Source organism: Ipomoea triloba, chromosome 5 (genome assembly GCF_003576645.1).
Source record: "Ipomoea triloba cultivar NCNSP0323 chromosome 5, ASM357664v1".
NCBI lineage: Eukaryota > Viridiplantae > Streptophyta > Magnoliopsida > Solanales > Convolvulaceae > Ipomoea > Ipomoea triloba.
Window position 1 is genome coordinate 20386842 of NC_044920.1, and position 61919 is coordinate 20448760.

At 32.0% G+C, this 61919-nt stretch overlaps 2 protein-coding genes and 1 pseudogene across 2 annotated transcripts; 1 reads left to right on the forward strand and 2 right to left on the reverse strand.

Moving 5' to 3' along the window:
* The first annotated feature begins 27004 nt into the window (after positions 1-27004).
* Positions 27005-27965, forward strand: LOC116020371 (annotated as a pseudogene).
* A 240-nt stretch (positions 27966-28205) lies between these two features.
* LOC116018868 (probable beta-D-xylosidase 7) lies at positions 28206-32086 on the reverse strand. The gene is made up of 6 exons (XM_031258886.1): positions 31669-32086; positions 30747-31049; positions 30368-30537; positions 30161-30258; positions 28924-29688; positions 28206-28829 (listed from the first exon to the last, which is right to left on the reverse strand). Exons 1-6 carry the CDS (start codon positions 32077-32079, stop codon positions 28258-28260), a joined length of 2319 nt encoding a protein of 772 aa, XP_031114746.1. The 5' UTR covers positions 32080-32086; the 3' UTR covers positions 28206-28257.
* A 14849-nt stretch (positions 32087-46935) lies between these two features.
* On the reverse strand, positions 46936-49352 carry LOC116020372 (putative late blight resistance protein homolog R1B-12). Its single transcript, XM_031260849.1, has 2 exons — positions 47174-49352; positions 46936-47036 (listed from the first exon to the last, which is right to left on the reverse strand). The coding sequence occupies exons 1-2, from the start codon at positions 49350-49352 to the stop codon at positions 46936-46938; spliced, it is 2280 nt and encodes a 759-aa protein (XP_031116709.1).
* Between the last annotated feature and the right edge of the window lie 12567 nt (positions 49353-61919).

Below are 61919 nucleotides of genomic sequence, written 5' to 3' on the forward strand. Positions count from 1 at the left end.
CTTGATATCTGATATTTTTCTCTTTACCGTCTTCTACACCTTCTTGATATCTGATATTTTTCTCTTTACAGTCTTCTACACCTTCTTGATATCTGATATTTTTCTCTTTACATGCTTTTCATACTTCTTGATATCTGATATTTTTCTCTTTACATGCTTTTCATAAATTTAGTTATTTGAACAAAAGAGATTTTTCCAAAATTTTATAAATATTTTTGGAGATCTATAGTGCTTAATTTTGAACTTTGTCAAGTTGTATCTTTTGTTTTTATACAAATATAAAGAGAAATTGTATGATTTCTCAAAGTGCGCTCTATGAAATTTTCGATTCGTATAGAATATATTTCTTTCTGTTAAATGTAAAAAATACTTGTTCGACCATCATCACTTGTTTCCATGGGACATTTGGTGTCTAATAATGAAGATAGCGGAGACAACCATCAATTAACTCCGCCCTCATCTTTCCAAGTATCATGTTTTAAACTTTATTCACCGTGCAACGCACGGGCGAATATACTAGTATTCTTAATAATTAATATTTTTACAAAGCAATATTCTATAATTAATTTTTTTTCAAAAGCGATATTCTATAAATGGGGCCCTGCCAAATTCATTACAATCAAACAAGTACGAGAATTAGCTCCGCACTTTCTATTCAAATCACTGGACATTCCAATGGCGCCGTCTTCTACACCTTCTTGATATCTGATATTTTTCTCTTTACATGCTTTTCATAGATTTAGTTATTTGAACAAAAGAGATTTTTCCAAAATTTTATAAATATTTTTGGAGATCTATAGTGCTTAATTTTGAACTTTGTCAAGTTGTATCTTTTGTTTTTATACAAATATAAAGAGAAATTGTATGATTTCTCAAAGTGCGCTCTATGAAATTTTCGATTCGTATAGAATATATTTCTTTCTGTTAAATGAAAAAAATACTTGTTCGACCATCATCACTTGTTTCCATGGGACATTTGGTGTCTAATAATGAAGATAACGGAGACAACCTTCAATTAACTCCGCCCTCATCTTTCCAAGTATCATGTTTTAAACTTTATTCACCGTGCAACGCATGGGCGAATATACTAGTATTCTTAATAATTAATATTTTTCCAAAGCAATATTCTATAATTAATTTTTTTTCAAAAGTGATATTCTATAAATGGGGCCCTGCCAACTTCATTACAATCAAACAAGTACGAGAATTAGCTCCGCACTTTCTATTCAAATCACTGGACATTCCAATGGCGCCGTCTTCTACACCTTCTTGATATCTGATATTTTTCTCTTTACCTGCTTTTCATAGATTTAGTTATTTGAACAAAAGAGATTTTCCCAAAATTTTATAAATTTTTTTGGAGATCTATAGTGCTTAATTTTGTACTTTGTCAAGTTGTACCTTTTGTTTTTATACATATATAAAGAGAAATTGTATGATTTCTCAAAGTGCGCGCTATGAAATTTTCGATTCGTATAGAATATATTTCTTTCTGTTAAATGAAAAAAATACTTGTTCGACCATCATCACTTGTTTCCATGGAACATTTGGTGTCTAATAATGAAGTTAGCGGAGATAACCATCAATTAACTCCGCCCTCATCTTTTCAAGTATCATGTTTTAAACATTATTCACCGTGCAACGCACGGGCGAATATACTGGTATTCTTAATAATTAATATTTTTCCAAAGCAATATTCTATAATTAATTTTTTTTCAAAAGCGATATTCTATAAATGGGGCCCTGCCAACTTCATTACAATCAAACAAGTACGAGAATTAGCTCCGCACTTTCTATTCAAATCACTGGACATTCCAATGGCGCCGTCTTCTACACCTTCTTGATATCTGATATTTTTCTCTTTACCTGGTTTTCATAGATTTAGTTATTTGAACAAAAGAGATTTTCTCAAAATTTTATAAATTTTTTTGGAGATCTATAGTGCTTAATTTTCTACTTTGTCAAGTTGTACCTTTTGTTTTTATACATATGTAAAGAGAAATTGTATGATTTCTCAAAGTGCGCGCTATGAAATTTTCGATTCGTATAGAATATATTTCTTTCTGTTAAATGAAAAAAATACTTGTTCGACCATCATCACTTGTTTCCATGGAACATTTGGTGTCTAATAATGAAGTTAGCGGAGATAACCATCAATTAACTCCGCCCTCATCTTTTCAAGTATCATGTTTTAAACATTATTCACCGTGCAACGCACGGGCGAATATACTGGTATTCTTAATAATTAATATTTTTCCAAAGCAATATTCTATAATTAATTTTTTTCAAAAGCGATATTCTATAAATGGGGTCCTGCCAACTTCATTACAATCAAACAAGTACGAGAATTAGCTCCGCACTTTCTATTCAAATCACTGGACATTCCAATGGCGCCGTCTTCTACACCTTCTTGATATCTGATATTTTTTTCTTTACCTGGTTTTCATAGATTTAGTTATTTGAACAAAAGAGATTTTCCCAAAATTTTATAAATTTTTTTGGAGATCTATAGTGCTTAATTTTGTACTTTGTCAAGTTGTACCTTTTGTTTTTATACATATGTAAAGAGAAATTGTATGATTTCTCAAAGTGCGCGCTATGAAATTTTCGATTCGTATAGAATATATTTCTTTCTGTTAAATGAAAAAAATACTTGTTCGACCATCATCACTTGTTTCCATGGAACATTTGGTGTCTAATAATGAAGTTAGCGGAGATAACCATCAATTAACTCCGCCCTCATCTTTTCAAGTATCATGTTTTAAACATTATTCACCGTGCAACGCACGGGCGAATATACTGGTATTCTTAATAATTAATATTTTTCCAAAGCAATATTCTATAATTAATTTTATTTCAAAAAGCGATATTCTATAAATTGGGCCCTGCCAACTTCATTACAATCAAACAAGTACGAGAATTAGCTCCGCACTTTCTATTCAAATCACTGGACATTCCAATGGCGCCGTCTTCTACACCTTCTTGATATCTGATATTTTTTTCTCTACCTGGTTTTCATAGATTTAGTTATTTGAACAAAAGAGATTTTCCCAAAATTTTATAAATTTTTTTGGAGATCTATAGTGCTTAGTTTTGTACTTTGTCAAGTTGTACCTTTTGTTTTCATACAAATATAAAGAGAAATTGTATGATTTCTCAAAGTGTGCGCTATGAAATTTTCGATTCGTATAGAATATATTTCTTTCTGTTAAATGAAAAAAATACTTGTTCGACCATCATCACTTGTTTCCGTGGAACATTTGGTGTCTAATAATGAAGTTAGCGGAGACAACCATCAATTAACTCCGCCATCATCTTTTCATGTATCATGTTTTAAACATTATTCACCGTGCAACCCACGGGCGAATATACTGGTATTCTTAATAATTAATATTTTTCCAAAGCAATATTCTATAATTGATTTTTCTTCAAAAGCGATATTCTATAAATGGGGCCCTGCCAACTTCATTACAATCAAACAAGTACGAGAATTAGCTCCGCACTTTCTATTCAAATCACTGGACATTCCAATGGCGCCGTCTTCTACACCTTCTTGATATCTGATATTTTTCTCTTTACCTGGTTTTCATAGATTTAGTTATTTGAACAAAAGAGATTTTCCCAAAATTTTATAAATTTTTTTGGAGATCTATAGTGCTTAATTTTGTACTTTGTCAAGTTGTACCTTTTGTTTTTATACAAATATAAAGAGAAATTGTATGATTTCTCAAAGTGCGCTCTATGAAATTTTCGATTCGTATAGAATATATTTCTTTCTGTTAAATGAAAAAAATACTTGTTCGACCATCATCACTTGTTTCCATGGGACATTTGGTGTCTAATAATGAAGATAACGGAGACAACCTTCAATTAACTCCGCCCTCATCTTTCCAAGTATCATGTATTAAACTTTATTCACCGTGCAACGCATGGGCAAATATACTAGTATTCTTAATAATTAATATTTTTCCAAAGCAATATTCTATAATTAATTTTTTTTCAAAAGTGATATTCTATAAATGGGGCCCTGCCAAATTCATTACAATCAAACAAGTACGAGAATTAGCTCCGCACTTTCTATTCAAATCACTGGACATTCCAATGGCGCCGTCTTCTACACCTTCTTGATATCTGATATTTTTCTCTTTACCTGGTTTTCATAGATTTAGTTATTTGAACAAAAGAGATTTTCCCAAAATTTTATAAATTTTTTTGGAGATCTATAGTGCTTAATTTTGTACTTTGTCAAGTTGTACCTTTTGTTTTTATACATATATAAAGAGAAATTGTATGATTTCTCAAAGTGCGCGCTATGAAATTTTCGATTCGTATAGAATATATTTCTTTCTGTTAAATGAAAAAAATACTTGTTCGACCATCATCACTTGTTTCCATGGAACATTTGGTGTCTAATAATGAAGTTAGCGGAGATAACCATCAATTAACTCCGCCCTCATCTTTTCAAGTATCATGTTTTAAACATTATTCACCGTGCAACGCACGGGCGAATATACTGGTATTCTTAATAATTAATATTTTTCCAAAGCAATATTCTATAATTAATTTTTTTTCAAAAGCGATATTCTATAAATGGGGCCCTGCCAACTTCATTACAATCAAACAAGTACGAGAATTAGCTCCGCACTTTCTATTCAAATCACTGGACATTCCAATGGCGCCGTCTTCTACACCTTCTTGATATCTGATATTTTTTTCTTTACCTGGTTTTCATAGATTTAGTTATTTGAACAAAAGAGATTTTCCCAAAATTTTATAAATTTTTTTGGAGATCTATAGTGCTTAATTTTGTACTTTGTCAAGTTGTACCTTTTGTTTTTATACATATATAAAGAGAAATTGTATGATTTCTCAAAGTGCGCGCTATGAAATTTTCGATTCGTATAGAATATATTTCTTTCTGTTAAATGAAAAAAATACTTGTTCGACCATCATCACTTGTTTCCATGGAACATTTGGTGTCTAATAATGAAGTTAGCGGAGATAACCATCAATTAACTCCGCCCTCATCTTTTCAAGTATCATGTTTTAAACATTATTCACCGTGCAACGCACGGGCGAATATACTGGTATTCTTAATAATTAATATTTTTCCAAAGCAATATTCTATAATTAATTTTTTTTCAAAAGCGATATTCTATAAATGGGGCCCTGCCAACTTCATTACAATCAAACAAGTACGAGAATTAGCGCCGCACTTTCTATTCAAATCACTGGACATTCCAATGGCGTCGTCTTCTACACCTTCTTGATATCTGATATTTTTCTCTTTACCTGGTTTTCATAGATTTAGTTATTTGAACAAAAGAGATTTTCCCAAAATTTTATAAATATTTTTGGAGATCTATAGTGCTTAATTTTGAACTTTGTCAAGTTTTTTGGAGATCTATAGTGCTTAATTTTGAACTTTGTCAAGTTGTACCTTTTGTTTTTATACAAATATAAAGAGAAATTGAAGTTGTACCTTTTGTTTTTATACAAATATAAAGAGAAATTGTATTTGTACCTTTTGTTTTTATACAAATATAAAGAGAAATTGTATTATTTCTCAAAGTGCGCGTTATGAAATTTTCGATTCGTATACAATATATTTCTTTGCGCGTTATGAAATTTTCGATTCGTATACAATATATTTCTTTCGGTTAAATGTAAAAAATACTTGTTCGACCATCATCACTTGTTTCCATGGGACATTTGGTGTCTAATAATGATGTTAGCGGAGACAACCATAAATTAACTCCGCCCACATCTTTTCGAGTATCATGTTTTAAACTTTATCCACCGTGCAAAGCACGGGCGAATATACTTGTATTCTTAATAATTAATATTTTTCCAAAGCAATATTCTATAATTAATTTTTTTTCAAAAGCTATATTCTATAAATGGGGCCCTGCCAACTTCATTACAATCAAACAAGTACGAGAATTAGCTCCGCACTTTCTATTCAAATCACTGGACATTCCAATGGCGCCGTCTTCTACACCTTCTTGATATCTGATATTTTTCTCTTTACCTGGTTTTCATAGATTTAGTTATTTGAACAAAAGAGATTTTCCCAAAATTTTATAAATTTTTTTGGAGTTCTATAGTGCTTAATTTTGTACTTTGTCAAGTTGTACCTTTTGTTTTTATACATATATAAAGAGAAATTGTATGATTTCTCAAAGTGCGCGCTATGAAATTTTCGATTCGTATAGAATATATTTCTTTCTGTTAAATGAAAAAAATACTTGTTCGACCATCATCACTTGTTTCCATGGAACATTTGGTGTCTAATAATGAAGTTAGCGGAGATAACCATCAATTAACTCCGCCCTCATCTTTTCAAGTATCATGTTTTAAACATTATTCACCGTGCAACGCACGGGCGAATATACTAGTATTCTTAATAATTAATATTTTTCCAAAGCAATATTCTATAATTAATTTTATTTCAAAAGCGATATTCTATAAATGGGGCCCTGCCAACTTCATTACAATCAAACAAGTACGAGAATTAGCTCCGCACTTTCTATTCAAATCACTGGACATTCCAATGGCGCCGTCTTCTACACCTTCTTGATATCTGATATTTTTCTCTTCACCTGGTTTTCATAGATTTAGTTATTTGAACAAAAGAGATTTTCTCAAAATTTTATAAATTTTTTTGGAAATCTATAGTGCTTAATTTTGTACTTTGTCAAGTTGTACCTTTTGTTTTTATACATATATAAAGAGAAATTGTATGATTTCTCAAAGTGCGCGCTATGAAATTTTCGATTCGTATAGAATATATTTCTTTCTGTTAAATGAAAAAAATACTTGTTCGACCATCATCACTTGTTTCCATGGAACATTTGGTGTCTAATAATGAAGTTAGCGGAGATAACCATCAATTAACTCCGCCCTCATCTTTTCAAGTATCATGTTTTAAACATTATTCACCGTGCAACGCACGGGCGAATATACTGGTATTCTTAATAATTAATATTTTTCCAAAGCAATATTCTATAATTAATTTTTTTTCAAAAGCGATATTCTATAAATGGGGCCCTGCCAACTTCATTACAATCAAACAAGTACGAGAATTAGCTCCGCACTTTCTATTCAAATCACTGGACATTCCAATGGCGCCGCCTTCTACACCTTCTTGATATCTGATATTTTTCTCTTTACCTGGTTTTCATAGATTTATTTATTTGAACAAAAGAGATTTTCCCAAAATTTTAGTAAATTTTTTTGGAAATCTATAGTGCTTAATTTTGAACTTTGTCAAGTTGTACCTTTTGTTTTTATACAAATATAAAGAGAAATTGTATTATTTCTCAAAGTCCGCGTTATGAAATTTTCGATTCGTATACAATATATTTCTTTGTTAAACTAAAAAAATACTTGTTCGACCATAATCACTTGTTTCCATGGGACATTTGGTGTCTAATAATGAAGATAACAGAGACAACCATCAATTAACTTCGCCCTCATCTTTCCAAGTATCATGTTTTAAACTTTATTGTTGCACGGGCGAATATATTAGTATTCTTAATAATTAATATTTTTCCAAAGCAATATTCTATAATTAATTTTATTTCAAAAGCGATATTCTATAAATGGGGCCCTGCCAAATTCATTACAATCAAACAAGTACGAGAATTAGCTCCGCACTTTCTATTCAAATCACTGGACATTCCAATGGCGCCGTCTTCTACACCTTCTTGATATCTGATATTTTTCTCTTCACCTGGTTTTCATAGATTTAGTTATTTGAACAAAAGAGATTTTCTCAAAATTTTATAAATTTTTTTGGAGATCTATAGTGCTTAATTTTGTACTTTGTCAAGTTGTACCTTTTGTTTTTATACATATATAAAGAGAAATTGTATGATTTCTCAAAGTGCGCGCTATGAAATTTTCGATTCGTATAGAATATATTTCTTTCTGTTAAATGAAAAAAATACTTGTTCGACCATCATCACTTGTTTCCATGGGACATTTGGTGTCTAATAATGATGTTAGCGGAGACAACCATAAATTAACTCCGCCCACATCTTTCCGAGTATCATGTTTTAAACTTTATCCACCGTGCAACGCACGGGCGAATATATTAGTATTCTTAATAATTAATATTTTTCCAAAGCAATATTCTATAATTAATTTTATTTCAAAAGCGATATTCTATAAATGGGGCCCTGCCAACTTCATTACAATCAAACAACTACGAGAATTAGCTACGCATTTTCTATTCAAATCACTGGACATTCCAATGGCGCCGTCTTCTACACCTTCTTGATATCTGATATTTTTCTCTTTACCTGGTTTTCATAGATTTAGTTATTTGAACAAAAGAGATTTTCCCAAAATTTTATAAATATTTTTGGAGATCTATAGTGCTTAATTTTGAACTTTGTCAAGTTGTACCTTTTGTTTTTATACAAATATAAAGAGAAATTGTATTATTTCTCAAAGTGCGCGTTATGAAATTTTCGATTCGTATACAATATATTTCTTTGTTAAACTAAAAAAATACTTGTTCGACCATAGTCACTTGTTTCCATGGGACATTTGGTGTCTAATAATGAAGATAACAGAGACAACCATCAATTAACTTCGCCCTCATCTTTCCAAGTATCATGTTTTAATCAATTAACTTCGCCCTCATCTTTCCAAGTATCATGTTTTAAACTTTATTCTTCGCCCTCATCTTTCCAAGTATCATGTTTTAAACTTTATTCACCGTGCAACGCACGGGCGAATATACTAGTATTCTTAATAATTAATATTTTTCCAAAGCAATATTCTATAATTAATTTTTTTTCAAAAGCGATATTCTATAAATGGGGCCCTGCCAACTTCATTACAATCAAACAACTACGAGAATTAGCTACGCATTTTCTATTCAAATCACTGGACATTCCAATGGCGCCGTCTTCTACACCTTCTTGATATCTGATATTTTTCTCTTTACCTGGTTTTCATAGATTTAGTTATTTGAACAAAAGAGATTTTCTCAAAATTTTATAAATTTTTTTGGAGATCTATAGTGCCTAATTTTGTACTTTGTCAAGTTGTACCTTTTGTTTTTATACATATATAAAGAGAAATTGTATGATTTCTCAAAGTGCGCGCTATGAAATTTCGATTCGTATAGAATATATTTCTTTCTGTTAAATGAAAAAAATACTTGTTCGACCATCATCACTTGTTTCCATGGGACATTTGGTGTCTAATAATGATGTTAGCGGAGACAACCATAAATTAACTCCGCCCACATCTTTCCGAGTATAATGTTTTAAACTTTATCCACCGTGCAACGCACGGGCGAATATACTAGTATTCTTAATAATTAATATTTTTCCAAAGCAATATTCTATAATTAATTTTTTTTCAAAAGCGATATTCTATAAATTGGGCCCTGCCAACTTCATTACAATCAAACAAGTACGAGAATTAGCTCCGCTCTTTCTATTCAAATCACTGGACATTCCAATGGCGCCGTCTTCTACACCTTCTTGATATCTGATATTTTTCTCTTTACCTGGTTTTCATAGATTTAGTTATTTGAGCAAAAGAGATTTTCCCAAAATTTTATAAATTTTTTTGGAGATCTATAGTGCTTAGTTTTGTACTTTGTCAAGTTGTACCTTTTGTTTTTATACAAATATAAAGAGAAATTGTATGATTTCTCCAAGTGCGCTATGAAATTTTCGATTCGTATAGAACATATTTCTTTCTGTTAAATGAAAAAAAAATTACTTGTTCAACCATCATTACTTGTTGGCAGGGGACATTTGGTGTCTAATAATAATGAAGATAGCGGAGACAGCCATCAATTAACTCCGCCCTCATATTTCCAAGTATGATGTTTTAAACTTTATTCACTTTTATATTAATTGTTCACTTTTTCTCTGTTTGGATTTATGATGCTTTATGTTTATTTAATACTTTTAAATAAAAATTAATGATAAATTTGTGTAGAGTGTTTGGCATTCACATTCCTTTGAGTCTCACCAATTTAAAAAAGCTTTACCAATGTCTGATCAGTTGAATTCTGTGAACTTATATTCAACATTTCCGTCGGAATCATCAAGGTATATATGTTTTTTTTTTCTCTTTACATAAATATTTTGTATCCTTGATCTGTTGATGATGAGGTTTGATTTCAATTGTAATATATGTTTATGCTAAGAATATTTATGCTATATCTAAGTAAAATTAATTTCTATAATTTTCTTTTGTGTAACTTGGGTTATTAGGTGACTAGGGTTTACAATAATTGATAAGATTGATGTTAAACAATTTTTTTTTTATCTAAGGAGTTGAGGTTAATATGTGGTCATTCTTTTATATGATATGTTTTTTTACACGTCTAAGAAAGTTAATCTGTGATTATTCTTTTATATGATATTTTATGCTCATGGTGTTTAATCACAAAGTCTTTCATATATCTTTTTGTGCTTGATGCTATCATGATTCAACATGGGATGTGTTATCACTAAAAATGACTAAATTGGACATGAGTTGATCTAGCATGATATGGTTGCAAAATTTAGCAATTGATAGATTTCACTCAATTAGATATAATTACTTGAATTTTGGTTTAAAACTAAATGGATAACCTTCATAATTATGTTATCATTAGAAACAAATTGAGGGTTTTTGAATTGAAATACCATTTATATCCATCTACTTTTCTATCTACTGATGTAATAGGTTTTGACAATAATAAATTAGTAATTTCTTAGAGGCAATAATTTCTATCTACCCAAAAAATGGACCAAAAAAATGGAAGGACAATTTAAGGGCCTATAGAAATTAAACTTTTCCTTTATTACCCAAGAAATGGACAAAAACAAGTTGACTTTTAGTACATGTAGTCTCAAATTCTACTCTCTTACTTTTACTCCGTGATATTGTAGACAATACGCTATTGTTATCATGTGGGTCACAAGAGAAATATCTACAGCAAAAATTTAAGGGTGGGAGTAAAATTTGAAAGTAGAACTTGGGAGTTCATATACTAACTTTCAAACATTTTGTTGATAAACTTTTATTGACAGTGTCAATGATCTTGTAGTCTAATGACACGAAGTGGCTCCCCGGATGGGATGTCAAACTTCTATTTCTCTTTCTTTATTCATTTTATTTCTTTATTTCCTTTTATTATAGATTAAAGAAGTCAAAAATTTTCAATTTTTGTCTGCCATTGCCTGCCTTCAATTTCAAATTTCCATCCACTCAAGTAGCTAGGCATAAACATTACATTTTTTCGACCCAAAACATTTCCCATTTTTTAAAAAAAATGTTTCCAGTCCACCTATAAAATAGTGGATGAAAATCCCCATCTATTCATATATGCATTTCAGAAAGTTCATATATTCATAATATTGTATGTAAAATTAATAAGATGATGACCCTCTCAAGACGCTATAGTTTGAAAATTTTATATTAACTTAATACACTATATATAAAATTCCTAAAACTAAAATGTTATATGAGTTTTAAGATTACTAATAAAATATCAAAGTAAAGGCATGTATGTATGTATAGAAATTAACATTGTATATATCACTATTTTAATATGACGTGACCTATTTTAAGTTAATTGGGATAATAGATTAAGGAACATTTGGTTTAACTTATGTGTTCAAAATCTCATATTAGTCTTTTTTTGGTTTGTAAATGTGCAAGATACGTGCGGAAAAGTAATGCGAGATTTTTAAGAATGATTTTGTTATTAGTATTATTATTATTTTTCACATTTGTTCAGTGGTGTCTTTAATGTGTTTTACCTCTTTTAAAGTGTGTGTATATATATATTTCACAATTGTAAAATTACCTTGTGTAAGCCCGTTATGAATGGTCCTTATGATCCTAGATACAAGGATTTTGGCTTACCAATTGATCCTCACCTCAGAGCCTTGGTGTTAAATCCAAGTTTCTTAAGTGGTAATAATTTTATTTGTATATATTTTAATTTTCACATATTTTTACATATAGTTAACTTGATTTTATTTATATCTTGATATCAAATCATTATAATTAAAAGTGGTTATATATGCTCTCTGCATTCTATTTTATTTGACTTATTTTACTTTTTAACTAGGGTCAAATTGAGTACAACTTTGTTATATGTTTTTCCTATTTGCTCTAACAAAGCATAAGATACAATAATGTATAACTGTATAAGTATAATTGTTTCTATTTTAGAGATCGAGTATAACTCAGAAATGTCACAATAAAAAGTAAAAACTCTCACATTTTTCATATACACGGCTCATATTTACTTTCTATTTAAAAATATTTTTACTTAAAAGTGTTTACTTATATGTAATTTTTTTATGAAGCTGCAGGCCAAGCCAATCAGAATCAGGAATAATTGCTGATCATCATATCAAGCATGAAATATTTTGGGTATTTTGGAAAGGATAGCAATGAGGAATTGAAGCATTGCAGAATAAAATTTCCTGTTGAATCAAATTTATATTTGGATTTACTTTGTCAGGAAACATATTTAGTTTGGATTATTTGCAGTATTTCGTTTGTTTTTACTAAAACTTTGTTAAATTTTCTGTTATGGTATGAATAAGGACGAACCAGGTGCATGCTGCTACATGCACCAAATACATTCCAATTTGCTTTTTTCTGTTTCAACTTACATTTATTTTTCTTTTTCTTTTTTTTTTTACATACAAAATTAATGCATAAAATATATCATTAAAAAACTCTAATTTAGCCAAGGACTTTGTGATCTAGTGGCACCCGGTTTACACTCCCAAGTGGAAATGAGTGGGTTTGAGTCTCAGTGGAGACTACTTCAGTAGGTTGAGAAAGTAGCTATGCACAGATACTACATTAGGTACATAAAATCATTATTGTAGTATAATGTTTAAGTACATTAAGTTTTATTTTTATGAACATATAAAAGAAATATTATATTATTATAAATGGACTATAAAATGAAATAGTGAATGAAAATGCATAAGATATACATTTAGTTTAGTATCTATGTACATTAAGGATTAGGCTTATGGATGTATAGAATAAATATTATAAACATATATATAGTATATGATGAATGTTATTACTTATTAGATATATATGATGCATTTGTAGTATAATGTTTATCTACATTAAGTTTTGTTTTTATGAACATATAGAATGAATAACATTATGAACCTATCATAAAATTAATGAAAATACATTTGATGTACATTTAGTTTGGTATTTATGTACATTAAGGTTTATGTTCATGGACATATAGAGCAAATGCATGTTATGAACATAGTATAGAATGAATGCTATTAAACATGATGCATATGTAGTATAATGTTTATATACATTAAGTTTTATTTTTATAAACATATAGAATGAATATTGTGAATTTATGTTATAGAGTGAGTGGAAATACATATGATGTACATTTAATTTAGCATAGGATAATGTTATTAAATATAATGCACTAGTTGACATTTAATATAAAACGAAGTCATTTGAAACTATGTTCACCATGCAATGGGGACCTTGATCCATGATATAATTTACGCTCAACCAATAGTTATACCATGGACCTGGATCCATCTTGCAACAATATAAATCTATACTATCTATACTATATATAAAAACAATATCCTCCTCCAAAATTTTCCTGCCCAAACGTAGGGGCATTTAGTAATATGCTAATTATTATGATAGAATTTATTATGATAGAATAATATTAATTATAATTGGTTATTATGGTAAAATTATAATTATAATTATAATAATTATAATTATAATTGATAATATTGCATTATCTACCATATATATAGTAATGTAATAGCATGACATTTTCCAATTCAGAAATATGTGCAATATTTCGGGTAACTTGATGACGACGGTGATTTTGATAAATTTTGTAGGGTTTATTTAACTCATAGTCTGCATATTGACTTCGAGGTTAGTACATGTCATTCAAGTTTTTATGTTTTTCTTATACAAAGATATAATTGTAAATTTATATTAGGCAACTATATTAATATATACTTAATTATAAAGGCAAGTAAAATTTATTTTATACTGTGGACACATTATTTTTAATAATTTTGATTTAATAATATTATATCTTATTTATTATATATTATTAGTACAAAATAAATCATGCATGTCCTAATAATTAATTTTTAATATTACTTCCTAATAATTATTTATTGTAATTCTCATCACCTTTTTCAGTGTAATATTATTAACACAAAATAAATTATATTTAATTTAATATATAATTATTTTTTAATTTAATTTCTTAATATTTATTAATGGTAATTATTCTAATAATTTTTCACTTTTTTCATGTAATTATTATGGTAATTTTATGGTACTATATTTCAAAATTCTGGCAATTTCATTAATTATTATGCTAATTTATGGTAATATATTTTCATATTAGAATAGAAAAATATTATAATTGATATAGTTAATGAAATTAGTATGGCAATTGCCACAATATTTGGTAATTATAATTAATACAATTAACTTCATTGAGAAATATAATATTTCTTTCGTGGAAATTTTTTTTTTTTTGCAATTTCATTAAATTATAATCAATAAAATATGAAATATAATTAAGGAAATGAAATTATAAAATTAACAAAATATGTGTTCATAAATATTTAGAATTTTTTTTAAATACATACATATACACTACATTAATCATACAAAATTTAAATGTTAATTATTTAATTTCTAAATGTAAATTTTTAATTATAAATCTATCAATATAAATTATAATTAAGGAAATTATATTATAGAATTTTTCTATGTAAAAATTAATAAATATTATGTGTATATATGATGTATTAAACAATTATATAAGGAAATGCGTCCGATTATAGTTTAAACTTACTCATACAAAATTTAAAATTTACATTTTTTTATTGATTTCTATGTATAACAATTTTAGTTATTATTCATGTTCAAATTACAATTAGGAATAATCAACTTAATTATGTGAATTTTTTTATAAAATTAGAGATTATATTAACCATACAATATTTAAATTTAAATTTTGTATGTTATGAAAATAGATACTTGACCAAATATATAAAAGTCAAACTATATTATTATATTGTATATTTAACATCTTTTTATTTTTTTCTATTCTTTAAATTTAAATTCATAATAACAAAAAATTTTATAAATTGATTGAAAATATAAAAAGATCTTATTGGAAATAGAAACCGGAATTAGGCAAATTTGAAAAGGAAAAGGATATTACTAATTGACTGAAAATTATTTAAAAACTTTTTAAAATTAATTAGACTTTCCGTTTGAAAACTTTAAATTATTTAAACTTTAAAAAGATTAATAAAAAATGGGTTGTTAATTTTTTTTATAATAATTACAATTAATTCATTCAAATATGGAGGAGGAAGAAAAAATTAAATGTGATATGGTGAATATGAATATAGTTAAGGTATAAAAGTATAATCGCACATATATTAGTGAAATTGAGTAATAATAATTGCCTAATAATTATAATGGTAATTAAGCTAAACATTGGTCGTTTAATTTATTTTTATAATAATTATAATTAAATTATTTCTCATTTTCCCATATTTATTTTAGTAATACTATAATATAATTACATAAGTCATATTAGATATTGATCTTTTAAGGGTAATTGTAGACAAACAAGTCATATATTATTCAATTAATTGAGTAAAACTTTTGCACTAATCTTATAATCAAATAAATGTACATGTTCAATATTAGAATTTTTTATAATTTCATCTTTATTTTTATTATTTAAATATATAATAAAAAATTTATCCGTGCATCGCACAAGTAATTGGACAATTGTGCTTATTAGTGGTACATCTAAAGAGTACACTGGTGGTGATGCTCTTCGAGTTGGTGATGGTACAGGTTTGCTTATTAGTCATACTGGTCATGCTTCTTTTTCTACCCCGTCTAAAGTATTTAGGATGTCTGATATTTTACATGTTCCTGGTTTGTCTTCCTCTCTTTTATCTGTGCAACGCTTTGCAAAAGATAATAAAGTCTTTTTTGAGTTTCATCCATCCTTTTTTGTTGTGAAGGATATAGCAACCAAGGCAATTCTTCTTTGCGGCAATAGTTGCGGTGGTCTCTACACGCTGCCCATTCCGAAAAACAATCCCCGTGCATTTATCTCGTCCTATGCTTCCTCTTCCGTATGGCATGATCGTTTGGGACATCCTCATCAACGAGTCTTAGATCGTATTCTTCCTTTTTGTTTTGTTAGTGGTTCTAGTCGCAATAATCGTTGTACTTCTTCTTTGTGTTCTGCGTGTCAATTGGGCAAGTCTGCTCGTTTCCCTTTGCCACGTGTAGACTCTGTTAGTTCGAATATTCTTGATTTGATTTATACTGATATTTGGGGACCAGCTCCTGTTTTGTCTTCTTCTGGTTATCGTTATTTTGTTCTTTTTGTTGATGACCATTCTCGTTACATGTGGCATTATCCTATGAAATTGAAGTCTGACTTGTATGCCATTTTTGACAAGTTTCGTGCCTTAGTTGAACGGTCATTTAATCGCAAAATTAAGGCTATTCAGTCTGACTTAGGAGCTGAATACAAAAAGTTACATACTGTTCTTCTTCAGTTATGGATTAATCATAGACAATCCTGTGCCTACACTCATGAACAGAATGGTCGTGTTGAGAGGAAGCACATGCATATTGTCGAAACTGGTCTTACTCTTATGGCTCGTGCGTCTGTTCCATCTCGTTTTTGGGACTTTGCTTTTGAAACTGCTGTTTACTTGATTAATAGAATGCCATCTAGTGTTTTGCAGAATTCCAGTCCTCATTTATTGTTGCATAAATCTTCTCCCTCATACTCTTTTCTTCGTGTGTTTGGTTGTCTTTGTTATCCTCACTTGCGTCCTTATAATCGTCACAAAATGTCATATCGGTCATCTCCTTGTGTCTTCTTAGGTTATCCTGAGTCTTTTAGGGGGTACAGATTCATGGACTTAACGACTAATAAGATTTATATCTGCAGACATGTACACTTTGACGAGAATGTGTTTCCCTTTGTTAGTAGGGTTGCTGTGCCATCTCCTCTCTCTGTGCAGAAGCCGTGGCCTGAATCGATTTTACAGGTATTGCCATCTTCTCTTGCTGATTCTGCACAGGCTGATTCTCCTGTCACCACCACTGCTGCTCCTACTCGTCAAAGAGGACGACCCCGTGGCAAGTCCACACGTCCGACTGTTCGCTCCCATGCAATGGCTACGAGGAGTCGGTCTGTATAGTAATATAATTATGGAAAATAATATAGAAAATACCAATAAAATTGTATTCGATTTATTTTTGTTTTATTTTGCAATAAAATTTCCTTTTATGTGCATGAAAAGATGGAAAAAGAACTATTTCAATTACTATAATTTAAATATAGAATTAAAAAAATATATTTCCAAATTTGAATCAAAATGAAATTATTTCAATTTTAATTTTTTGAATTATAATTCCAAACAAATAACAAAATAAAATTAAATATATATAATATTAAATTAAATAGATGATTTCAATTCTATCTAATTACAATAAATTCGACATATCTATTTTGAATTTTTTTCTATTTGAATAGAATATATATATATATATATATATATATAATTCCAGAAATCCATATTATGTTGTTAAAAAGAGTACGATAAAGTATTAAAAAGTGCACACCTAGTATTAAAATTGTACTTTATAAAATGTGAAAGTGTAATATACTTAGAGTTTGAATTTTAGGGTTTATGATAAAGCTTTTTAGTTTTATTTGGTTTAGGGGTTCACTTTTTAATGTTTAAGATTTAATAATTATTATTAGGACTCTCTGAGTTTGAGTCACGTTAGGACTAGCTATTCTACTCTACCTGAGACTCCCCTTGTATATATATCTCCTATTCCTCATCATTGTAATTGTTCAATTGGATCAATACAATATTCTGTTCTCATCTGGTATCAGCTAGCCTAGGTTTATTTTCCAATGGCTGACGGCTCTTTTAATTCTTCCGAACGGACCGTTTCTGATGCAGCTATTTCTTCTACGGTTTCTTCAGCAGCCGCTTCTCTGTCTGCTGCGCATCACTATGTTAGCATTAAGCTAACGGACAAGAATTTCTTGTTTTGGAGGACGCAGGTTATTCCGTTTCTTCGTGGGCACGACCTCATGGGTTTCGTTGATGGCACGAACTCTAGCCCTAATCGTTTTCTTCCCGTTTCTAAAGGCTCCTCCGCTGCTGCTGCTCTACCCAACCCGCTGCATGCTCCATGGGTGCGCCAAGATCAGGCAGTCCTTAGCATGTTAATCTCTTCACTTTCGTCGGAAGTCATGTACCTAGCAATTGGTTGCACCTACGTCGCGTGATCTCTGGTTGGCGCTTGAACAGGCTCTCGCCTCTTCCAATCAAGCTCGGATTATGCATATTCTTGGACAGTTGCAAACAATACGCCAAGGTGATGCCTCCGCCGTCGACTACATTGCTCGTGCGCAAGTTATGGTGGAAGATCTAGCTCTTGTTGGCCGTGCGGTTCCTTTGGAGGATCAAAATATGTATATTTTCAGGGGTTTACGTCCAGAATATCTCTCTGTCGTAGCCTCTTTGAATGTTCGAGGTCAGCCGGTGCGTCTTCCCGAACTCGCCGATCTCCTTGGCTCGCATGAGTTCGCTACCGGTGATAGCTATGGCGGTGTTCCAGCCCCTGCAGCTGCGGCTTTTGTTGGCCAGCGTGGTAGTGGAGGTCGGTCGCGGCCTTGGCGAGGCGGATCGAATCGTCGCGGTGGGACTTTGTCGCGTGGCGGTGCTGCTTTCGCCGACCAGCAGCAACAGCAGTGCGGTGGTGTGCAGCGTGGACGTGGCTCGCATGGTGGTGGCAGGTCACATGGGCGACGTGGTGGTACTTGGCAGCCTCAATGCCAATTATGTGGCAATTATGGCCATCTTGCACCAGCCTGCTTTTCTTTAATTGGCCGTGGATTCCAAGCTCATTTAACATATGCTGAGGATGCGCCGAATCTTGTGTCTGACTCGCATCTTTGGATTCCAGACACTGGGGCGACAAATCACGCGACCCCTGATATTGCTGTGCTCTCTACATCTAAAGAGTACACTGGTGGTGATGCTCTTCGAGTTGGTGATGGTACAGGTTTGCTTATTAGTCATACTGGTCATGCTTCTTTTTCTACCCCGTCTAAAGTATTTAGGATGTCTGATATTTTACATGTTCCTGGTTTGTCTTCCTCTCTTTTATCTGTGCAACGCTTTGCAAAAGATAATAAAGTCTTTTTTGAGTTTCATCCATCCTTTTTTGTTGTGAAGGATATAGCAACCAAGGCAATTCTTCTTTGCGGCAATAGTTGCGGTGGTCTCTACACGCTGCCCATTCCGAAAAACAGTCCCCGTGCATTTATCTCGTCCTGTGCTTCCTCTTCCGTATGGCATGATCGTTTGGGACATCCTCATCAACGAGTCTTAGATCGTATTCTTCCTTTTTGTTTTGTTAGTGGTTCTAGTCGCAATAATCGTTGTACTTCTTCTTTGTGTTCTGCGTGTCAATTGGGCAAGTCTGCTCGTTTCCCTTTGCCACGTGTAGACTCTGTTAGTTCGAATATTCTTGATTTGATTTATACTGATATTTGGGGACCAGCTCCTGTTTTGTCTTCTTCTGGTTATCGTTATTTTGTTCTTTTTGTTGATGACCATTCTCGTTACATGTGGCATTATCCTATGAAATTGAAGTCTGACTTGTATGCCATTTTTGACAAGTTTCGTGCCTTAGTTGAACGGTCATTTAATCGCAAAATTAAGGCTATTCAGTCTGACTTAGGAGCTGAATACAAAAAGTTACATACTGTTCTTCTTCAGTTAGGGATTAATCATAGACAATCCTGTGCCTACACTCATGAACAGAATGGTCGTGTTGAGAGGAAGCACATGCATATTGTCGAAACTGGTCTTACTCTTATGGCTCGTGCGTCTGTTCCATCTCGTTTTTGGGACTTTGCTTTTGAAACTGCTGTTTACTTGATTAATAGAATGCCATCTAGTGTTTTGCAGAATTCCAGTCCTCATTTATTGTTGCATAAATCTTCTCCCTCATACTCTTTTCTTCGTGTGTTTGGTTGTCTTTGTTATCCTCACTTGCGTCCTTATAATCGTCACAAAATGTCATATCGGTCATCTCCTTGTGTCTTCTTAGGTTATCCTGAGTCTTTTAGGGGGTACAGATTCATGGACTTAACGACTAATAAGATTTATATCTGCAGACATGTACACTTTGACGAGAATGTGTTTCCCTTTGTTAGTAGGGTTGCTGTGCCATCTCCTCTCTCTGTGCAGAAGCCGTGGCCTGAATCGATTTTACAGGTATTGCCATCTTCTCTTGCTGATTCTGCACAGGCTGATTCTCCTGTCACCACCACTGCTGCTCCTACTCGTCAAAGAGGACGACCCCGTGGCAAGTCCACACGTCCGACTGTTCGCTCCCATGCAATGGCTACGAGGAGTCGGTCTGTGGCTCCACTTTTGGCTCTCTCTGCTCAGGCCTGTCCTACCGAGCCCACTTGCTACACTCAGGCAGTTAAATTTTCTGAATGGCGAGAGGCAATGGATCTGGAGTTCAATGCGCTTTTGCACAATCAGACTTGGGTTCTAGTTCCTCCTCGCCCAGGTATGAATGTGATTGGGTGTAAGTGGGTTTTTCGTACTAAACGTAATGCTGATGGTTCAATAGAGAGGCATAAGGCGAGACTTGTGGCGAAAGGGTTTAATCAAGTTCCTGGTCAGGACTTTTTTGACACCTTTAGTCCGGTTGTGAAACCCACTACAGTCAGATTGCTTTTGAGTTTGGCTATTTCCTCAGGTTGGGTGGTTACGCAGCTTGACATACACAATGCATTTTTGAATGGTGATTTGGTTGAGACTGTTTATATGCGTCAACCACCCAGGTATGCTGATGCTCAATTGCCTGATCACGTTTGTCTGTTGAAGCGTTCCTTATATGGCTTAAAGCAAGCTCCACGAGCTTGGTTTAATCGGCTGCATACTTTTTTACTCTCTATTGGGTTTATAGCTTCAAAGACTGATGTGTCATTATTCTATTACTCTCGTGGTTCTGCATGTGTGTATCTTTTAGTATATGTTGATGACATTTTGGTAATGGGGACTGATGAGCTACTAGTGTCTGATTTACTCTCTAAACTGTCTACTGCTTTCAAAATTAGAGATCTTGGTGAACCTGGTTTCTTTCTTGGAATTGAGCTAGTCAAAACTAGCAATGGTGTTATTCTTTCTCAGCAGCGGTACATGTTAGACATCTTGAAACGGGCTGGAATGACTGATTGTAAACCTCTCGCAACTCCTATTTCTACATCGAAAACTCCATTGCTTAATTCAGATTCATATGAAGATCCAACGAAATACAGGAGTTTGGCTGGTGCTCTCCAGTATCTCACAATTACACGGCCAGACTTATCCTTTGCGGTCAATCAATTGTGTCAACATATGCATGCTCCAACATTGTCTCACTGGGAGCAGCTAAAACGAGGGCTCAGGTATGTCAAAGGCACCCTCTCATTCGGCTTGCATATAACTCAGTCAAATTCTAGAGAGCTTCATGCTTTCTCTGATTCTGACTGGGCTGGTTGTCCTGAGGACCGTAAATCTACTAGTGGGTATGCAGTGTTTCTTGGCACCAATCTTATCTCTTGGGTGTGCAAGAAACAGAAGACAGTTGCAAGATCATCCACGGAAGCTGAGTATAAAGCCTTGGCTGATGTTTGTGCTGAGGTAATATGGATCATGTCCTTGCTGCGTGAGATCAAAATTGATGGCATCCCTACTCCCAAATTAAAATGTGACAATCTTGGTGCTACTTATATGTGTGCGAATCCAATTTTTCATGCAAGAACTAAGCACGTGGAGATTGACTACCACTTTGTTAGTGATAGGGCTGCCAATGGAGATATTCAGGTTAACTTTATTTCCACAAAAGATCAATTAGCTGATATCTTTACAAAAGCTTTGCCTAGTCCTAGATTTTCTTTTCTTAGGGACAAGCTTCAGGTTAGTAGTTTACCCTGCGCTTGAAGGGGAGTATTAGGACTCTCTGAGTTTGAGTCACGTTAGGACTAGCTATTCTACTCAACCTGAGACTCCCCTTGTATATACATCTCCTATTCCTCATCATTGTAATTGTTCAATTGAATCAATACAATATTCAGTTCTCATCATTATGATTTAGGTTTAAAATTTAATTTTTCATTTATATTTTTAAAAGTTGTCTAGAAATGCACATTATGTTGTTTAAAAGTGCAGAATAATGCAAATATAGTGTTAAAATTTGCACGGTAATTGAAGTCAATAATTGCAATAATGCCACAAAGTTTGTTTTTATTTTGATATGATCTATCTTATTTTTACAGATGCAATGTGTGATGCTAGGATTTGTTCTTAATTTTCTCTGAAAGGTATGTTCTCATGAGATCCTAAACGCACGCACGCGCGCGCGCACACACACACACACATATATATAGTTTTAAATGAGAGCCTCTGTTAACATGTGAAACTGTCTACCATTGTGAACCATTGATCTTGCTTGGTCTTGTAGTTTATAATTTTTTTTGACTTGATAAATATACATCACTGCACCATTGTACCACTGCACCACTCCAAACATCTCAACGGCTTGATCTCTCATCTAAACGATAGATAAGAGTTCACAAGTTCACCCTCAAGCATGCATAAGTTCTCGCTTGAAACGGTTATATATATATATATATATATATATATATATATATATATATATTGAACTATCAAATGAGAACAGAATCCTCCTATAAAAAGTGAGTGATCTCAAACATCCATTAGGGCTTATCAATAGTAGAGGATTTTTGTAAAAAAAAAAAAAAATACGAGGTTAATTTTATAATTATTAAAAACTTTTAAGAGTAGGTTCATTTTATAATTATTACAAATTTAAAAGTTTAGTAATGGTAAGATTATATTATTCTAACATTTAATTCCTCATGATGGATGGTGTGAATGCGTCTATACTTTTTACAAAGGACAATTGTTCTCACATCAATCCTCCCCATATATAAGGACGAGATCGAAGGAGTTCCTAGGTAAAACATGAGGTGAGATCTGAACCGTTGATTTAATCTAAATCAACCGTCCAAAATGAAGGAAAATTTAAAAAATAAAATGCTTGATTTGCGTTTGAATGAGCTGTGTTTGAGATTGATTCTTGGGGCTTTTGCCTGAGTTTATTTTATGTGGAATGAAGATCATGTGCATGTTTCATATTTTGTTCCCTCACATGTACACTGGAAAATTAATCATTGCAGGTAGATGGAGTGTCCTTTGAATGGCTTGAATCCACTAGTTAAACATGATGTTTTTATACTTTACTAAAGAATCTATGATTATATACAGTATATGTTTCTTTTGTCTTTGGGTTGAACTTCAAGAACAATTTCTGCATTTCAAGTGCGCTATAGACAATATTTGATGATAACTATTGGTGTACGTGTGCCTTATTTTGTGCAACTCCCTAAATATGAGAATTAATACTAATTAAGATAGAGTTAATGGCATCTGATGTCCTTCGAGTATAGTGATTTTGACGCGTTTAGTGCTAAACTTTCAAGTTAACTACGCACGGTCCTTCAATTTTCAAATTTTAACCGGCCGTAAAAGTTAATTTGATGTGTTTTTGCTCCAAAATGACTTACATTGAGCTTTAAAGTTAGCCTCAATCTAAGAACAGATTGTACAACTCCAAATTAGTTGAACCAATTTCACTCTATTAGCACCCTCCCTAGTTGCAATTCAATTAAATTAAAGATTATAGCCTCAAAAAAAAAATTTATAAGTTGATAAATTGATCCCCTTCTCTCAAAAAACTTTCTAACAACTCATTTTGTGTCTCTTGAAACTTCTAAGCGCGAAGTTGGATAACTGAACCCTCTTACACTTATAATTGTTCTTGGACTTGCTTGGCATGCCTTTAATTGTCCTCAATCTCCTTGCTTTGTTAGTCTCACCTTTAGGTTTATAATCATTTTTCTTTTCTTCAGCTTTTTACTCACCCACTAATTAGAAGTGTGCGATTGTGCATATTCTTTTTTTATTTTTTTATGCACTAAGCTAGTTCTTTATAAATCCACAAATTTATACATCTCAATCTCATCTTGGATATCCCAATTTAGTCCCTTAATAAAGAGGTGATATATATTGGCCCTATTTGGTAAATGGTTGTTGGCTGATTGGATTGGCTGTTTGGGTTAGAAGGTATGATTAGTTGATAACATTGGCTGATTGTAGAAAGTTGTTTGATAAATTAGTTGTTAGCTAATAGCTGTTTGGTATAATTTCTTTTCTCAAAAAGCTAATTGAAATGGCTGTTTTGAGTAGCCTTTTGAATTTTAGTATTTTGGAGTTACAAAAAGCTTATTAACCAAACAACTAATAGTGGTTAAATAAGTCAAAATTGGCTGATAAGCTGATTACTTACCAAATAGGGCCATTCTCATTTAAGGATCTTCCTCTAAACTAACTCATTCTTCCCTATATGTCTTGGAGTTGTTAATGTAATTCTCAGTGGTACCAAGAGGGCACCACTTCTTCCTCATTACTATTTTCATCTCCCTCCAAGCTTCTATTGGGCTATCCCCACTCCTTCTATTACCTAGAACGGAGTACTAGTCTTCGTAGTTTATACCACAGTAGTGTAGCATAATTAGTAAATTCTAAGGATGTCAACTTAACTTTCTTAAGTCAAGATGTAACACTAGTATTTCTAAGGTTTATTGGCTTAAAAAAAAAAAATAACTTGAAATACTTGGTTTGCCCTTATTTATAACATTTCAAAAGCATATTTAACAAAAAGGCGAGGAAATATCTACTTTAAAATAATTGAGCAGGCAAATGTGAATATATACATGAATACTTTATGGAAAAAAGCGCTATACGGATATAATTCAGGGGAAAGTGTCATCTTTCCTATATATATATATATATATATATATATATATATATATATATATATATATATATATATATATATATATATATTTTTATTTATTTATTGAAATTCCTATAGTCATGTTCACAAGGATCGTTGCATCAATTTTATCTATTATATTTATTATGTATTTCATTAAATCAATTTTTTCTTTAGTATTTTTCTTACTATTTTTATATATAATTGATGGTTTTGTTGAGAATCGGGTTCACCATAAATCGGGTATAGAAGTACAGAATGGGGTATGAAGAAAGCAGCTTTATTACCCATGACGCTAGGCCCAAAATAGCACGTACAAAGTCTGAGATATTGGCCCAAAACGACGGTCCAAAGAATACATAAATAATAAATACTATAGTCCTAAGGAATTGAATAGGGCCCAAAATGGCGGTCCGATAATAAATAAATAACACAAGCTAAAGGACTAACAAATAAAACAAACTATTTATGTTACCAACCGGACTCAAACTCTACGTGTGCCGGCAGGAGAGAGAAGACTCAAACCAATGGACCAGGAAGCGTTTAGTGAGCCAAGGGATGCCCTTTAAGTCGAAGGAAGGCACCATATTTATATTGTTGTAGGACTCACCGATCGTTGATAAATGGACGGCATCTGACAACCTTCATTTTTTATCACACACATGCTCCCCACTACTTTGTTTCTCATGCACTCTCATGCATAAGTGGAGATTCCTACCCTTTATGTGGAGGTTGTGGGTTTGAACCTTCGTGATAACACATTTTATATTATTTTGCTTCAAGCTTCCTTCTTCCGTTAGCCCAATAAATTTTTATTATTCTTAATGGGCCAACACCTCACCCATAAAGATGGACACCCCGCTTGAGCGGTTAGGCCAAGACTTTCGCAAAAGATAGACCCAGGTCCTATATCTCTATCAATAATATTTTTGTATTTAATAGTATTGTAATTTTTAAATATATAAATGTTATATAATAATGTTAACCTTATGCTATGTAACTTAGATAGGGTCATAGGGGTTACTATTATTGAATGAGGAGGACAGTGCATACAAATGCATGCACGGTGTGTTATACCAACTTCCATTATAAAATTCATCTTCAACTTTTGTTAATATAATAATGTCAAAAGCAAACTCATCATCACCGTACCAAGTCAGCCACGAACTCTTTTGTTAATAATGCTATTTTTTATATATTGAGTATCACTCTAATTCTAATTCAAGTCTTTAACATCTTTGCTTAACCATCGCTGAAAGAGGTAAATTGTGAATTATATAACTAGTCTCCATGAGAATAATAATTCTGTAAAGAATATTGATATTAAATAGTTTGGCTATGCAAAGTACATGAAAAGTTCATACAATTTATTGGGGAATACAAATAATCTTTGTCAAATGATCGCCGAATCGCTAGTGACCTGCTATCACATGTCACTAATTGACTTTTAGGCTTCAATGCACTAAATGACATATTGATGTTCTTAATTGTAACTTTTAAAAGTTTTGCGTCTAAAATTGACTTTTCGTATAAAATTTAATGGTGTATTTGATTTTTTTTCCTAAATTATTTAAATGGTCACTTGATTATAATGATTATAATGGTTAATATAAATAAAATATTATTTATTATTACTCTCTCTATATTATTATGAATACTCTTTTTATCATTCCTTATCTGATTAGGATTAGTTGTATCCCTTTCTCTATATTATTGTGATTTTAGCATTCCTTATCTGATTAGGACTATTTTTATCCCTATAAATAGTCCCTATACTTTGCATAACCAAACTATTCCATATCAATAATCATCTTAGAATTATTGTTGCCAAACTATTCCTTAAAGCAAATCGCCCAGACAATAGCTACCGCCTTCATCCCTGCAACAACTGTATATTCATTTCCACTTTCGCATTCCCAATCATCATATCAACCCAATCTTTCACAGCTGCAATCCCTTCATTTTTCCTTTGCAATCAGTCTATAATATATATATGGATTCTCATATTACGCCATGCATTACAGCTTTATCATGTTTGCTTCTGCTGCTTTCCTCCTTCTTGCAATGCCAAGCGCAGCTCTCCCCTACATTTTACGATAAAACATACCCTAACGTTCTAAACATCATTCGCACTGTTGTAAGGCAAGCCGTGTCCCGTGAGCGTCGCATGGCTGCTTCCTTGATTCGTCTCCATTTTCACGACTGCTTTGTCCAGGGTTGCGATGCTTCCATCTTATTCGATGAGTCACTGACCATTAAGAGCGAAAAGACAACGTTGCCCAACTTTGGCTCTGCCAGGGCTTATGATGTTATAGATGCTGCAAAGGGCGAGCTGGAGAAAGTTTGTCCCGGTATTGTATCTTGTGCTGATGTATTGTCTGTGGCTGCACGTGATGCGACTGTTGCTGTGGGAGGTCCGTCTTGGACGGTGAAGTTAGGAAGAAGAGATTCCACCATGGCTAGTCGTACCATAGATCTCCCTAGCCCTTTCGACAATCTGGATAGACTTATATCTAGCTTTGCAAGCAAAGGCCTTAATACAAGAGACATGGTTGCCTTGTCTGGTGCCACATACTCTTGGCCAAGCTCAATGCTTCCTATTTCGTGATAGAATATATGGCAACGGTACTGACATTGATGCCGGTTTTGCTAACACTAGAAGACGGAATTGTCCAAAAGACACCGGAAATGGAAATTTGGCACCCCTTGATTTGGTGACACCGAATTCTTTTGATAACAACTACTATAAGAACCTCTTGCAAAAGAAAGGTTTGCTTCAATCGGATCAAGTTCTATTCAGCGGTGGAGCAACAGACAGCATAGTTTCAGAGTATGCAAGGAGTCCTCAAGCATTTCAAGTAGATTTTGCGTCAGCAATGATTAAAATGTCTGAAATTCAGCCTCTCACGGGTCAAAATGGGATCATTAGGAAGGTCTGCGGTGCTTTGAACTAGCTTTATTTCTTCAATTTAGTTTTTTCTCTCCATCAATTTAATTAATTGTATTTCTCTTCTTCATAACTGTAATTGATTCGTATTTCATAAAAATGCATGCAATAATTTGTTGTACTTTTCATTATATACCTACAACGCAACTTGTTTCGTATAGTAGTATAACGCAACCTGTTTCGTATAGTAGTTGAGAACTCAATAAGGAATTAAGTTCAACTTATTTTATAGCTTGACATGCTCCCATATTGGAATGTATGGATTAAACTTTCATTGCAAAATACATAGTTGATGAGAATCAGGTTACAACACTGATGGGGTATTCCTCATCTTCCACAACAAGAAAATACTTGCCTCTTTCAATCACCATTGAACCATTTTCACTAGCCTTGCTGAAATGCTCACAAGGATTCACTACAAATTCAATTTCACTACTTTCCCCTGCACTCAACTTCACACTTTGAAACCCAACCAGTTGTTTGATTGGATCGCGTTGTCCCTGTCTGTCTTGCCTGAGGAATAACAGCACCGGGTGCTTGCTTGCAATTTTCCCATCATTCTGCACTCTCACTTTGACTGAAAATGCAGCAACCCTGCAGATCTCGGGTTGAATCTCTGAAACTGAAACCGATCTTTTGGGTGTGGAAGAAAAATTATGAGTCAAATGTAGATTGTTCTGAGTGACAGAGGTGAACTTGTAAAGGTGGTTAGTGTAGCTCAGACCATAGCCAAATTCGAAAACTTTTGGGCCGGTATAGAATCTGTAAGTGCGCCCAGGATATCCTGTGGAATTTTCGGGCCTCATTCTCATATCTGTCATTGGGATTTTGATGAAATCCTGGGGATACCATGTGGATGGTAATTTCCCTCCTATAAATTCATGTAAAGATTTTATTGTTAAACTTTAGAAAGTATTGTGCAAAGGTAAACCGGGTAATCAAATGTAGAGGGGTTAAAGTTTTACCTGGATTGTTGTCACCAAATATGGTCTCTGCTAGTGCAATTCCTCCCATTTCACCAGGGTAACCAATCCACAAAATGCTTCCAATCTTTGGGTTTTCTTTTGCAAATGATACATCAATAGGCCCTCCAGACAGAAGCACCAAAACGACTGGTTTCTTAGCAACTTCCGCTATGTCTGAGATAAGAGATTCCTGTTTTCCGGGGAGTATTAAGTCTGTCCTGTCAAGCTTCTCCCTCTCCTGAGTTTGATCCAGTCCCATGATTAACACAACGTTATCCGCCACTTCAGCAATCTTAATAGCTTCATCGGTTGCAGTAGAGGTGCAGTTCACAAAATCACAGCCTTGATGATACATTGTGTTACTCACATAGCTCTGAAGTGCTTGTAGAAACGTAACGTTCTTACAAGGGAAACCTTCATAGTTACCCAAGAGCGGTTCTGAAGCATTCGCACTCGGTCCTATCACAGCGAGGGATGCAGTTTGTGTCTTCGAAAGTGGGAGGAGGCCTGCCGAGTTCTTTAGAAGGACAATCCCATTTCTTACTGCTTCGAGGGCTAGGTCCCGGTGCTCCTGACTGCAGATTTCCTTTGGAGCGATGTCACCATATTCCAGTTCTTTCGGATCGCCATCAAACAACCCTAGCCTCATTCTGACAGAGAAAAGGTTGTTAACAGCTCTGTCTATATCAGATTCTTGCACTTTCTTCTTTTCAACAGCTAACATTGTGTACTTGCTCAAGTAGGAACCACAGTTCAAATCCATGCCTGCAAAAGATTCATGATTTAATTATAATTAGCTACTATATGCTTATAGTAAACATTCATGCCTGGATCTTTCTCCAATGGATGGAATAACTGAGGGCTAAAATGTACCACACTACACTTTCAGAACTTTTCTGCATAATTATGTTAGGATCAAACGCTTACCACTACACTAAAAGCTATAGCTCATAGCGAAGGAGCAACTTTATTTCCTTATATACAGCCACATTTTCGAGAAGCAGGGTACTAGACTTGGCCCATCACTGGCCTCTGCCTTACAATCCCCTAACCACCAATTGATGGACTTGGCCCTTCACCGGCCTCCGCCCAACAAACTCAAAGTAACAATTTGTTGTTTACCAAATACTAACTTCAAAAGTTTGACAAATCCATCAAAAATTGAAAGATCTTGCTATTTACCAAGCACCTCGAATGACTTGTAAAATAGAGGAACTCTAAAGAAAACTACACATACCAGCTTTGAGCACAAGGGCTGCTGCATCTTCTGGCAATTTAGCATATCCTTGTTGATCATGAATGATCTGAACTGCATCGCAATCTGACACAATGTACCTGAACAACAATAATTTAAATCCTTTTAATATCCTAGTTTAACGATTCTGCCCTGCAATCAATGATTTGGTAAAATATTTGTTTTGGGCTTCAATGTTCTTCAACATACCCTTGAAAGCCCCATTGTTGGCGAGCCATCTTGGTCAAGAGATCATAATTAGCACAGTTAGGAACCCCATTTACAAGATTGTAAGCACACATTATACTGCTGGCTTTCCCTTCTTCTACACATCTCTTAAACGGTGGCATGAACGAATCAGCCATATCCTGCTCACCAACCTGCATTAAGGGAGACGAAAAATATAGGAAAAACCGAAAAACAAAGAAGTAAACTTTGTATCTCCTTTGTATCCATCTATTTGGGACTTAGCCCTTCCCTTTCTACCAAAAACAAAGAAGTAAACTGCATAAATAGAACTAAAACCGATAGAACACGAATCCATCAAGAATAGCTAGCAAATTAAGCCGGGTGGACCTCAAGAAGTTACTTTAGCATCAAAGACGTAGCGTGTGACATTATGCCAGTTGTCTAAATCTTGGGCGACGAAGTGCTTGCAACAAGCTGAGGCTTGGAGATGATGATCCTTAAGGGCACCACCTTCAAAACTATCCCCCTGAATGCCTCTTACATAAGCCACTCCATATTTCCCAACCATTGGTGGGTCTTCCCCTGCTGTCTCCTGGCTTCTTCCCCACCTTGGATCCCTTATTATGTTTATATTTGGTGCCCAATATGTCATCCCCATTGCCTGTCCTGCATTATACATTGCTCTTGCCTCTCTCCCAATTGCCTATGATTAGATACAATGAATAAGTACACTGTACCCACTTAGTTTAAAGTATGGGTAAACCAAACTTAACTCGCAACATCAATCTATGAAAATATGAAACTAAGATATTTGTTTAAAATTCTCATAATAATTATTGTAATTCAGTTGAAAATGAGCATATCAAAGGAATATAATACATTGTTTGCTTCATATTTCTCTTATTATATAGATAATTCAAGTATATGCTCCATATCAACTAAAAATTTTGTGGACCAATCTCTTACGGTGGAGTTTCGAACCAAGCACTTCATAAAAATATAATACTTAGGGCCAAGTAGAAATGTAATATGAAAAATATAATATTAATAAAAAAATAATAATAATAAAGTGTTTGTTACTTCGAAAATGTAAATATTACAATTTTTTGAATAAAATATTACACTTTTCAATATTTTTTTTATTGATATTACATTTTTCAATAATATAAATACTACATTTCCAATTTTTGTCAAAATAAAGATAAGATATGTAAGACATTCTCTCAAGCTCTAGGTAAGTTTATATAATATATGTTCAACATAGAAAAGTTAATAAAATTTTCCTTTTTAGGTAATTAAGATAAATTTTTAGGTTTTCTAACCTGGCCAATTCGATACCAGAGGCGTTCGTCAAATGAGGCGGCGGAGAGGATGGTTTGGGGGAACATGGTGGCGGCATGGACGGTGCCGTTGAAGCGGATTCCCCTTCCGTGGCGGGAAACGCCGTGCAACGCCTCGGACCACCACTCGTGAGCGGAGATGTTGAGGCGGGGGATTGCAGCTGCCGAGTTAACAAGCTGCGAGATTTTCTCTTCCAGAGTGAGCCTGGAGACCAGGTCCCCCACCCTCTCGGGAATGGACAGCGAGGAGTTGCAGAAGGGATAAGAACTCGTTAACGCGTTGGATGAGTCACATGAGAACGGAGGCCGAGTTGGCTCAGCTTGGAGGGAGCGAAGAACCGCGAATGCATAGAGGAGAAAGATGGTGCAGCAGGTGGTGATAGTGTATCCCATTTTCTGAATTTGCTTTGCTGGACAAAATTTGGTGAGATTTTGGACTTATTTATAACTACTTACCTAGAAATCAAAAAAGGAAAAATGATAACTTTTAATTATAAAAAAAATACATATAAGAGCATATTTGGAATTATTTTTAATATATATAAATATTAATGATTAATGATTAAAAATGTTACAGTACAGACTAATAAATAAAAACAATATTGAACCAAATTATTAATAAGTATCTAAGCACTTTGTGCTCAGATGGCATGTAGTAATCTTTTTGTACTTTAATATGGTGAGAAGGTATAGATGAACAGATACTACAATGTAATAGTTGTATTAAAAAAATTTCTAATAAGTAATAAATAGTTAAATTGTAAATATCAATTACCATTAACTTTTTTTGAAATAAAAATATAATTTCTAAACTCTAAAATATTTTAAACTTAAATAATTAAATATTAACCCAATGGGGTAGCTCAAGTGGCAAGTAAGCTTTCTTTGTGGGGAAGAATTTTGAGAGAACTCGGGTTCGATTCTCACAAGTGACGATTCCCCTGCTCTTGTGCCTCTCGGAGCGAACATGGGTGGACCCGGACCGTTAAACGGACAGAGCAAGACCCTGTAAATTTACCAAAAAAAATAATTAAATATTTTAATTGTTTAAATTTTCACCAATATCCTACCTTGTTTTTAACCTAATAAATTTATTTTTAAATTTTTTTATTTGTGTCATAATTTAAAATTTTTTAGCAAAAAATACTTTTTCTAAATTTTATTATTAATAAGTCTGGTGTTAAACAGTCTCACCATGAGACATATTCTATTTTTTGTTAAAATATATGGAGTAATACTTTATATGAGTGCATAAAAAAAGTTATATTTTAATTAAGAATTATAACACGTCTCACGTGGAACGGTCACATACAAGTCTTACTAATCTTACTCTTTTATTATTTGGATTGGAATTTTGTTACAAATTTTGGGTTGGAAATGCATCCAATAAATAAATAAATAAATAAATATAAATATATATATATATATATATATATAAAAGCCACAATAATATTAGGAAAAGGGTAAATAACATTTTCATTTTACAAAATGGTTGAAATTTTGACTTTTAAATTAATAGAATCTTTTAGAAAAAATATCAATTTTACAAAATATTACATAATTATCTCACAATTTTTAATTATGCTGCCCTAATCTCATAAAATTCTAATATCATTGATGGCTATGTCTTTCAAGATATTGAAATTACTACAAATTTGTGAATTTAAAATATAATTTGTGACTATTGACAATATAAGATTAAAACAATTAGTTACATATAATTAATGATCAAAATCTTTTGATGTTTTTTCCATATTTTCATGATTTTTTTATGGCTAAAGTTATTATACCACATTAATTAGCATAGATGATAATAGTGACCTTTTTTTGTACTTTTGCAAATGTGCGGTGTGCCATCTCAAGGTAGATGACCAACCGCATTACTAAGTTCTATAAATCACGCCTTTTGTATTGTTATTCTTTTTCTTTCAAAAAGTGGAATACACTAGACATGCATTGTTTTCAAATAAAAAACACTAGACATGCATTTATTCCTAATTCAAACTATAAATCACGCTTTGTGTTTTTTTTAAGGGGCGGACATTTCGGTTCGGTTTATTCGAACAGAACCGGACCAAACCAATCCAATCCGATCCGAACCAAACTAGTAATACAAAACCGAACGGTTCGGAATTCTTGTAAATCGAACCAAACCGAACGGTTTAGTAAAAAACGAACCGAACCGAACTTTGTTAGGTTTTTAATAATAATAATAATAATAATAATAATAATAATAATAATAATAATAATAAATTAATAATAATAATACTAATAATAATAACAACAACAACAATAAAAAAAATAATAATAAAAAAGTAAATCTAAGTCCCTTGACGCCTGCTTCGTCGTTTAATTCCTATTTTCACGGGTATCTCTTAAATTTTTTATTTGATTTCTTTATAGCTTGTTTTCTACTTTGTACTTTTGTTGTTTGTTGCAATTGTTCTTTACCTCACAATTAGTACTTAGTAGTATGCTTGGACTTTGAATTGCTATTTTGTTATATAATGTTTAGATTTTGGATATGGATAATGTACGTGATAGTATGTTCCGAAAATTAGGAAACGCTAAAATTTGGGACTTAATCCGAATCAAAAACCGAACTGAATTAATTCCGAACCGAAACCGAACCATTTCAAACCGAACTCTAATGTTAAACCTAAACCGAATGGTTTAATTTTTTTAAAATCGAAACCGAAAAAAAAATAAAAAATAAAAAAAAAAACGAACCGAAGAACGAAATGCCACCCCTAGGTTTTTTGGTTTTTTTTTTTTTTTCATTTCCATGTTGAGCATAGCAAGTAAAATGTATAAGAAGTGTAAGTAAAATGTACACTGAGCATCAATATTAAGTGCACCTAACATCATTGTTAGTTACACCAGACGTTAACATTAAGTGCGCCTATGTGAAATACTTTATCATTAGGTGCACGAATGTTATCAAGGTAAATTACTTGCACTTGTAAGTATTTTACTTGCGCTTTTTACTTACAAACTTGTAACAGTTACTTGCACTTGTAACACATTTTACTTGCACCAAAGTTCAAGCTATTTACGAAAATGTCACAGCATCGTTTTTTTTTTTTTTTTAAATTACATATGGTTCGTTGAATCTGGACACATGGACAGTTGTTAATGGTTCTGATTTCGCTCCTGGGCAACTGTTCTCACTTATATATATATATATATATATATATATATATATATATATATATATATATATATATATATATATTAACATGTGAATCTAAGAACCAATCTGGGGATTTGTCTATATTAGTGGACGATGCATGTCATGTATAACACAATCCACTCACGTAGTGCACTGCAAACACAATGCACACATGTTATGCACCGCATCCTGAGTTGACTTTTTTCATGTTCTGGGCTATTGGATGATGCAACATCAAGGGTGTACACATGTTCTCAGCTTCACACAATAAGATAGATTCTCACATGAACATAAACATATATAGGGGCCGGGATAATTGGCTTCTAGTTTTGATTGGAATTGGGTGGCTTAGTGTTTTGTACTGTTGCAAAAATCGGCCTAGGCAACCGCCTAGGGGCTAGGCACCCCTAGGCCGAGGTGAATTGCTCCCTAGGCGGCCGCCGGCCGCCTAATAACTCGACCGAGTTGGCGGCAAACTTAGCTGAATTTGACCGAGTTATCTCGTCCAACTCGGTTGAGTCGGCCTTGCTAATTTTTTTTATATTTATATATCTTTATTTATTTATTTATTTATGTAAATAAGAGAAGTAAGCGATAATATATATATATATATATATATATATATATATATATATATATATATTTATTTATTTATTTATTTATTTATATTTATATATATGACATACACCCACAAACATGCATTATTTTTATTTTTTATAGGTCACCGCCTGACTAGTGTCTACTTTGTTTAATTTCTTTTCAAGTAATGTAGAACAAAAATAATAAAACCCTGTGATTTTGGTCACATTTCTTGTTGAGTCACTCTTCCTCTTTGTTTAAAATTCTAGCCCTTAGATAATACTTCATCCATCTCATTTTATCTATTTGATTTGATTCGTTAATGATATTTGATTCAAACTATTCACAATTTAATTTTTGATAATATTTAGTTTAGTATTTCGTATTAATATACAATTTATATATTCAGAAATTACATTAAAATTTTTATTGAATACAAACAAATCAAATTTAAAAATTATAAGAAAATATTTATTCAGAATATATCTTCTTCTTCTTGGACAAAATAATGAATAAGAAAACAGGAAAAGTAGAGTCTGAAAATAAAAGTCTTTCTCCTTTTCTTTAGTTACTCCGTAATTGTTGGAGAAAATAATATTCAAGATTGAAAGTGATATTTGATGGCTTTGACGAATACATTGATGGTAACTCCCTAGGGAGAAAAAATGGCTAAATTGCAAAGATTGAAAGAGATATTTGACGGCTTTGACGAATACATTATTGATGGTAACTCCCTAGGGAGAAAAAATGGCTAAATTGCAACCAATTGTGTACTCAGTACTCACATTTGGCTATCAAATAAACTTAATTAGTAGGTTGGTTTTAGTATAAAATGTTTGAGTTCTATTATTTTATACAACAAGTTATAACATTGTGCGATTAAACTTATGCCCATTATAAAATTTAAAATAAGTAAATAAAAAATAATTTTTAAATACGAAAGTTAATTAATATAAAACAAAATTAATTATATATACTATAATCAAAAATAAATATTTTCAATTTGTGATAACAAAAATAATAACGATTTTCGTTATACGTGAACTCTTCCTCTTACAAAGTCTCATTAATATTTTGAAATACTATTTTTTTTCAACAAAAATAGATTAATTAGATAATGAAACTTTTGCATTTAAATCTCAAAGTGGAAAGAATTTTGTCCCAAACATAGTAGATCAACAAGTAATAAAATGTATATTCAAATTGAAGCAATATAGTTTTGGAATAGAAAATTAAAATTTGTGTGAATATTTTTTATTTAAGCAAAGAGAATACAATTTAATCTTAGAATAATTCTTGTATGATATTCATATTTTTAAGGTGATGATTTGAAAAATAATAGCCTTCATATTATTAATAATGGAAGAAAAAAATCAAATTAAGTAAATGTTATTATATTTTAATTCTTACCACAAAGGGGAAAATAGTTGTAAAAAATAGAAAAAAAAACAACAAATAAAAAGAAATATCAAGAGTTTTTTTGTGTATATTAATTTAATTTTTATAATAATAATATGAGTAAATAACAGTGGAGGTCCTCCGACTTTGATGTCACCGCCACTTTTAGTCCTCAACTTTTAAATCAACCACTTTTAGTCCTCTTACTTTTTGTTTCTAGCCACCTATGGTCCTTCCTTTATAATTGGACATCTAATGTCATTTTCTCAAGGGCAATTCAGTCATTTCATAATTAATGTATTAAGTATTATGTTTCCTCATCAGAATAATTGAAGAAACCCTATTCTCCACTCTCCTTTGTTAACACTAAATTTTGGATCAAATGACTGAATTGCCCTTGAGAAAATGACAATAGATCTACAATTGTAAAGGAAGGACCATAGGTGGCTAGAAACAAAAAGTAAGAGGACTAAAAGTGGTTGATTTAAAAGTTGAGGACTAAAAGTGGTAGTGCCATCAAAGTCGGAGGACTAAAAGTAGTTAATTTAAAAGTTGAGGACTACAAGTGGCGGTGTCATCAAAGTCGGAGGACCTCCACTGGTATTTACTCATAATAATATATATAAATATCCATTATTATTATTATTATTAATTTAGGAATAATAATAAGTTAAAATAATATTTTGTTACCAAAAATTGAACTTAAAGGCAAAAACTAAAAAGGAAGTATGATAATTTGAAAATATTTTATTATTGTACAAGGAAGAAATTAAGATATACAAATTATCAATATATAGGCTCTGTTTGGCAGAGCTTATTTAGAAGCTTATAGCTTATTTTAAGCTACTAATAAGCTATAAGCTCTGTTTGGTAATGTTCTCAAAATAAGCTAGTAGCTTAAAATAAAAGCTTATTTTGAAACGCTACTTGGGGTAGCTTTTCAAAGCTAGTAGCTTTTTAACTTTTTTCCATCTTTATCCTTATTATTTTAAATAAATGACATCATTTACCTTTCTCAATTAAAACCCTTTTGACATTTTATTTTCATTATGTTTGGTTGTAATTTCAGTTTAATATTTATGTTTGAACATTAATTTTTGTATGAACTAATCTTATAATTATAAATATTTTTTTTTACTTTATATATTTTCAAATATATGTTCTTACTTTATAGTTTATTTAAATATATTGATTTCATTATTTTATATTAATATATAAACAAACCTATTTAAATTTAAAATTATTTAAATTGTACGAAGATGTCCTTTTTAGTCTTTTTACATTTTTCAACTTATCAAAAAGCTAATTTTACCAAACACTTTTAAGCATAACAGCTCTTCAGATTTCAGCTTCGAGCTTATAGTTTTTCAGTTTTCAGCTACTTTTCAACTTTCAGCTACCTTTTCAGCTAGGTTTGCCAAACATAGCCATAAATACATCGACATATTTTATATTTTCATTAGAACCTTAACAATATTGACTATTATATAATTTGGTAGAAATATAAATATTTGTGCGTATTTAATTTTATATATTTTGAGTGGCTTTATACATTTTCTTATTAACCTTATTCAATAGAATTGAATTGATGAGTTGATTAAATGGTACAAGAATATATGTTAGTTGATGAAGGAATTAAGTAATAAATTGAAATTAGATTTTGATGAGTCAAAAATGTATTTTACGATGAAAAATTTAATCCCCTATTTATTTTGTATTTTATTTGGTTTTTTTAGTCAACTTAACAAGTCCAGGAAATTAAAATGAAGAAGCCACAGAAGTTGATGAAGTCACGGCCAAGTCAAGAAAAAGCCAAGGTTGCAAGAATAAAAGCTAAGGAATAAGGAAAAGTCACGATTAAAATAAACAAGATGAGGAGACACGTCTTGAGTTCGAATCATGAAAGAAGCAAATATATCAAGGAAATCTACAGTTGTAAAGCTAAGCAATTTAAAATTGAGCCAAGATATCAATTTTAAGCTAAGGAATTGAATAAATCGGATGAACAAAAACTTCAAATTTTCCTGAGAACAAATTAAAGAGAAGCCACGGTGTGATAAACCAAGGATTTAAAAAGCTACACTATCTCCTTAAGGAAACAAAAGCCACGCTCTTATGCTAAAAGAAAAACCATGGTTTGTATTTAGGGAGAAAAAGTCACAGTTTTGTATTTAAGGAGAAAAGGCCACGGTTTAGAGAAAAAATCGTAATTTTGTATTTAAGGAGAAAAGTCACGGTTTATCAATGGAAAAAAGCCAATGTATAAGGAAGGAAAAGCCACCGTCTTTAACTAAAAAGCCACAGTTGTTGAAGGAAAAAAAAAAAGGGCAAAATTGGAACAAATGAAGTAATAAAGGCCCAAGTAGCTAGTTAGTAGAATATCTTAGCAGGAAGGATATATACTATCAAGGTACATGGTTTAAATCCTACTAATGTCATACTTTTAATGATGCCACTGTTTAACCTAGGATGTCACGCTTCAAGAGAAGGAAGAGGTCACGCTATGGTTAAAAGAAAAAGCTAGATGGCCACGAGAATTAAGGAGTTAAATTATGAGAATTTTCTTATAAAAGAATATAAATGTTATACTATAAGTATTTTAAGAATACATTGTCTTCTATTTAGTTAAATCAACCCTTATTTGTTGTAGCACAAATTTTAATTATATCAAATTGAATAGTTCACGTATAACAACAATTGAGGTTTTACTTATATACACAATGAAAACTTATGAATTCATATGCTATAATTTAATTGCATAACTCTTTAATTATCTCAAATTGAATAGTTCACTGGAACGATGTCACTAGCAAGCTCATTCAAGCTTGAAATTGATTCTTTGATGCTAAAGTCACCAACTGGATCTAATTGGCTAGTATATGATCTGCTGTGACTTCATCAACCATGTAGAGTATTGAAGCAAACATAAGATACTAGCAGCAATTGATTGGGCCTCACCAGCCAAGATCTTTGATTCCTAAGACATTTAATTAGTTCGTACTACTTGCCTCCTCAACTGATTCCATCACAATAAGTGGTGGCTCCTGCTTAGTAACCACTGTACAATATTCAATCCCCTTTGTTCTGTCGAATGCAAAAAATTTAGTACAATTACAGCTTCATACAAACCAAATTTCAGAATTAATTTCTCCAAAGTTAGGGAATTTGTTGAGCTGTCAAGTGATTTTTTGGTTGGACGAATCAGATTGAAGGTAGCTTAGCTTAGCCTTCTGATGATATTCATGTTTACGTACAACTCATATAACAAAGCCAGCACCTTTAAATCTACTATACTAATAAAAGCCAAAGAAAGTTAGGCCTATAATGGATAGAAAAAATTACGGTCAAATTATTAAATCAAATGGATGATAGATTGTTTAGATTTATATTTTTCATTAATTATATGATTATCCGTTAAATTTTCCGTTAAATATTATCTTTTCCGTTAATATTCCGTTAACTTTTAACTTACCAATTAATTTCTATAAGAAAGGTCTTAGGTTCGAACCTCAATCCAATCAAAGTTGGCATATTTTTGAACATATACTACGAATATGTTAGAGTATATTATTCAAAAGTAAGTACCCCACTTTATTACTTTTATTAAATTAAATAAATTAGTAATTACAACAAAAAAAATATGGAGTATCTACAATGCCTTTATTCAAAAAAAAAATATTCATTATCAAAAAATTAAAAGGAGATGTAATAATTTCATTAGTTATATTGTCTATATTTTCTACAATGCAAAGATTTCTTACCTTCAAATTTATTAATTAATTATATTAACTACATTGTTTATTGTTTTATTTCTACACTATCTTGTAATTAAATATCAAAGTTATACTACAAAATAAAGTTAATACATTTATTTACCAAGTATTATGTTAATAAAGTTCTCTTATATATTATCTTGCATTCATAAACTTTGAATTACCGATTTAAATAAACAAATTCAATATTCAATTACGTATGCATAAACATCTCCTATATAATCTTGCATTAATATACTTTGAAATGCTTATTAAGTTGACATATCATCATCATCAAATCTCTAACAATATGTTTAGTTCATAAAAAAATAAAATATAAAGTGAAATAACATTTTTGAAAATAAACTTACATTATAGTATGTTGGATAAATCTTGCTTGAAATAGTTTCACAGAAACCTAAATTATTTTTTAATTAAAATGTAATACGGAGTACTTTTCTATGCAATGATACCCGTTTTTAATTAGAAAATGAATATTTTAATTGAAGAAGTAATCAAATTTCATAATTATATTTTTAAAAATTATCTATCAAATATTAACTATGATTTTGATTCCATTCCCACTTGTAAACTGATGAACCTCTTGATCGATCTAAACTATTCTTATGGAAATGAATGATTAGAGTTTGGCAGTTTGTAATGGTGGACATGCGGTGGGGTCCATAATGTGAAGAAATCAAATGGAATTTCCAATGGTCAAGCCGTCAAGCTAGAGGCTAGCTCATGACATTGACTTGAATGTTTCACTCGATCTGGTCATGGTTGGATTAGGAGTTACGTCCGCTATTGGGTCGGTTTTTTTTGTTGAGTACTACTGACTCGGTTACAATGTAGTATCTGTTTATAGCTACTTTCTCAACCTACTAAAGCACAAAGAGTGAATTAGTTGTCTCCACTGAGGCTCAGACCCACTCCTATTATTCATGTGAAAGTGTAAACTGGAACACAGGTGCCACTAGACCACAAGGTCTTTGGCGGGTCGGTTTATTAATTTGGTCAAAAACAATTAGGGATATCCATTCGTCCACACCGTTACAAATAACGATATGAGTTGTATTAGATTACACTAAAAATTAAATAAAATTCATGTGCAATAAAATTATTGTTTATTTTAACTTTTAACTAGTATTTCCACCCGTGCAATGCACGTAATTAATTTTTATAATATATTAAGAATATTTGGATCGATATATAATTTTATAAATTATAACATCAAATATTATATAGTACAATTGAATATATGTTTTGAATTGATTATGTTTTCTGATGTTATCCTTGTTTGAATTCCAGCAAATAATTGATTAATTAATAGTTAATGTGTAGATGTACGCATGCGGTGCTAGAATTTTAGAGATTTTATATATCATTGCATTATATATCATTAATATAATTACTTGTCAGTTAGTTATTGCAAGATCTTGAGGTACACTTATATTTTGATATTCAGTAAGTATAACTATATTAGAGAAAAATTTACCTGAGAGTAATATGATAATCAGTTGAGTGATTGTTGGTTGATCGTAGAGCGTTGATATTCTCTGGACAAATAACTATTGAAAAAAATAGCATAAAATGGCATTTTAGTGGCTATATTGTGGTACAAATATATGTGGGGTCCACTTTCGATTTGAGTTGGGTCAAAGTGGATTCGAGTTCTTCGTAGTTAGACGAAAAGATTGATATATTGTACACTCAAAATGGATAATGGGTGAATGAGAAAATTGGTCCTCAAAGTTGACATATTTGATTTAGAAAAATTGAGAGAAAAAGTTTTCAAGTAGCTTTTATCCCACATTGGTTTGGGAAGTAGGTTTGCACAACTACTTATACAAGAGTCTTTTTAAGACTTATTGAATTGTATAGCATAGAGGCTATCTCTTGCGCGCAGGGGGTGTAAATCAAATCCAAAATGAACTTGAAAATGCTTAACTTGTGTGCGCCGACACCTGCATGCACGAATGTCGATCATAAGTTATCCTTGTGTATACGATTGGAACCTCAATTGTTCTTATATATAACTATTCATCTTCTAAACTCTCATTGACATTTTTAAATATTATTTAAAATAGAGTGAAATTTTATCTCATACATATATAGTATACCAAGTTGTAATAAAATGTACATTTTAATTAAAACAATATAGATTTAGAATAAAAAATTTAAATTTGTGCTATAACAAATAATATTTGTTTTAAGTAAAGAATAATTATAGCATGACATTCATATATCTTTTAGGATGAAAATCCAAATAAATAATAATTTTTACATTTTTGAGGAGGCGGACGCCCTGGATGAGGAGGCGGAGGCCACTTGATGAGGAGGCGAACGCCCTTGAGGAAGCGGATGCCGCTTGAGGAGGCGGACGCCGCTTGAGGAGGCGATGCCACTTGAGGAACTGAACGCCCTGCCATGGAAGGCACTGGGTGGCCTACTTTTGTAATATGTAGAGCTTTGCCTGAGATTTGGCCTCAGCTCTCAACAAGAGCACCAATGACGGTAAGTATTGTCACCAGAACATAGTTTGTATTATTAGTTCAGTACAATGAGCAGTACAATAGTGTTTGTGTAAGAAAATAGAGTGTCCCCCTACTAACAACAGCAGACCTACTACTTATACTAAGAGTACAACGACTTTCCACTTCTGAGTGTAACGGTCTTCATGATGGCAGCCTTGGATGTGGAATGTAGTGGAGCCATTGGCAATAACTTCACTCCTCAACCTAATAACTTCATTCCTCAGCGTAACTGGTGGCTGTTTAATTCCTGTGCCCGTTTGTCTGCCTATGGTCCGGATCGGGTGTTTACCAATTATACTGTCAATGGGTATGTGCTAATTGGATGACAAATTTCCACAGTCATATTTACTATGGAATTCAGGTTCATGAAACTCCACTAGATGGAAGCTAGCCTTTACTTTTCATTATTAATGTTGTTGATGTTATGGGGGTTTAGCAAAGCACAAGACCGGATATGCAATTTTTAACGTTTGTTTGAAAATCAGTCAATATATCCTCCAAAAATTGGTTTAGGTAGCAATTATTTTGCTTAAATCTAAAAACCTAATAAGAGCCAATAAAGTTAATTCTCCTGGTGATTAACAAATGTTGTTGTAATTGTTTGATGAAAATGAACCGTTGGTATTATTTTGATTTTGGTATTTTCTATTATTTTTCCTACTTTACCCTTTATTATATCCTTTACTTTTTGATGGTTGTAGTTTTCGCGGTGAATGGAAAGAAGTAGGTGTTAAAACGGGAAGAAGTTCCCGAGTATCGTTCTCAAAGGATGGCAAGGAGGAATTCGAGCGGTAAGGAGATTAAGCACAAGAGTGTTTAGTGTTTAAAAGCTAACCCGAACATAGTAAGAAATGTGCATGAAACATAATGAAAATAAGGAACAAAATATTGGAAACAATCAATTGGAAAAGAGGATTTGGATCTTGCAACTCATATAGGTATCCTTGATTTCCTAAGATATTATGCTAGCAACACTTAGATAATGAAAATGAGGCAAGGCAACTATGCCAACGCCACTCTCGTGGTCATTGGCCTATCATCTAGTCCATAGTCCCATTCTCATGGCAACTAGGCTAGGTGAGGCAAATTATCGAACACATGGTGTGCTATTTGCCTTCCTATCCCCCTTCTAAGGCGGGAAGGAAACGTGCTAGGCTAGGCTAAGGAATAACCCTACTCTCGTAGGTGAGACTCCTTCTCCAAACACCTCTCATATAGGTTGATCATTCCTACACAAGAGTCAAAGCGGATCACCACTCACACAATCAAACTCATAATCAAAGCAATTGCAAAACCTAATTGATCAATTCAAAGCTCAAGAATATCCATACAAAATTGCTCAATCCAAATCCACAAAGATCTATCTAATCATACTTGGAATTGAAATAACAAAAGGCAAAAGTAATGACAAGAAATTAAAATGAAGACTTAGCTTGAAATTGAACTTTGAACTTGAACTTGAATGTTGATCACAATCTTGCAACAATGGAATTCTTCTCTAATTCTAATCTAAGCCTATGAATTGCAATGTGGAGTGAATTGGGGGAGATCTCTCTAGGCTAATCCTAGAGAGAGAAATATTCTAAAGTGATCTAAAATTGAAGTGTGATGGATCCCCTGCAAATTGGCCCAATTCTCCTTTTAAACATTGCAAAAACCGCCAAAACTTCGCGACGGACGCTAGGGTGGACGCGCGTCCAGAGGCGCGTCCACAGCGTCCCTCGCATCCAGATTAAAAACTTCAGAGCGGGAGCTGATGGGCGCCGGTCTGGACGCGCGTCTAGAGGCGCGTCCAGGTACGTTTTTGCTTCTGCTGTGCAACTTCTGCGGGCGAAACTGCGCGTCCACAGTAGACTTTTGTTCTGTTGTGCAACTTCTGTGGGCGTTCTGATGGACGCGCGTCCATGGCCTATTCTTTGCTCCAACTTTGGCCCGTGAATCTATCTCTGAAATCCATGCCATTTCCACCTTTTTGCACATCTTTTTACCTACAAAATGATTAACAAAGCGTGGAACGGGGTCCGATGGCAATAACAAGCATTCTAACGTAATTAAGGGCTAAATCAATCATAAAAGCCTTCACTTGTGCACAAGATGATCCTCGAACGACCTTATAAAGGTGGCGTCTTTTGCACTTATCACTTTTTCAAAATATTCATACATTCCATCCGTGTAAACTTTAGTAACAGACTATTCCATTAACTATTTATTATATTCTTAACTTATTGATTTTCATAAGGATGGTCTTAGGTTTGAATCTCATTCTAATCAAAATTGGCATAATTGTTAAACATATATTATGAATATGTTAGAGTGTATTTAAAAAAAAAATAAAACAATATAACAGCCAATGTGATTACTCACTCTCTGGCTAGAGCCTTATTGTATTCGTGATTTGATTTTGCAATAATAGTTTGCTTTTATGGTTGTTTTTTAAAAAAAAAGGCAAAAACTTGTGTAAGACCGTCTCACCATGAGACGGGTCGGGTTAAGATGCAAATGTAATACTTATATGCACAAATGTCATACTTATATGCTCAAATGTAATACTAATCAAGAATAAAATTTTTGTTACTTATAAGGGTAAATGTAATACTTTTAAGGGAAAATACAATACTTTTACATTTTGATTTAAAAGTATTATATTTTTCCTCAAAAGTAAGTGACACTTGTCAACATTATTATTATGAAAAATGTATTACTTTTTCTCTTATAAGTAACAAAAATTGTATTCTTGATTAGTGTTATATTTGAGCATATAAGTATGACATTTGCATAGTGCTTTGACCCGACCTGACCCGTCTCACGAATAAGGATCCGTGAGACGGTCTCACACAAGTGTGACCCAAAAAAAAAAAAATACAATACAAAATTTAATATGAACTTTGGTCAATTAATTAGAATCACACATTGGACATTGATGAAATGGTACACATAATTTACAATATATATTCAACACATATGAGAAACTATGCCTATTATCATTGTCTTTTTGGAGAAGAATACTAGGGTCCAGGAGACTAGATCAAATCAAGAATTCATTTTTGGCGGGAGTGGCAAAAACCTTCGTCAGTATTATGCCTATTATCATTATATTAAGAAGCATGGATTACGCCAATTAGTAGGGTTTTGTGATGCAAAAACTATGCTTAGTTATTATCCAATAAGGGTGCTTCCCTCTAAAACTGTTATTGCACCAATTAATCTAACTTAACATTTCTGTCACAAGTCATAGTTATGCATTTTTGAAATATTTACTTTTATAAAAATTTTGATAATCTTGCATTAATATATGTTACGATACCGAATAATACTTTTGATAAATTTTGAAACACTAATATAAAAATACACATTTAACATTGGAATATTTACACAACTCATGTGTGGTACTAATTTTAGAATAAGAATTGAAAGAATGTCTTTTATTAAGTGTAATTATTTTTCTTTCTAGTAAATTAAATGAGAATCGAATAGGGCATGCAATTTCATTTCAGTTTCCATTATGAGAACACAAGTGAGATATTAAAGGGAATCAATTTTTCCATTCCATCAAGATTTGAATCAGATTTCGAATTGAAGTACCAAAAACATCCAAACAAAAGCAGTAATATCGAAATCAAATACAATAGGGTTCATAACATGCCCAAATATGCTAAAAAAAGAAAACAACAAGCTAAGGATGTGCCTTTTTACAGAGTACTGATTAAACATAAAAGAAAGATTACACTAAAATAAAAAGACAAAAGAAAAACATTATTATTAAGTTTAAAACAAAAAAACAAAAAAAAAAAAAGGTAATAACAAGTTGTGATTACTCCAAGCATGGAAACCAATCATGCCATGTATCAATGAGGGGAGGACTTGTGTCTGTGTCGTCGTCTGTACAATAGCGGCTCCACCAAGGCCTATTATCTGTCAATCATCATTTCATTTTGAGAAGATAAACAAGAAAAGAGATTTAATTAGTAGGACTCCACCCATGCCACCAAAATTAAAATAGAAGAAATGCATTAAATATATAGTGAGTTCATTTAATTAATTTGACTTACCAATGTGAACAGTGTGTTGCTCATTTCCCATATTCTGTAGCTCTTCTTGGATTTCATTCACTGAACTGTCAACACCGGGACCGTTCACAACACTGATCAGTTCCAATGTTGAAATATCTGCAAAGCTATATGACAACCCCTCTAACCTAAAACATTCATACAGAATTAATTGCTCCAGGCAAGGAAAGGACTCGGCAGCACTGCTAACATTCCAAATTCTTAAATCATCAAGATATGACAGTTTGAGATATTTGAGTTTGCAGAATTGGGTATCCTCATCCACATTCCATTCTGAACCCTCCTCGAACTCGCAAGACTCTAGTGTTAGAGCCTCGAGTTTGGAGAGTCGTGCAATTATTGAGATTGCAGACGATGAAAGAGTAATCTTAATGAAATATATTTCTTTAATATTCGGTGGGAACTTGGTGACTTTAAGATCATTAAGAAGATGTAGTCCAATGCCGCATAACTCAAGATACTCAAGATGATGGAGAAACTCAAATTCAGCAAATGGATATGATTCTGGGACCGCACACCTCAAGAATTTGAGACCAAGAAATTTCCTCAATAGATGCTCGTCCCTTATAGAGAGATGAGTATCCAAATCCAAGGTTTGTAAGATTTCTGAACCATGGGGAATTGGTTCCATAACGGATGGCTCTTTTATTGGGCATGACTTAGAACAGCAGTGCTGGATAACCATATGCCTCAAACTTCGCATATTCCAAAAAACTTTTGGCAAATGCACATCTTCTCTTGAAGTCAACTTTAACATTACGAGACACTCAAGATTCTCGAGTAACCATGGAGAAATAGAGCCGCTTCCACATAATTTGAGAGCTAGGTACCTTAGATGAATTAATGAGTTCACTTCAAACATAATTGATATGTCCACTTGAATAAACTCTAAATCCAAGATTGTGAGATGTTCAAATTTTTTACCAACCCATGAGCTTTTATAAATGTGTTGATCATATGCTTCTGGAGTGTAAAAATTTTCAAAACCCAAAAGTGTGCGGATAGAAGAATTCCAAGGTACCAATTCATTAGGAATCTCATGGTGAACACTACATCTATGGAAAGATATTCGATGTGGAGTCAACTTTAGAGTTGGATCCAACACATTCTCCATCTTAGTTATGTGCAAGAAATTTTTCTCTTTAGCTTTTGTCAAACAAAAGTCGCGTACCAAATCATGAACCCCACATGATAAGATGCGACCATCATAATTTATTTGATACACCATAACTAGGTTACTACCAACCAGATAATTCAAGAAATCCTCTGCCACGTCTTCTACCCTCTCCCTCTCTTTCTCTTTAAGATCTATGAATCCTTCAGATATCCATAGATTTATCAATTTAAAAGCTGCAATTGCTTCATCTTCCGGGAATGCTGCATAGTAAAGTAAGCAGTTCCTCAAATGATCTGGTAAATAATTGTAACTAAGTTCTATTGCATCATTGATCTTTATTCCGCCTCTAAATGCAACTTGTGAGCTTAAAGTATTAAGAACTTCTTGCCACATTTGCTCACTCCTTTCAACTCCTCCCAGAAGCCCGGCTACCAAACCAACTACCAAAGGTAGTCCCCCACACTTTTTAGATATTTCTTGTCCAATATTTTCAAGCTCTTTAGGGCATCCCTTCCCTTTAAATAACTTCACTTGCAATAATTCCCAGCTCTCATCCACAGTGAAGAATCGAAGGTAAATATGTTTAGCATCAGGAACTATATTATCTTGTCTGCTTGTTAAAACAATTCTACTTCCATTGTGACATTTGGGGAAAGCTCTATTCAACTCTTCCCATGCCTTGAGACTCCAAATATCATCCAATACTATGAGGTATCTCCATCCCTTCAGACTTTTGCAAAGCTTTTCCATTACAGTACCGATCTCTATCTCCTTGTCACAAACTTGATTATATATTTTGTTCAACAAGTCCGTATAATCATATTCTTGAGAAATAGTACACCATACACGTTTGTGAAAGTGATCGACTACAATTTTCTCATCATACACTCTCTTGGCCAAAGTCGTCTTTCCTAACCCGCCCATACCAGTAATTAAAACAACTTCTCTATCCTTTGACCCATGAATAAGTTGATCTATGATTGTTTGTGCTTCCTCCTCAAAACCCACAACTTTATCATTTGATATCTCATAGATGTTTGGCATCTTTTATCTTAGGAACCTTGAACTGCTTTAAGAAATATAGGGTTTGGTTAGAATTAGGTTCAATTTTTTTCATCAATCAAAATAAAAGGAGAAAAGTAACAAGTCAAATTATTAAAGTTTTTACATTTGACAAGGTAAATCGAGTGTGTACTGGATAAACCTCGTCTTGTGACCTTAATTGGTAAAAGACTACTAATCAACTTATTAGGTTGCCCATAGTTGCGCTAACCTGTTTAAACCAAGAAGGCCAATAGGTCACTTGCGCGTGGAATTAAACTTATAACCTTGTGGTTACCAAGTCTACAATCTGACTAACTTGTAGTTACATGTGGTATTTTATTCTATTGGAATGATGTTTAATAGGATGTGAGACTTTGTTGTTTGTCTTTATAATTGTTTCGTTTACCTATGTATGGTGCATATTTAATTTTGTGATAATAATTATATACTTTAATTAACTATAAGGGTGTGTTTGGAAACTAGAAAATAATTTCCGGAAATTATTTTTCAAATTTTCAGTGTTTAGATGTGCCTGAAAAATCAAGTCAATAAAAATCATTTTCTTTTGACTTGGGATAATATGGTTGAGTTTGGCGGAAGTCATTTTCCACCGACAAAAAAATGATTTCCGATAACAATCACAATCTTGGCTTTTGGCTAAAACTAGAGATTTTTTATTTTAATAAATAACATTATTTTTTATATTATTATAATTATTTTTATATTCTATATAAAACAATTAAAATGTTTAATCATACAATTCTACTTATTTTTCAGAAAATGAACCAAACACACCAAAATAGTTTTTCAGAATGTAACCAAACACTGAAAATAAAACTATTTTCTGAAACACTCATTTTCTAGAAAACATTTTTCAGAAGTCATTTTCCTGGTTTACGTACAAACATATCCCAAATATAACTTTAAGTTCCATTTGTTTATAAAGAATATTTATCAAATCACAAAATAAAATTGGCAAAATATCCCTTTGACCCATATGTTATTATAATTGAAGCATGTGATCCATCTAAACTAAAAGCATAAGCTAATAGTTGGATTGCACATTTATGTTTATACTAGTTTTACACGTGCATTGCGCGTATAAGTTAATGCCCAATGTTTATATTTAAATAAATATTTGAATGTATATCAATGTAATATTATATATGAGAAGTTTATACATAGGTAATTGAACGTCAAATTTGTTTATTTAAATATGTAACTCAAAATATATGAATCCAAGATAATATAGAAAATTCATTATAATTGTAACAAAAAAAAATGTTTGAAACTTTGTAAAATCGATAGTCTAAATACTTGGTCTAAAAACGATAGTCTAAATAAATACTACTTTAATTTGGTTTGAATTTTTTTAAGTATTCTTAATTCTCTTTTGAGTAACATTGTTATTGTCTTCATCTTCGCTAGTTGTCTTCTTCATTTTTGTTGGTAGTGTGTTATTTGCAATTGGGTTACAGTTGGTAGCATAGATGAAAACATCATGCAATGAGATTATGATGTAGGATATGAAACTATGGATTTTCCTTCTTGTGTATATGACTGGACCTTAGTTGTACTATGAACTCTTGATCTTGCAAATGTTTGTTGATATTTTGCAGTGGTAGTTTGTTCCCCTACATGTCTCATGTGGAAGTATTGAATAAAATATTAATATTTATTATATTTGTATAGGTTCATTAGTAGTACCTTTTGTTCTATTTTCATAACTTGTTCACTTTGTAGTAACAACAATAACTCTGCAGATAGTTCGAATATTGATATTACAATGTGTCCAGTTTCATCAATAATTTTCACATTCATTTTGCATCTGTTAATTTTAAAGTTCATATTTTTAGAATTAGTAGGAATGAGTATAGTACTTGATTTGTGTGTGTATGTGTTTTTTATTGAATTGATATTAACCTTCGAGTTAAATTGTTTTTCGCCTTGTGCATAAACTTTTCTTTAAAAAAAAAATAGTGACCAAAATTAGGCTTAGGATGAAATGAATTGTAAATTTATATTAGTTCTAATATATTTAATGAATGCACAATAAGCATTTTACATACCGGATAAATATATGAATCAACGGTGGCTATTTTGAAATTTCTTCATTTTCTTTTTTTTTTTTAAGGCAAAATTTCTTCATTTTCTATGTTTGCCAAATTGATTGCAGCATTGTTGTAGTTTTTGCATATTTTCAATGCATCAAGTGTGTCACAATGTTCTATTGCCTTACATTGATATTTTTATTAATGAGTTTTAAATCAATTTATTGGGTTATTTGAATATGTTCTTTGTCAACAAATCCTCCCTAAGTAATAGTTAATATGATTGGTTTCAAACTGTTTTTTTATCAGTAATTTTTTCCATGTTATTAACATAATACTTGGTAAATAAATATATAACATTATTTTTTAGTATAACTTTGATATTTAATTACAAGATAGTGTAAAAATAAAATAATGAACAATGTAGTGAATATAATTAATTAATTAATTTGAAGGTAAGGAATCTTTGCATTGTAGAAAATATAGACAATATAACTAATGAAATTATATCTTTTTTTAAATTTTTTGATAATGAATATTTTTTGAATAAAGGCATTGTAGAAATCGAATTATAAATTAAAGAAATGCATATGTATTATTTTTTTGTTGTAACTACTAATTTATTTAATTTAATAATAGTAAGAGAGTGTGGCCATTTACTTTTGAATAGTATACTTTAACATAATCGTAGTATATGTTCAACAATTATGCCAACTTTGATTGGAATGAGGTTCGAACCTAAAATTTACTTATAGAAATAAATGGGTAAGTTAAAAGTTAACGGAAAAGAGAAAATTTAACGGATTATCATATAATTAAGGATAAATTAGGAAATCTCAAGGAAAAATATAAATCTAAACAATTTGAATCATTTGATTTAATAATTTGACCGCGATTTTTTCTACCCATTATAAGCCTAACTTTCTTTGGCTCTTATTAGTATAATAGATAGTAGATATTATTTATGCTCAACAATTATTACTACTTGGTTAATTGTGCAGTGTATTTATCTTTTTGGCAAATTGAATCTTTTTGTTACTTGTTTTACTAATTAAGATATATACAACTGTTATAGCATCTTTGAACTTGATCTAAAATGATATTCATATTATGTATTCTTGCTTGGATAATTTTAACTTGGCAAATTATGCTATGGATCTGGGTGTCCCAGGTCTACGTTCACAATTTAAAAACTCCATATTCACAATGTTATAATTATATGTTCACAATTTTAAATCTCAATATACAAAATTACATTACTCAATATTCACAATTTTTGAACTCTATATTCACAATTTTGTTATATAGTTTCAAAAATTGTGTTATACTATTGAATATTGAGTTATGAAATTGTGAACATAGAATTATGAAATTGTGAACATAGAGTTCTGAAATCGTAAATATAAAGTTCAAAAAACTGTGAATATAGAGTTCTAAAATTGTGAACATGGATCTGCAAGGTGGACCTGCGTCCATGGCATAACAAACATTTTAACTTGAATTAGCAGGAGGGTGGAGTCTAATAAGGCAAATTAAAATTGTAGGTCCAAATAGTTTTATTTTGTTGTTTTTCATATAGAGCAAGCTAGTATAGCGATCGAGAGAATAAACTAAGCAAATAAGTAAAGAAAGAAAGTTCACAAACGAAACTACAGTTCTTATATCGTGGACCGCGGTCCCAAAACGACGTCGTTTTAGTAAGTGGGAGACGAAGCCCCGTAATTGACACTGCAGTTCATTCCAAAAGATACTGCCTTACATTTGTTTTGATATTATCGAATGAAACTGTAGTTATATCAAAATGTAACTGTAGTTGTGTTGAAATGTAACTGCAGTGTATATGAAAAGATACTGAATAACAGTTTCACATTTGTGTTTGATATTATCGAATGAAACTATAGTTATATCAAAATGTAACTGTAGTTGTGTTGAAATGTAACTGCAGTGTATATGAACAGATACTGAATAACAGTTTCACTTTTGTGTTTTTATATTATCGAATGAAACTGTAGTTATATCAAAATGTAACTGCAGTTGTGTTGAAATGTAACTGCAGTTGTGTTGAAATATAACTGAAGTTGTGTTGAAATGTAACTGCAGTATATATGAAAAGAAAGTGAGTGGCGCGAATTCATCAGTCTGTTTTCATTAATTAAAACGACGTCGTTTTGGGACCGCGATCCACAATGCCACGGTCCACGATATAATTTGCGACGAAACTATTACCCCGTATTATTTAAGATAAGAAAGCTAATTAAGGGCTTACCTTTGTAACTGCGCACAAACTTTGATCTATCTGATCTCAAAAACAATACAATCCAAGTTATGAATGGATTGAAAGAACTCGTGGGAGATACATCAAAGGAAAAGACTTAATCTGCCTATGCTTCCCTGATCTGAAATTACATAAAAACCAAAACCAAATATTTAATTAACTAATATCCTACGCATGCATATCTGATGATTCTAATAAACTTCAATTCCTACTCACCATATATCCTTATACTACTCTGCTCTGCAACTGTGACTGTGTAATCAAATTCATTTTTTCTAAGTAGAAAAAGAATGAAATGGAGTAGTTGGTAGAAGAAGAACAAGAAGAAGAAAGTGTTTTTTTCTTCGAATATAAATAATGCTCTGATACGAGGTTGTCGAAATTTGCACCCTCGTCAACTTGTCATGTGGCCAGATTGTCACTCAAAATACTAAACTCAATACTCATTTAATGATAAACTTTTAATAACCAACTTGGTTGACGTGAGTGGCGGTGTACTCTCGTCCCTTAATAGAGGTCAGGAGTTCGAATGTCTTTTTCTATAGAAAAACAAATGCACTTTACCTGGTGCGAACGAGGATTACTTTAAGTATGGTACAGGCTTAAATGTGTCTCCTACAGTTAGGGCCTGCTCAAAACACCTCATGATCTATCAGTTAGGGTGAGTGGCGGTACACTCTCGTCCCTTAAGAGAAGTCGGGAGTTCAAACGTCTTCTATTAGAAAAATCAATGCACTTTACCTGGTGCGAACGGGGATTACTTTGAGTATGGTACGAACTTAAATGTGTCTCCTACAATTAGGGTCTACTTAGAACACCTCATGATCTAACAAAAAAAATAGTCAAGTTGATGTTAACTTGATAGTCATAAAGTTTCAAATTTGATTCTTCGATTTGAACCAATTAATTATGAATAATCTAAGCTGATTTACTTTTTTTTAGTCATTTATTAGCTACAATCATAAAAATAAGTTTTACTCATATTGCACTTTCGAGTAGCGAATACGAATTTTCTTGTAAATAAAAAAAAAATAGAAAATGTATGTATTTGATATAATTAATTCAATATTCATGATTCATCGTGGCCCTTGAAAATAAAGAAATGGTTTGAAGGTTTTAATATTTATTAACTAAATTTATTAACCTGGATCTCATCAAGTTGTCACATGGACACACTGTAGGAGCATGTGCTATGAAACTTAGCTAGTCATCCTAATTTTTTTTAATTTTTTTAATGTAACACTTGATCTAAGTCAACTTGTCACATGAACAGATCATGGGTGCATATGCTTTAGTTTTATAATACAACATGCCCAAAGGTTATTGATAAATTAAAAGTATATCATCCAAATGTATCTTTTTCTTTTTTTTTCTTTGGATAATCTAATTACAACAAAGAAAATGGTGGGATTAGACAAGTCAACACTTTGAGATGGGAAACTTCCTCAATAAATGCTCATTCTCTTTACAGATTGAAGCTAACAAACTCAAGATTTGTAAGCCTTCCGATTGCAAAGACATTAGCTCATTTCGTGGAATTTTATTCCTTGCCGTAAAAATTGAATCAAACAGCGGAATAAATCTATTCCATGAAATGATATTTCATTCGCAATGTATTTCATTAACCAAACGTCACATAAAATTCATACTAACAAAACTATTTCAGAAATTAAAATTTTGCTTTACACACTCAAATATTTTAGCAAAAGGATTCTAAGTATTTGCGTGTGACAGAGTAATTGGGCAACAGCACCCGACCCACCAGCATTGACCCAAAGAAGACAAACGGTCACCATTACTAGCACAGTCTACACATTGATGAGAGGATAATTACTTCAACGGCTCTCCACGACCCAGCACTCAATGTATGCTCACCATTACTAGGAGTCCGTTACACTCACCAGAGGAAGGGTCGTTGCAGCCATAGTATAAGTAGCAGACTTGTGGTAGAGGATGGGGACACTTTGTTGATGATACACAACACTACTATACTGCACTCAAATCACTCACTCTCACTAAATACACAGATCTACATTCTTGTACTAGAACATTGTACTTCACTTATATGGATATACTCCGGTAACATATTTACCGTTAGCGTGTGTACACAGAGTAAATATAAAGTTACATAGATAAAAAAATATTATTCTTCAAATTTAATAAATAAGTAATATCAAGTTGCATTGTGATTATTCTATATATGCAATACTTTGGTCACACTCCTGGTCTCTTTCTCCTCCTTCTCTTTATATTTTAGCGTGCATGCCATCAAATTTCCTCCCCCACATCCCATATTAAGCCCTCAAACATGCAATCCAATAATAGATTCTCAAGATTGGGAAGTTGTGCAATTATTGAAATTGCAGACACCTCAAGAATAATAGCATTCAAATGTATTTTCTTAACACTTGATGGAAACTTGTTGAGTTTGAGATCATTAAGAAGATGTGGATATCCATTACTACAAAACAATTCCAACTTTTCAAGATGATGAAGAAAGTCAATTTTAGGAAAGTTTTCAGAACGTGAGACACCACAACTCAAAGTTCTAAGACAGAGAAGCTCTCTCAATAAGCGTTCATGATTTGGAGTGAGAGGGCATCGCCAAACCCATGTTTGCAATTCTTTTTAACAAGCAGGAATTGCTTCAGTCATAACTAATCTTGATTTCTTCTTGCAAGAATCATCACAATTGGCACCAGTAATACTCATATGTCTCAATGTTCTCATATTCCAAAAAAAATTAGGAAATGCACCTTTTTTTATTTCAACTTTAATGTTATGAGATACTCAAGATTTTCTAGTGATAATGGTGAGACATCGGGTATGTTTGGTTATTGACGGATCCGCCAATTTTTGACAGATCCGTCAATTTTCAGCGTTTTGACCAAAGTCAAAATGCTGAAAAGCTATTTAGTTAATGACGGTTTGGAGCAACGGTTTCACTCCAAACCGCCAAGTTGCAAAACGCTGCAAGTAGCAGCGTTTTGCAACAGCATTTTGGGGAAATATTTTATTTCCCCAAAATGCCCTTATAACTATAAAAAAAAAAAAATTAACTTTTAGTTTGCCCGGCCGTTGGGCAAACATTGTTGTAAAAAAAAGGAGCCTTGAGGCTCCTTTTATAGGAGCCTCAAGGCTCACTTCCTCACTTATCCCACATAAAAAATACAGAAGGGGAGCCTTAGAGGCCCCCTCCCTCTTTTTTTTTTTTTTTAACATTATTATTATTATTGTTGTTGTTGTTGTTGTTGTTGTTGTTATTATTATTATTATTATTATTATTATTATTGTTATTATATATATATATATATATACCTTTTTGGTCATTTTACATGTCAACCGCTAATCTAAACAGCTAATTTTACCAAACATCTTTTTACAAACCGCTAATACAATTCACTGGTCAAACCCGCTAATACAATCCGCTATTTGATAACCGCTAACACAATCCGTTGCCGCTAAATTCCAACCGCTGATAACCAAACAAGCCCATCATCTGCATCATCATTTTCATCTCCATCTACATCATTTTTAGACCAAATATTTAGACTATCGATTTTACAAGGTTGCAAACATTTATTTTAGTAATAATTATAATGAATTTTCTATATTATCTTGGATTCATATACTTTGAGTTAGATATTTAAATAAAAAAATGCCACATTCAATTACACATGTATAAACTTCTCCTATATAAATTATTCATATATACTTTCAAATATTTATTTAAATATAAACATTGGGCATTAACTCATACGCGCAATGCGCGTATAAAACTAGTATATATATATAGTTCAACTTGTAGTGGATTTTTAGTATTAATTCAATACATTTAAAATTTTGCTTTATACACTCAAATATTGCAGTAGAAGGATTCTAAGTATTATATTCGAATAGAATGAGCAGAGTAAATATAAAGAAAAGAGTTACACTAGAGAAATATTAATAATATTATTCAAATTTAAAACATACAAGCAATATCAAGTTGTGATTACTCTCTGTATCACTTTGGTCACACTCTTGGTCTCTTTCTCCTCCATTCTCCTCTTTTTATTTTAGTGCACATGCCATCAAATTTCCTCATCCCGAAACGTACAACTAATTTGAATTTATTTCAACTCCCTTTCACAAAGTTCGACTTGTGCTTAAAGTTGATTCTCTCTCTCAAACATTCAAAAAAAAAAAGAGAGAGAGAGAGAGAGATTTAGTAGGACACAACACACCAAAAGTATAAATTCATTTTTCATGTTTTGTCTAGAAAGTGTTCAATGCAAACTTAGTAGGAGAATATAACATTTTTCTTTAAAATATGGTCATAACTCTATTCTGTACCACCCAAAAAAAAAAATAAAAGAAGTGATTTTTACCTATACTAGCATGAAAGAAACAATGTGAAAGCCACGGGATGTATAAAGCCAAGTTTTGATGAAAGTTTTTATATGAATCTCATAATATAACTCTATTATTTTGCATTCATTATATTGTACAAACATGCCAATTTAAACACTAAATCAAAATGATAATGAGAAAATTAAAGTGTTGAAGAATTTACAGGCCGTTTTGTTGGAATGATGGGATTAGGGGGGGAAAATGAATTGTAATTTAGTGAGTAAGAATTTAAATTACATTGTTTGGTAGACAGTAATAAAATGACTGAAAATTGAAATGAAAGAAGTAAATATAGACTAAAAATATCCTTGTATTAATAATGTAATAAGAATGGTAAAATAGTAATTCAGCATGAAATTATAATTCCACAAATTGTGAAATTCCAATCCAAATGTTTGATTGGAGGGAATTGCTACCAAACAAAAACCCTATTAGTTAATTTCACTTACCAATAATGTGGACATGGAGTTGCTCATTTCCTAATTCTCGTGCGCATTCCTCAATTTCCTTCACCCAACTGTAAACAATGCGATTGCAAAACCACGCAGAGATCATTTTCAATGTTAAAACATCCTCAAAACCAGAAGGCATCACTTGTAAGTCACTACAGTGCATCAAATCTAATCGCTCAAGGCAAGGAAAGGACTCAGCAACACTGCTAATATTCCAAATTCCAAAATCACCAAGCACTATTAATTGGAGGCATTTGAGTTTTTGGAATTTGGTTTCCTCCCCCACATTCCATGTTAAGCCCTCCTCAAATGTGCAACGTTCTAGTGATAGAGTTTCAAGATTGGGAAGTTGTGCAATTGTTGAAATTGCAGACACCGAAAGAGTAATACAACTCAAACGTATTTTCTTAACACTTGATGGAAACTTGCTGAGTTTAAGATCATTAAGAAGATGTGGACTTCCATTAACACAAAACAATGCCAACTTTTCAAGATGATTGAGAAAGTCAATTTTAGGAAAACTTTCAGAACTTGAGACAGGACAAATCAAAATTCTGAGACAGGGAAACTCTCTCAATAAGCGTTCATGATTTGGAGTGAGAGGACATCGCCAATCCCATGTTTGCAATTCTTTTGAACAAGTAGAAATTGCTTCAGTCATAACTGATCTTGATTTCTCCATGCAAGATCCATCACAACTGGCACCAAAAATACTCATATGTCTCAATCTTCTCATATTCCAAAACAAAATTGGGAAATGCCCTTTTGTGATTTCAACTTTAATGTTATGAGATACTCAAGATTCCCTAGTGATAATGGTGAGATATCATTTGCATCATCATATTCATCTCCATCTACATTGAGAGCTAAATACCTTAGAGTAATAAATTTCTCCTATGTAATCTTGCATTGATATCATTTTAATTATTTATTTAAGGGAAAATGGCACTTTTTCCCCCTATGTTATGTGCATATAGCACTTTTTCCCCCTGTGTTATTAAAGTGGCAGTTTTCCCCCCTGAAATGTTAAATTGACATTGTTACCCTTAACAATAATTATATCATTTATTTTTCTTCTCCAACAAATTATTATTTATATGTATGGATGATCATGATTCGGTTCGAACATAACCAAACACTGTAACAATCATATCGAAATAGTATGGACAGTTCTGGTTACGATTCAGAACCGAAAAATTTAAAATTAAATAATTGTTGAACCGTGAACCGGAACTTAACCACAGTCACATATAGTGAAAATAATCAAACACTTATTTTGATAAATCGGTACGGTTCGGTTCCAATTTCGATTTCAAACCGCCAATCAAAACTTATGTATTTATTTACTACGCATTTATTTTTATAATTTTATTTCTTATTTAAAAATAATCTAAATTTAACAATTATTTTATTTTATTTTTTCGGTTCTGAATCGTAACCGTAACCGTCTATACTATTTAAGTTCAATTGCTACAGTGTTCGATTAGGTTCGTATCGAACCATGATCTTCCATACATATTAGTAACAATTGATTGGAGAATAAAAATAAATGAAATAGTTATTTTAAGGGCAAAAATGTCAATTTAACATTACAAGGGAGAAAACTACCACTTTTAAAATAACTGAGGGGGGAAAACTGCCACTTTAATAACACATGGGGAAAAAGTGCTATAAGCATATAACATAGGGGGAAAAAGTGCCATTTTCCCTTTATTTAAATACAGATATTGGGCATTAAATTAGTCGCGCAATCTTATGTAAAAACTAGTAGCTATTATAAACAACAAAATAGAACAAAACAAAGTCGGGGCCTGGGGTTGAGTTATATCCACTTTTGGCGCACAAGTATGTGATCATTTCCACATTTAATCCCCGACTATTAAAATTTTCAGATTTGGCTCCACGACTTTTAAATCATTGCCACATTTAATCTAAAACTATTAAAATGTTCAGATTTGGTCCCACGACTTTTAAATCATTGCCACATTTAGTCCACAACTACTAAAATGTTTAGATTTGGTCCCACAATTTTTAAATCTTGGCCACATTTGATCTCCGTCCATTAAAATTTTTAGATTTGGTCTTATTACTTTTAAATCATTGTCACATTTGGTCCATCCCACCAACATTTTAGTTATCGGTGATAAATTTCAGACAAGTGAATTATCTTAAGGGCAAAATTATTCTTTTTCTATACATTTTTCTTGAACTTATTTTTTTCCTCTCAAATCACTTTCTTTGTGTTTTTTTTTCTCAATGCAACTAAATAAAGTTATAAACTATATATAGAGTATTTTATCAGCTTTATAAGTTAATATGGTGTTGAATTAATGATATTATGATTATAGAATACAAATATTATATACAAACTTTAATAATGTTAAAATCTAATATAAATAAATTAAAATTATATTACAAATTTAAATTTACAAACACTGAATATTTTGTACAAAAATACAAATTATTTAATTAAAAGGGATATTAGTTGTTAATTTTGGGATTAGAGAATCACTTCACCAAATCTGAAAATTGTAATAGTCGGGAACTAAATTAAATGTGGCAAAGATTTAAAAGTTGTGGGACCAAATCTAAAAATTTTAATAGTTGGGAACCAAATGCGACAATGATTTAAAAGTCGTAGGATCATATCTAAAAATTTAATAGTTGAGGACCAAATGTGACAAAAATTTCAAAGTTGTATGACTAAATCTAAAAATTTTAATAGTTGGGGATTAAATGTAAAAATGGTCTCATACTCATTGGACCAAAAGTGAAAATAATTCGACTACTAGGAATTATCCTAGAACTAGTATAATTATTATTTTTATTATGGAACAACCTTAAATTGTTGTGATTTCTCCACGCAAACATTATTTTATTTTATCAATATTTTCTATGTGAGGGAGTAATTAAGGAGTTGTTATGCATGGACTATGATCGTCAAATGAAATTATCCTAGAGTTAAAATGATACTTTAGTGTTACTAATTAAAATAAAATTAGTGTTTGTAAAAAAATGAAACTAAAACACAAAGCTCATGTAATAACATATAATGTCAAATGAAACTGTAGTAGAATTAAAATGATACTTTAGTGTTGCTATAATAAAATTAATGTATGTGAAAAAATATAATGAACTTAAAAACATAACCCGTACAATAACATATATTATCAAATGAACATGCATGAAGTGTAATTAAAATTATATTTCAATGTTACTATAATTAAACTAGTGTGTGTGGACTGTGGAAAATGAAACTAAAACAGTAGAGTTCATGCAATAACGTATATTGTCAAATGAAACTGTAGCATAATTAAAATGATACTTTAATGTTGCTATAATGAAATTAGTATGTGTGATAAATAAAACTAAAAAAAAAAAAAAAAAAAAAAAAAAA

What these genes read in the sequence shown, in the direction of transcription:
- LOC116018868 (XM_031258886.1), bottom strand. Translation starts at nt 32,079, where the DNA reads ATGGGATACACTATCACCACCTGCTGCACCATCTTTCTCCTCTATGCA. An exon ending in TCTGGTATCGAATTGGCCAG is followed by an intron (nt 31,050 to 31,668) that starts GTTAGAAAACCT and finishes ATCTAATCATAG; the next exon opens with GCAATTGGGAGAGAGGCAAG. An exon ending in CAACAATGGGGCTTTCAAGG is followed by an intron (nt 30,259 to 30,367) that starts GTATGTTGAAGA and finishes ATTGTTGTTCAG; the next exon opens with GTACATTGTGTCAGATTGCG.
- LOC116020372 (XM_031260849.1), bottom strand. Translation starts at nt 49,352, where the DNA reads ATGCCAAACATCTATGAGATATCAAATGATAAAGTTGTGGGTTTTGAG. An exon ending in GCAACACACTGTTCACATTG is followed by an intron (nt 47,037 to 47,173) that starts GTAAGTCAAATT and finishes GATGATTGACAG; the next exon opens with ATAATAGGCCTTGGTGGAGC.